The following is a 72,089-nucleotide window of genomic DNA, read 5'->3' as shown; positions in this document are numbered from 1 at the left end:
CATGCAAAAAAGCAGTTTTAACATCCATATGCTCTAAATGCAAATCTCAACTAGCCACCAATGCAAGTTCTGCTCGGATTGAAGTGTGTCTGACCACAAGAGAGAAAATTTCATCATAATCAACTCATTTCTGCTGTGAAAAACCCTTTGCTACCAAACGAGCCTTGAACTTCTCCACCTTCTTTTTCTGTTACTATTAGTTTCTTCTTATACACTCATTTGCAACCAATCGGCTTCTTACCCTCAGAAAGGCGAACTAACTCTCATGTGCGATTGTGATTCAAAGACTCCATCTCCTCAACCATGACAACCATCCATTTGTCATTTTCCTAACTAGTAACAACATCATGAAAAGTAACCGAATCATCACTGCTAACAGTAAGTGTAAAAGAGACCAAGTCTTCAAAATCCAATATATTCGGAGGCTTTATATTCGTCTGTCTCACCCTGTCTCTAGCGAGACTATAATCCTACAAATCATCCGTAGCAGAACCACCAGAAGTCGGTTGAGAAGTTTATGTTTTCTCAACTGGAAACTATTCGAAATCCACCATTTTCGTGTCTTTATTATGCTGCAACATGGGTTGTTCATAAAAAAACATCTCTACTTATCACAATTTTCTTCGCGAACTTGAATCCTTTGACACCTTTCTTGTAACCCAGAAAAATGCACTCCTTCGATTTTGCATCAAGTTTGGATCTCTCATCAACAGGTACATACATATAAGCAGGATAACCAAAAATCCGTAAGTGATCAAAAGTAACATCATGACCAGTTCATACCTCTTCTTCAACTTTCCTAACCAATTATGCCCTTGGAGGTCTATTGATAAGATAACACGCCATGTTAACAACCTTAGCCCAGAAGTGTTTGGGAAGCCTCGCATTCAACCGCAAACATCTGGCTCTTTCATTCAACGACCTGTTCATCCGTTCCGCAACACCGTTCTGTTGTGGTGTCTTACGTACTGTAAAATGCCTCTTAATCCCATTCTCCTTACAGAAGTGTAGAAACTGTGAATCTGTGTACTCTGTACCATTGTCAGACCGTAAATACTTGATTTTTCATCTTCTTTGATTTTCTACCTCAACTTTCCACAGCTTGAACTTCTCTAAAACGTCATACTTCTGTTTCAAAAAATATACCCAAACTTTCTATGAAAATCATCAATAAATGTAACATAATACCTAGATCCACCCAAAGCCGATGTCGTGGAAAGCCACCATACATCAGAATGCACATAATCAATAATCCCTTCAATTGTGTGCTTCGCAGTCTTGAAACGAACTTTAGTCTGTTTACCAAGAACACAATACTTGCAAAAATCAAGTTTACAACTTTTAACACCATGGAACAGATTTATTTTATGTAATTCAGACATACCATGTTCACTAAGATGAGCAAGACACATATGCCACAGTTTGGTAGTATCATCACAGGACTCAACAGAATGAACTCTACCTACAACGGTACTCCCTAACAATCTGTAAATATTCCCTGTAGTCATCTTTCTTTTCATCACACACAAAGCTCTTTTAATAATCCGAATAGTTTCTCTATCCTCATCAGCCTTAGGGATAAAACCATTCTTATGCAAAGTGCCCAAAGAAATCAAATTCTTCTTCAAATCTGGGATATGTCGAACACCACTCAACGTCCGAACAGAGCCATCATATATCTTAATTCTAACATCACCAATACTAACATATTGCAACATCGATCATCACCCAAATAAACAGAACTAGAATTAACCGACCTGTATGTCAAAAATCATTCTCTATTTGGCGTAATATGATAAGAATATCCAGAATTAAGAATCCAAACATCCATCAATTGAGTCGTTGAAATAGAGAGCATATCACCCTCACTGCAATCAGAATTGTCATCCTCGACCACATTCACAGACTTGGATGAGTCATCACGCTTCTCATCAGTTTATTTTTTCAACTTCGAACAATCTCGCTTCATATGTCCCGCCTCCTTGCACTTGTAACAGTGAATTGTCTTCTTTTCCCTAGATTTGGATCTGAAATTCCACTTCCCAGACCCTGCCTTCTCTGGCTTCCGTCTACGGTCTCGATTACCCTTGACATATAAGCTATCAACTTGAGAGCTTTCCCTTGCATTCTTCTTCCGCTGGTTGTGAGCCAACAAGGCTGCAGTAATCTCCTCAACTTTGATAGTATCTTTCCCATATATAAGAGTAGTCACCATGTGTTCGTAAGAGGGAGGGAATGAACACAACAGAATCATTGCTTTGTCTTCATCCTCAATTTTCACATCAAGCCGAGCCAAATCAGAAACGATTTGATTGAAGACATTCACGTGTTGTGCCAAATCATGATCGTCCTGCATCTTCAGCCCATACAGTCGCTGCTTTAAATACAGTTTAGTCGTTAAGGATTTGGACATAAATTGACTTTTCAACTTTTTCCAAATTTCATCTGGAGACGACAGATGCATGACGTAATACATGACCTCGTCCGCCAAGCATAATCGTATGGTTCCTGCCGCTCGCTGTTGTAATTCTTGCCAATCTTCCTCCTCCATCGACGCCGGCTTTGTAGGTCGCAAAGCCTTCAGGATCCCTTACTGCGCCAACAGATCCTTCACCCTTGTTTGCCATAATCCGAAGTTACCCTGACCATCGAATTTCGCAACTTTGAATTTTGCTCTTGACATCTAATACCAATTGTTGAAGAATCGGATAAAGAAAATGAAAGAACACAATAATTTTAACGAGGTTCAGCAATGTGCTTACTTCCTTGGTGCTTAGGCGGCGCTAGAAGTTTTATTCAATTCAATGTCTCATAGGTTTAAGTTATATCTCCTTTTATAATAAATAAACCCTGGTACATATTTACAATAATAACCCTGTACCATACCTCGGAGCCGTAGCCCCCGCACCCCCAACCCACATAATCGTAACCCCCACTACAAGACTTTCTCGATATATTTATGAGGCATATCTAACAGGAGCTGTATTGGTGAGTGTGCTATCAAATATGTTGGAATCTTTTTTTCAAAAGATGTCACCGTGATGGAGTAATTTCGTGTAAATGATAAGGTGGATGTTCGAGGGGATCTGTTTTCTCGTTTATAGATAATGCGGTGGGGTTTAATTTGGTATTTCCCCCCCTCCTATAATTATTTATTGATCAATTAGACTTTATCGTAAAAATTATTTGATAATATTGATTAAGACACAAATTTTTATAATTGATGGACGTGATATATTTTTGTTTCTTTTGAATATATATTTTTTTGTTTGTTTTAATCTTTCAATATTATAGTTCTTGTAAATTTATTTTTCTCATCAGTCGTGCTTTTCTTGTTGGCAGAAATATTGGTAAGATGATTTAAAATTATTAATATAAATTTATATTTCAAGATGAAACTATAGTGAACGTTGCATGCCAAAATATATAATTAATGTAATATATTGAAACACATCAAAAAATAAATTATCTTTATTAAATAAATATTAAAAAATTTAAAGAATACTTCAGGATTAATTCATTAATTTTATAGGACAAATTTTTTTAAATGATTACTTAACTATGTTAAAATAATATTTTAAAGTCTTAAACTTTCAAAAGTTATATAATAAATATTAAACTTTAATTTTTATATAAAATGACTACGATATCTTTAACCGTAAATAAATGAGTGAAATGTTATATTAAACTAATAAAATAATATCATCTGTATATTTGTTTTGTTTTGGCTTTTCATGAGTAGAATAAAGCCATGCATACACATGGACGGACATATTATTTTATGTTACGGGAAAAACTTGAATTTTTTAAAATTTTAAGGGATGAACTTAAATCTATAAAATTTCAAAAGGACGAAAATTGATTTTTAATAGAAAATACATAAAAAAATTAAAATATATTATAATTTTAAATTTTCAAGAACAGTCACCCACTCGCTCTATTCAATCCATCCCTGCCTATAAAGCTATCAGTCTTAAATATTTATAACGTGTAGCTTGCAATATTTTGCATGCAGATGGGCAAGTTCCTTTATTAATTACAATCAGATTCTTGTATATAAATTGAAGGCCTCTACAGCCATATTGTCACACACTTAACATGTAATTTTCCATTACCTTCAATTTTGCACTTAATTTTGTAGGGTATGATCATATGTATATCAGCAAGAATCTATGTTTTTCCAAGCACAAAAGTCAATTTTATTTCATTTCATCCCACAATATTTCCAAGAACCAATAAATTTCCTTTCAACTAGATACAGCTTAAGTCACAATCGTATGAATAGGAGAGGCTAAAATCATGGGGGGAAATCCAAATATACTATACTTCACACCTAACAAATATTCATGTTTTATTATGACTGATACAACATCGGATAGTTCTATCATACGACAGTCAAATTTAAAGTTAAGGAACGATAAAAAATAGGTGCAACTGAAAATATTATAAAAAAACATAACATTTTTTATTAGGCATAATATAAAATATTAACATTTTTCTAATTTTTTTAACATTAATATTATAAAAAAATATAATATTAATCGAAAATGTTAATGTTATAAAAAAGATATTATTTTTGATTGAATTGAAAGTGCTAGGAAAAAATTAATATTTTAAGTTAGATTAAATAAAAAAGAAAGTTGATTATTACATGAAGAAAAAGAAAACTCCAAAAAATTCATCGTATCCATCAGTGAATCACTGTAAATATATAAGTGTAAGACGTGAGGAGCATGCATGTTTCTTGCAGGTGATGATGGAAGAATGGCCCACCCTAACCATCTGGACCACTGTTACCAGCGGAAACCACGTAAGCCTGTATGTTATGGCTCTAATCTCAAGACAAGGCAGTCAAATCATACCTATAATTAATAGAGAAAATCGCCTCAGTGACCAAAAAAAAGTTATAATATACGATTTTAACCAACTTTTTTTGGATTTGCCAAAATGACCAACAAAATCGCAACGCGAAATAAAAATCGCAACGCGATCCCCAGAATCGCAAATCAGTTTCCAGAATCGCAAATCAGTTTCCAAAATCGCAACGCGATTCTTGAAAATCGCGATGCGATAGTACAAATTCGCATTGCGATTTTCCATAATCGCAACGCGAATATGAAAATCGCAACGCGAACACATAAATCGCAACGCGTATCCGTAAATCGCAACGTGTATCCGTAAATCGCAACGCGTATGGGTAAATCGCAATGCGTATCCGTATATCGCAACGCGTATCCGTAAATCGCAACGATAATACATAAAATCGCAACGCGTATCCGTAAATCGCAACGCGATATTTAAAGCGCCATTATAATCGCTACGCGTATTTTATTTTCAAATTACAAAAAGAATATTAAGACAAAATCCCGTAATCGCAACTCATAACCTAAAACCTAAAATCACAACTCAGTCCCATCTCCATCTCTCACTCTCTACGGCGAAGAAATCCGTCCCCATCTCCGAAGATTTCCGTCCCCATCTCCGGCGAAATCCCTCACAACCATTCACGGTCAGAAATCCCTCACAATATTCAGAAATGGAAAATCAACCTCCGAGGGTTAGTTTTTTTAATTATTTTATTTTGAAATGTTTGCATTATTGTAGGTTTTTCATATTGAAACTGATGATAAGTTTACTGGTCATTTCAATAATAGATTAACCATTTCACTTAGATTTCATTTCGCGTTACGATTCTGTCGTTGCGATTTTCATTTCGCGTTGCTATTCTCTCGTTGCGATTTTCAAGTTAGTATTTGTCTTTGTCTTTGTTCTGTCTTTTGGTTGAAGTAATGCAATCCATTCAAGTTTCAATTTGCAGAAGAGTCGCAACGAGATAAATGAAAATCGCAACGAGAGAATGACTGTCGCAACGAGAGAATCGCAACGCGAAATGAAAATCGCAACGAGAGAATCGCAACGCGAAACCAAAATCGCATTGCGATTTTCATTTCGCATTGCGATTCTCTCGTTGCGATTTTCATTTCGCGTTGCGATTCTCTCGTTGCGATTGTCATCTCGCGTTGCGATTCTCTCGTTGCGATTTTCATTTCAACCAAAAGACAAAACAGTGTTGCAAATTTTAGTTTCAAGAATAAACTACTACTTTTTATGTTTATTGTTTTTGGTATATCTTCACAGTGTAGTTTTTGGTATATCTAACTTGGTATGTTTATTGTTTTTGTAGAAATTTTTTCGGCTCAATTGACCTTGAGAAATAAAGTCAGCCTGGCCACTACAATTGCAAAGAAGCTTTCACCTGCTCAAAGACAATTGTTTGAGGAAACCTGCTTCGGGCCATGGCTGAGAGTACAGCATCCGGGTGGAGATGCTAATTTGACCCATTTGTGGCTTCAGACCATGACATCAAATCTACCCGACAGTATACAACGTGGTGAGGAAGAGATATGGTTTCATTTTCCACCAGCGTATACTTGCTTTGGGCGGAAGGAGTTCTGCTTAATCACTGGTCTACGATTCGGACACGATGATGTAGGCCGGTACACTCGTCATATCGCCCGCCCATCATGGTTATCCCGGGTTTTTCCGGATGAGTCAATGGAGAAGCCGAACCTACATGTTGACGACCTGAAGAAATTATTTAATAAGAAAGCTGGTTTCACTCGGATGGAAGACGTCGATGTTGTCCGAGTATGCCTTCTACTACTTGTGTATGCCGGCTTTTTAGGCAGAGAGGCCAGACAACCTATTCATCGGGAGCTAATAATATTGGTAGAGGACCTGAATGCATGGAATCTGTTTCCGTGGGGTTCGTATATATGGAAAGCTACCTGGACTAAGTTGTCGTCTGCCTTTGATGACCGCAAAAGTTTGCGGGGCGATGGGTCCAAATACACTTTGTCAGGCTTTGTTTGGGCCTTTAAGGTAAGAATTTCTATATAATGTTTCTAAAATTATAATTAATTATTAACAATTACTAATTTTGTTATTATATTGTTTGTAGATTTGGATATTCGAGGCTTTCCCCAGCATGCGTACATATGCAATAAAAACGTCAAATGATATTCCCAGGGCTATTTCCTGGAAGAGGAAAACTCTGTTGGATTGGGAAGACTTAATACCATATGCCACAATAAATAATGTAAGTTAACACAAATACTTTCATATAATATATAAACAAGTTATTAATAGTAGACGTTTAACTTTGTTTGAGTTTTATATTTTAGGAGGCCAACATTCCATTACAAAGACTGACACCCACGGAGGAAGAGCTTGCCACTGATTGGTGGCAAGCTAGTCAGAATTTTTTTGATGGCACGGATGATGAGCAGCATCCACTTCCTCCAATTCGAGAGCCATCACCTCACCTAGAGCCATCACCCGATCGAACCGACTATACACCTCTAGAACGAGAGCCATCACCTATCCCGTCACATCATCGAGCCTCTTCTCCACCATCACCTCATGATAGGCGACCGGCAAAGATGCCACGACTCCTATCTCCCTGTTCTCCACCTCCACCTCAACGGGATGAGTCAAGGGAGTTACGTGATGAGGTCAATGCCTTGCGTGAGGAGATCGGTACTCTACGCGATAACGATGGTGCATGGCGTGTGGAGGTGTCAACTTTACGTGGTGAGGTTGCCGCTCTACGTGAGATGATAGTATCGTTGCAGAATGAGGTTCATACTCTACGCAACGAGGTAAGTTTAAGATTTTCCATATTTAACTTAATGATAAATTTACTCGTAATTTCACTTAGATTAGCCATTTCACTTAGATTGCTTAGTAAATTTATTCGGTTGCTGCCAATTCTGCTAAACTGTGTATTCTTTAACACTGTGAAATAGTATTTGTCTTTGTTTTGTCTTTTGGTTGAAAGTAAATTTGTTCGGTTGCTGCCAATTCTGCTAAACTGTGTATTCTTTAACACTGTGAAATATATTTGTCTTTGTTTTGTCTTTTGGTTGAAAGTAAATTTGTTCGGTTGATGCCAATTCTGCTAAACTGTGTATTCTTTAACACTGTGAAATAGTATTTGTCTTTGTTTTGTCTTTTGGTTGAAAGTAAATTTGTTCGGTTGCTGCCAATTCTGCTAAACTGTGTATTCTTTAACACTGTGAAATAGTATTTGTCTTTGTTTTGTCTTTTGGTTGAAAGTAAATTTGTTCGGTTGCTGCCAATTCTGCTAAACTGTGTATTCTTTAACACTGTGAAATAGTATTTGTCTTTGTTTTGTCTTTGGTTGAAAGTAAATTTGTTCGGTTGCTGCCAATTCTGCTAAACTGTGTATTCTTTAACACTGTGAAATAGTATTTGTCTTTGTTTTGTCTTTTGGTTGAAAGTTTCAATTTGCAGAAGAAGAAATAGTTTACTTTCGCAACACGAAACTTAAAATCGCAACGCGAAACCAAAATCGCAACGCGAAATGAAAATCGCAACGACAGAATCGCAACGCGAAACCAAAATCGCAACGACAAGATCGCAACGCGAAACCAAAATCGCATTGCGATTTTCATTTCGCGTTGCGATTCTTTCGTTGCGATTTTCATTTCGCATTGCGATTCTGTCGTTGCGATTTTCATTTCGCGTTGCGATTTTGGTTTCGCGTTGCGATTTTAAGTTTCGTGTTGCGAAAGTAAACTATTCTTCTTCTGCAAATTGAAACTTGAATGGATTGCATTACTTCAACCAATAGACAAAACAAAGACAAATACTAACTTCAGGGTATTAGTTTGAAACATATTTTCTTTGTTATCTGATGCATTTTGTGAACTATGATAGAATAATGACTTGGGTGAATACAATGCAAGTTTGAAACATATTTGTCTTTGTTTTCACTGTTTAAATATCATGTCTGTTTATTTACTGATTTTTGTATTTAATTATTTAGCGGCCCGATAGAGTGGATGCTTTACGTCGGGTTATGCTTGCACGACGGAGTTCACGCATCAGACAGCGTGCACGTGCTATTAAGTCTCCGTACACCCCAATAGTGCGAAGACACCGCAAGAAGAAGCCCGACTCGCCTGTCATCCCTCAAGAGTCCACTCCTATCGTTGAAGAGGCCCCCCATATCATTCCTCGAGAGTCCCCTCCCACCGTTCAAGAGGCCACTGTCATCATTGAAGAGGTCCCTCCCACCATTCAAGAGCCCGATTCACATGGCGTCATATGTAGGCTTCTTGAGAAACCCTCTGACGTGCCGGACATGATGGATTCAAGTTGGCTCTCGTATGAGTTACCGGCCAGTACCATACCGGTATCTGAAGAGGAGAGGGAACAACTACCGGACACAATTTTGGATAACACCCTTTGGGCTAAGACCGCAGTTGATTTTTATCTACATGAGCGGAGCAAGGGGTGTTTCACTGACATATGCAAGCTCACCGATGATATCTTTTTGTTGCTTGAACGGCCTTGGTGGGGCGTATTATTAGGGGTCGAAGACAATGGCTATTTCGATGGGGGGGTAAGTCTTATATTTTTCTTATATTTCAATTTGATTAATTTTTTTTTAAATTTATGTAAGTCACTAATATATGTCTTTTTTTGTAAAACAGCATATCGATGCGTGGGTGACACGTCTTCTAATAATAAGAAAACTTAAGAAAAATAAAAATATACGATATACAATAATGCCGACGTCTTTTCACGCCGTTCACTTGAAGAATGCACGAGATGAATCATTTGATTTGGGCAATGGACAAGCTAAACTTTATCCTGCATGGTGGGAGGTCGATAAGGTTAGTATTTATTTTAGATTGAGTTTAAAGGTTTTATGAAATAAGTGCGCAAATGAATGAATTATTACTTATGATTGCAGGTGTTTATCCCTGTTTTGGAACGTAAACATTGGATTCTCGTCGAGCTTCAGCTCCCATCCCTTAAGACAATAGTGTATGACAGCATGATAAATTACATATCATTGGCTGATTTAAGAGATGTTATTAAGGGATGGAGCTCTCATTTGGCTAAATTCTTGGATGCGATCAATTATTGGACTCGTTCTGGAAACAAGAAGCCAAAGAAGCTCAATATTACAGTTATTAGAGACGAGACCGCGCCACAACAAACGAGCGGAGCCAGAGGAGATTGTGGTCCTCTCGTATGCTTGGCGTTGGAGCGTTTGACGACGGGAAGCATCAAGTATCTACCTCCCACCGATAGAGATAAAGCTGCAGTAGGCTTGTGGTTTCGGCATTATATGGCTAAATCGATATATACGAGACGCTGCCTACCTGCTTCCGCGTTATAAAAATGTCCATAAACAATTGGTAAGTTTATATACTTTTGGTTTGAAAATGTTTGGTTAAGTAACTAGAATTCAATAATTTGCTGTTTGTAGGTTTTAGATGTGTAGAAAGTGTTGTTTGAACAAATGTTTGGTTTCTGCAGGTTAATCTCAGAAGTGAACTGCGTGAAAATGATGTCGAGCTGCAAAAGTTGATTCAATAGTTTAATTGATTGTTTTTTGATTGTTTAATTGATTTGTAAAAGTTGATTCAATAGTAGATGATCGGAAATAAGAATTATTGCTTATTTTTTGATTGTTTAATTGATTTGTAAAAGATGATTTGTAAAAGTTGATTTGTGTAATTGATGCGAACATAATTCTTATTTGTGCTTGTTTAATTGATTGAAATGTAATGGTTGATTTTGTTGATTTCAATCTGCATTATGTTGAAGGCAAAAATGACTATCGCAATGCGAAATGAAAATCGCAATGCGAAATGAAAATCGCAACGAGAGAATCGCAATGCGAAATGAAAATCGCAATGCGGAAATGAAAATCGCAATGCGTTTATAATTTCGCATTGCGATTATCTCGTTGCGATTTTCATTTCGCATTGCGATTTTCATTTCGCATTGCGATTCTTTCGTTGCGATTTTCATTTCGCATTGCGATTCTTTCGTTGCGATTTTCATTTCGCATTGCGATTTTAATTTCGCATTGCGATTCTGTCGTTGCGATTTTCATTTCGCATTGCGATTTTCATTTCGCATTGCGATTCTCTCGTTGCGATTTTCATTTCCGCATTGCGATTTTCATGTTGGGATTTTCATTTCGCGTTGCGATTGTATTTTCCGTGTTGCGATAGTCAAATGCATGCCTAATAGTGATAACAACTGAATAACAAGAGTTGGTTAAGTCAAAATGGTTGGCCTGAGTCATTAATTCAACTGAAAATGTTAAAAGTTCACACATAAAATCCACATAATACAACGTTTGCATTTAAAAATCACCTAAGTTAACAGTCTCAAAAGGTGAAGCCAATCGTGATTGGGATTTTAAAGATGATTTCCTTTTGCTTGACACCATATGAGCTTTGGATTTTGATGAGGATCCATTTTGGTAGAGGAAAAGATGATTTTGATGGCACTGGTGATCCACATGTCAACCTTGTATGACCACTTTCCTTGCACCGACTACATGTCGATCTCTTCTTCTCTTCACCCTTAGACGGTATACGATCGTGACTTTTTGGTCGGCCAGGTAGCCTTCTGTCCATGGCTGGTGGCAAAACTGTTTGTAAGTCATCTGGTATGTCCCACTCAGAAGGATGTGGAATAGGGTAGACAATCTCGGCATAAGTCTGTCGATAAACTTCTGTAGTGTAGCAATCCATAGCGTATGCGCTTGAATCATCTTGGTTTAAATGAAGAGCAACTTTTATAACATGGCCACACGGATAACCAGATGTTTGCCATTTCATACAACTACACGTCTTTGCATTTAGATCGACTAGCCCATTTAAGTTATTATCCAGTACTTGAAACAAAGTGTTTGAACATGGTTCAACTCTCCATGACGTTGACTTCACAACACGTTTCGTTATCTTTTTTTCAGTCCATGGTGTAACACGATGTTCCAATGTTCCTGTAAATTTAAATAAACAATACTTAGTAAATATATAAATATGATAAGTTACGAATTCAAAGAAATAATACCTGCATGGTTTCTTTTCTTGTAGTACCACTGTTGAATAGAGGCTCGAAAAAACTCCATTAACATAGTAATGGGTAATTTCCGGGAATGACGACTTAGAGCGTTGATTGATTCTGCACTATTAGACGTCATGAAACCATATCTTGCTCCAAGTTGATGTACTCTTGACCATCTTTCAAACCCGACATCTTCTAGTGTTTGAGCACACTGAGGCAAAACACGTCTTAAACAATTTATATGCTTATTGAAATCCACTTCCCGATAAGCTTTTACAGCCTTCCAGTATGTCCATTTGTGCTTTTTTATACCAGCAGACCTTGATTTTAGATTTCTATACAAATGAACACCACAAAGTCCATGAAAAGCATCTGGGAAACACCTTCTAACAGCGTTGTCAATTGAGTTTGCCCTATCGGATATGATTGTCAGATTGCTAATAGGACCTATGCAATCCCTAAGATGCCCCATAAACCATGTCCATGAATCAGAGGTTTCAGATTTGCCAACCCCGTAAGCTATTGGCAATATCCCATTGTTAGCATCCATGGCTACTGCTAATAAGTTTACTCCAAGGTATCGACCTTTCAAATGTGCTCCGTCAACTATAATAACTGGGCGCATGCAAGTAATAAACGAACGAATCTACAAAATAATATACACAAGAAATATAATCATTTAAATGTGAAATGCATGTAACTAACAAAAATGAGTCAACAAAATTATATTGATTTACTAACCGTAGCACCAATGGCGATAAACAGCAACTCAAAGCGTCCATCTCTATCTGTTTTGATATGAGTTACCGACCCAGGATTTTTCAGCTTTAAATTGTGACAATAAGCCGGCAGTTGGGCAAACGATGCTTCTGGCGACCCCCTCAACAATTCCAAGGCATAACATTTGGCTCTCCAAGCTTGAGAATATGATATACTAATCTTGAACCGAGCATTCATGTCAGTCATAATTTCATGTCCCCGATATACCCTGCCATTCAAAAACATTAACTCAGCCAGAAAACCACCCAACACCTTTTTGTTTGCCTGTCTATGGTGAGGAAAAACTTGGGTTCTTGAACATGTATGTTTATCAATAAAAGTCCTAACTTGAAACATTTTGCAATCTTTTATTCTCTTTGCAATCATACGCCACGTACAGTTTTTGTCAATCATACACCTTGTTTCGAAACGATCTTTGCTTGATTTGTTAACTTTTAGTTGATAGCCATCTTCCACACATTTCGTATATAAAGCTATCTTCAAGTCTTCCTTTGTATCAAAACAATCATCTTTCTTGATACGAATAACTTTTGTGTAACAATCAACTGCTTTCTTTATCAACTCTTCTTCCGGTATCTGAAGTAATTCTGGCATATTCCAGTTATACGCCCGTGGCATTTTCTTTTCTTCGGGGACTTTTTCTTCTTCTTTTTCTTCTTCAGGATTATATGAATTACAGAATGGATGTTCAACATGTTCATTCACAGTCGTAACTTCCTCCTCATTATCATCAACATTACATTCTTCGGCAACGGCTGTTTCATCATCAAAATTCGGGTATTGACCAATATCAATATCATTACACGCATGGTCTGTTTCTTCTTCTGAAACATCATCAAAATCCGTGTATTGACCAATATCAAAGTCCGGATATTGACCAAGACCAAATTTCGAATACTGACTAGTACTCACAATTTTTTCTGTTGGCTCATCATCGTCTAACTGGTCAATACGAAAACCGGAATTTGGTGCTGAAAGTTGATTGGGATTTGGATTAGAGAAAGGTTGTGGGTTTTGAGAAAAACTTAGTTGATTACTACCCGCTACTGACCCAACAATACTACTTCTAGGTTCAACAACATACAATGTAACATCATCTTGTGAAACACTAATGTAAGCAATGAATCGTTCAACATCTTCATTGTCGGTTAACAAATAAACTTTACCATTTCTCTGATAAGATAGCCTAAATCCACTTAGGGGCTCTAAATTCAATTTATTTGAAACACGTAGCATTAGAGTTTCATAAGTTAACTTTGTAAAGACAATTTTAGTTGAAGATTCATGGGTAAAGGCATATATTGTAAAACACCATGAACATTATCCCATGACCCTCCAAAACACAAATCTATCCAAACATGATCAACATTAGATGATTTCATGGTTGTAAATTAATTTACTAAACAGACGAGCTGCGAAACTAAAACCTGTTGCCGGATTGGGAAGGATGTCGTTGGATATAGGAACGGATGTCGCCGGAGAGAGTGATAGATGGAGATGGAATGAGTTGCGATTTAGGGATTTAGTTTATGATTTCAGTGTTATATACCCAAAATTTCAGTGTTGTGATTTACAGATTCTCGTTGCGATTTACGGATTATCGTTGCGATTTACAGATTCTCGTTGCGATTTACGGATTATCGTTGCGATTTACGGATACGCGTTGCGATTTACGGATTATCGTTGCGATTTACGGATACGCGTTGCGATTTACGGATACGCATTGCGATTTACGGATACGCGTTGCGATTTACGGATACACGTTGCGGTTTACGGATACGCGTTGCGATTTACGGATACGCGTTACGATATACGGATACGCATTGCGATTTACCCATACGCGTTGCGATTTACGGATACACGTTGCGATTTACGGATACGCGTTGCGATTTATGTGTTCGCGTTGCGATTTTCATATTCGCGTTGCGATTATGGAAAATCGCAATGCGAATTTGTACTATCGCATCGCGATTTTCAAGAATCGCGTTGCGATTTTGGAAACTGATTTGCGATTCTGGAAACTGATTTGCGATTCTGGGGATCGCGTTGCGATTTTTATTTCGCGTTGCGATTTTGTTGGTCATTTTGGCAAATCCAAAAAAAGTTGGTTAAAATCGTATATTATAACTTTTTTTTGGTCACTGAGGCGATTTTCTCTAATTAATATCATTCACCAACGTACTGTTGTTTTCCCTTCACAAATTTTGAATAGCACTCACTTTGTAGGGTAAATTATAAATTTGACAACTAAATTTTAATATCTCCTATTTTATTTATTAAATATTAAATCTTTTTAATTTTCTCACTGAATTTAAAATATTGAATTTTTTGTCACTTAGCCGTTTTCTCACTAACGGCGTTAAAAATGAGCTTTTATATAGATGTAAAACGATATCGTTTTGATGAAAATAGTATTTTTCTAAAACTATGTCATTTTAACGCCGTTAACTATTTAACGACGGAGTGATAAAAAATCTAATGTTGGAAATTGAAAATTTTTAAAGTCGAGTGAAGAAAATAGGAGAATAGTAAAGTTTAGTGATGAAATTTATAATTTATCCTATTTTATATATTTTTGTGTAAACTATACCATTGTTCGTTAAATTTTATTCACTCTTATTTCATTCATTGTACTTTTAATTTTTTTCAATTTATTAACTGAACTTTTGAATTACTCATATTTTGATCACTCTAAATTTTTTTACTATTATTATATGATGTGTCTTTTTATTATTATTTAATATAAAAATGAATAAAATAAATAATAAAAAAATATCTCTGACCATAACTCCTTTATCTTCTTCATCCCAAAGTTCACTGACGACGTCCACCACCTCTTCCCATCACCGTCAATCGTTGGCAGCCTTCGAAATTGGCATCTGTTTGATCCCAAATTATACTAAGAGACTTGTTTTGATACATTGAGTCCAATCTAATGATTATTTTACCGAAAAATATTCCAAAACCCATGAATCTGGATGGAAACATTTCAGTTTCCTCAATTTCGATATCCTATTAATGGACTTCGAGCAGATTTCAACAAATAGATGTTGAATTTAGATTCATAGGATCGAGAGGAGGCGACCCATGAAATATGGGATCAAACGACCATCATCTACAATGGTTGACGGCGATCAACGCTTCGATTTTCTCACTTTCGATCAGCTTCAGAGCATGTTCCGACAAAATGGAGGTCATATTTGGACTGCGAGGGTTGAGAGAAAGAGGATAATGAAATCTAAGACCGAACGACCACCACTACGACTATCGATAGTAGCGTCCAATGCCGACGAATAGTGGACAACCACGATATGTTTTAATTTTATATTTTAAATTATTTTTATATTAAATAATAAAAAATACCATACCAAAAAAAATAATTAAGAATTATCAAAATATGATCAATTCGAAAGTTTAGTAAGTGAATTGAAAATACTAAAAGTATAATGAATGAAATGAGAGAGATAGTAAAGTTTAGTGAGAAATGATTTATTTTACCCTATATTTTTACATGTCAACAAATTAATATCCAATTGACCTTTTCAAATAAAGTTTTAGATTGTTCTCACGCTACAATATTAAAACAATACAATTTTTTTTAATTTGTGTAAGAATGAAACCATAATTAATTAAATTAATATGTGAAGTGGGGTGTTTATTCAACTTTTTGTTTAAATATTTAATGATGTTAGTATGAACTACTTAATTTATTAATTAAAATATAATAATATAATTTGATAAACTTAAATATTAATAATCTATTTGAAAAATTAAGTCTAGGATTGACAATGTGCAATGTAAATTACACTAAAAATTAACTTAAAAAAGTAAAGCCGTAAGAAAAAAAATCCTTTAAAAGTCTTTAAATTGGGGTTACCTTTCATTACATTATAAGAATAAAATAATGATCTTAATTACTCATAATCTTGTATTCTAATCAATCACCAACTTTTTTTAAAAAATTATTTTCATTACATGAAATTTAATTTATTTGCATGATTAGTCCCTATACCTTTTATTATTTTATTTTAGTCCCTTTGGATGTGGATTTTAGTTCTTGTTATTTATTAATTTTCAGTTTCAAACTCCAATATTATTAATGGTTTTAATGCATGATAACCCCGATAACTTCTATCAATGTAGATTTGACCTTTAATATAGATTTTTTCGACTTTCATGAATTTGGCCCTTGTTTTCTTATTTTATTTTGGACATCATACTATTATATGTGTAGTATAACACCATCTATGGTTGTTTAAAATGACAGAACACCATTAAGATTCGATAATAATCATCGCTAAGCTTATTTCACACTCATATATTTTTGAGAACATCTATAGTAGAATGGACAAGAAAAGTGCAATATATTGAGGTAGTACGATTCAATACGACGTTCGAACAAAAATAAACTTGAAAATAATCGAGTATGCTTTGATAAAAAATGAAACTGATCAATATTTAATAAAAGGATCACATTTTAAAATTTGACTCAAATCTACAAATCCCACCACTATGACAACATATAAGCGATCAGGTACCAATTTGAGTGTTGTGGGTGTCGCAACCGTCTTTCGGTTGGGCCCCGAAATTGGGCTTCGACTTAGGAAAATGGATTAGGAGTCGCCACCGATAATTTATTTTAAAGCAAATGAGTTGATCGGACACCTTATTTCTTACCTGATCTGCGTCTTACCAAAGATGTGTCGGATTCGGGAGTCGGTTATAGTCAAGGAAGGTTTAGCACCCTTGAACTGCCCTTTCGGTACTACGTAATTTCCAGTTGTCTTTGATTAAGAAAATTGTAAGTTAAATTAAAAGATAAAATGACGATCCAAATTATTCACCTCTAAGGTTTGGAAAACGAACCCTTAAATAATCAAGAAAAGTGTTAGAAAAATAAAAACGATGAAGATAAATTGAAAATAAAGAAAATGAAATAAAGAAGAGATAAACAAAAATAAATAAATAAATAAATACTAACAAATATGGACGAAAAGTAAACAACACAGTTGATATGGAGATTATGAAAATAAAAGGAATATATAAAAAATAAAGACAATGGAATAAGATAAATAAATAAATAAAATAGGAAAAATGAATCAATGAATAAAGAAAATAAAAATAAAATAAATAAACAAAACGAAGGGAAAAAAGGTAAAAAAGGAAATACATACATATTAGCTTGTAAACTAAAAAATATATAAAGAAAAATATTAAGAAATAACGTAATATATATATATATATATATATATATATATATATATATATATATATATATATATATATATATAATATAACATATAAATAAAATAAGTAAATAATAAAATAATAATGATACATGTATATACATAACAACGAAAGGAAATAAATAATAATAATATACAGGAGTAATATCAAATATATAATATAATGTAATATTAAATAAAATAAGAAGAAAATTGAAATTCAAATCTAGAAAACGGACTAGAATGTAAAAATAGAAAATCGAATGACAAATTTTGGAGCACTTTGAGGATGAATTGGGATTTCAGGGTGGACCAAGAGTGAGATTACCCCTTTTTCACACCCATTCCGAAAATCAAAGTATTTTCTCAAGAAAAGAAGCCTCGGGGGCTAGATCTATAAAAATAGATCCCGAAAAATGCCCTTGTTCATCGACAAAAAATCGTTTTCTTTGGTGTTTTTCTAATACAAAATGTAACGAGACACAAGCATGCAAGCGTAAACTCGAAAAAGGTATTATATTTACCTTGTATTTCTCTTTGAAAACTTACAGGAAAAAAAAACTCTGATTTCGCTATATGATTGCTCGTAATTTCTGCTTGTATTTCGTATCTTCATTCGTGTGTTACAAATGATATGGATTACATGTATTTATAATGGAAAAAGCAGACTATTTTTAGAATCCTATACAAAATAGACTTCTAACGCTCTTTGGTTGCTGTGAAAATTGGCTGCAGGAGGAGTCTTCGGGGATGAGACATGTGGCACTGGAAAATTAGTGTCTACAGCTGCCTCTCTTTGTCCTTTTTCGTGGAACAAAAAATAGGGCAAAGATAAAAGACACAAATTTTCGTTCATATCGAATATCCTCTATCGCAGAGTTGAAATTCGATATTTGATTGGTTTGCCAAATTGAACTGAAACATGGAATGACTCCCTCGTCGTGAGGTCGAGTTGAACTGGAAGCTTCTGAGCACGATATCCTTCGTCGTGAAGTTGAAATCGAACTCAAAGCTTTTGGCGAGTGGCCTTTGAATCATCTTCTGGATCAAGATACTTTGTCGTGAAGGTGAAACTTGTCCTGAAGACTTCGGTGTTACTGCCTTACAGATGACTCCTTCGTCGTGAAGTTGGGTCAATCTGTTTGTGAAGTTGGAATCAAATATGGCCCCCTCGTCGTGAAGTTGATCCTTGGATTTGGATATCATTCGTCGTGAAGCTGAAATCCAATGTAAGTTGCGTTGTTTCGAGGCCAATATCCTTCGATGTGAAGTTGAAATTGACTCTGAAACTAAAAAGTGTGTTGACAAACGCTCTTTCTTTGAGTTGGATATCCTTCGTCGTGAAGTTGAAATCCAATCTAGAGATGGATGTTGCTTGTGTGCACGATTCCCTTTGTTGTGAAGTTGAAACCGTTAGTGACCCCTTCGTCGTAAAGTTGAATATGGAATTGGATACCCTTCATCGTGAAGTTGAAATCCAAGTAGGTTGTATTGTTCCGAGTCCAATATCCTCCGCCGTGAAGTTGAAATTGGTTCTGGAACTGGGAAATTGTTTGTTGACAACCAGTCGTCCCTTCGTTGTGAAGTTGAACTTGTGTTGTCTCGAGTCCAATATCATTCGCTGTGAAGTTGAAATTGGTTCTAAAATTGGGAAATTGTTTGTTGACAACCAGCCGTCCCTTCATTGTGAAGTTGAACTTGTGTTGTCTCGAGTCCAATGCCCTTCGCTGTGAAGTTGAAATTGGCTCTGAAATTGGGAAATTATTTGTTGACAACCAGCCGTCCCTTCGTTGTGAAGTTGAACTTGTGTTGTCTTGAGTCCAATATCCTTCGTTGTGAAGTTGAAATTGGCTCTGAAATTGGGAAGTTATTTGTTGACAACCAGCCGTCCCTTCGTTGTGAAGTTGAACTTGTGTTGTCTCGGGTGGCGTGATATCCTCCGTTATGGAGTTGAAATCGTGGATGTGTGGGAACGATATCCTCTGTCGTGGAGTTGAAATCGTGGATGACCCCTTCGTCGTGAAGTTGAGCCTTGACTTGAATATCCTTCGTCGTGAAGTTGAAATCCAAGTATTGTGAAGTTTGGCTTCGAGCTAGATATCCTCCGTCGCGAAGTTGAAATCTACTCTCCAGTTGATTGTGTAGCTTTGAGCTCAATATCCTTCGCTGCGAAGTTGAAATTGACTCTAGCTAAAACCTGAAAAAGTTATGCATATATGTGATGAAATGGATGCAATGCTCTTAGGTATGCCTAAAATGCATATGCAACATATGTTATTTTTGGGCTCATGAGAGAAATCTTGATCTCCGGTTGCTTTTCTGGAATCTTAGTTCTGGAATCTTCATGTTCTGATCCCTGATCTTGAATTCTTTAAATATTCAAATCTGATGTGCACATTCTATTTTTTTGATTTGAGAAATGCTTTCGACCATACCAAGTATGTGCCTGAGCTGAGTGTAACGGTTCAGATGATGCTTCAAGAGAAATTGTCTCGAAAGAGACAGAATTAATTTCAAGGGAAACGATCTCAAAGATATTTGTTGTTTCATGAGAAACGGTCTCAAGGGAGACAAAATTTTGTTTTAACAAAAACTGTCTCAAGAGAGACAAAACTTAGTTCCAAAATAAATTGTCTCACGGGGAGATGAAATTAGTTCCAAGGAAAACATATTCAAAGATTTTGTTTCAAGGGAAACTGTCTCAAGAGAGACAAAATTCATTTCAAGGGAAATGTTTTCAATGTTCATGTTTCAAAGGTTTTTGTGTTTCAAGAGAAACAATTTCAAAGGTTTTTTTTCCAAGGGAAACTGTCTCAAGAGAGACAAAGTTTGTTTCAAGGGAAACTGTCTCAAGAGAGACAATGGTGAGCACGATTCCCTTCGTCGTGAAGTTGAAACCGTGGGTGGCCCCTTCGCCGTGAAGTTGAGCCAGGAATTGGATATCCTTCGTCGTGAAGTTGAAATCCAACTTGAAAATACAAACTGGATCGGTTCTGAATTAGCTCTCAAACTCGTCTGAAGTTGATTCTAAGATCTGTCGATCTTTCAATATATCAAATTAGTTGAGGTGTAGCTCTTTGCTACTGAGTTAAGAAACCACTATCGATTTTTACAAACTCTTTTGAATCAGGTATCTTTCGCATTGAAGTTGAAACTTGACTCTAAAGCTGAAAAAATTATGTATGCTAAAAAATGATAAATGTGATGCTCTCAAGTATGTCTAAGATGCATGCAACATGAATTAATCTCATTTATCTATTGGATAGAGCCTCATTTTTGCCTGCTTGTTCCTGCATGTGGAGAAAATGCCTTCAGAAGGTCTGATAATTCGCATTAGGATGTTGAATCCCCAAAGATGCCCCAATATCCAAAAATGCCCCAATATTTGATGTTGAATCTTCAAAGATGCCCCAAATGTTGCTCATTTCTTGCTTCAGCATTGATTCTAAGCACGAACTTTGTGTCTAAGAGTCACATGTCATTTACCAAGATCCACTCTAGAGAGACTGTCTTGTTTGAAAAAAAATGTTTTTCTTTCTCTTTTATTTTCAAAGTTATGAAAATATCAATTAAAAAAGTTTCGAAAAATGTTTAACCAAAAGTTTTGAAAATATTGTAACTTTCACGGTTTTACAATTGAGACGAATCATAAAGCTAGAGTTCATCGGATATCAAAGAATTAATTACAATGTTAATCCTTCAATAAATTATAGCTATTTGACAAGTGTCAAGATCAAAGCTATCTTTGGGAAATGGTTAAGTAAGGAACGAATAAAAAAAGTCTCAGATTATCGTGTTTGGTCAAAGGTTTGGCATTTTATGCTCAAAAGATTGATGGGGTAGCTTGCATGTTTCTCTGCTGGAAGTGTTCTCTGACTCCCAACCTTCGTTGTCAAACTCGGAATGTGCGATGCCTTATTAAGGAATTTGTGTGATCGCCTCAGTTGCACAATTTTTATATTCGAGCCGCCTTTTCAGGTTTTCAACTCGAACCCTCCTTTGGTTTCAAGACATTATTCAGGATTTACGTCTTGAACCCCCTTTGTCATTTTTCTCTACCATGCATTAATTACAATGTTTTTTTTGTAAATTAATCATGATGGGCGGGATGAAATCTGAAGATAGTCTCTTCTATTTAGAAATCCATGTATGATTATAAGGGACTTTTAAGGCACGTAATATAGGCCAGGGCTCATGGTTATGAAAGAAAAGGATAAATAGGCCTAAATAAGTGTTTCAGGGTATTGAACCAATGATTAATTCATCCTGATGCCCTCGATCTTGTCTTGCTCAAAATGTCTCTTTCTCCTGATGCTCTATGATCTTCGAGTGAAGTGATTCAGTGATTCAAGAATGATTATGCTTGATCAATCTCATAGTTTGAAGCTTGATGTGCCATTTGTCTTTAGGGAATCTTTGCATGTGCTTTTTGTCCCTTTTCCTTTAGATTTTTGCTTCTTTTCTTTTTTGTTCTTGTTTTTTCTTTTTTGCTTCTTTTCTTTTTTGTTCTTGATTGAATCTTCGCACTTGTTATTTAGCCCACCTTTTGGTATTTCCTTTGATTGATGCCTTCACTCATGTGAGCAAATTTCTTCCACCTTGCCCCCAAGTATAGAGGGTGATCCTTGGTTAGGGTCGAATCAGAAGAAAAATACTATAGGCTCAAAAGGTGACACAAGGGATATATTTTTTCTCTTGTTGTGAAGGGATAAAGAAAGAAAGCCGTTCATCATTTCATACATGGAAGTCCTCACAGAAGAGGTATCCCCAGGGGGATAGATTTTCAGGATTAATTATATTTACATGAAAACTGTGTAATTAATGTATGATAGAATTATTTCGGATGAATTCTTCTTCTTTTTTCCCCAGATGTCTTAATGTTCAAGCTCCCTGCGAGATGCCCCAAGTTATGTCTCAGAAGAATGCTAATGTTCAAATAAACAACTCGATGCTATGGGCTTTAATGGTGTAAAAATGTCAATTTTGAGTCTAAAAAGACAATGGTGTGATCTTATTGTCTCAAAGAAAGGTGTGGTGTATCAAAAAGATAAAGGTAATGTTAAGAATTTCAAAGGGAGGTAATGTCAAAATTTGGTCTTTTTGGTAATGACCATGAGTTATTTTGGGTAAAGAATCAAGGTATTTTGTTTTGGGGTTTGAGACAAGATAAGAAAGGTCTAACCTTGCCATATGTCAAAAATCTATAATTCTTGAAGAATTAAAAGAATCCTTAATTCATTTAATATTCGAAGAACTAAATATTAGAATTTGTTCAATTGCTCCACCTTAGAAAGTAGCATAAATTCAATCCTTTAAAAGATTAAGCAAACAATGAAAGATTAGAGACGTGTTTAAACAAAATAATCCTCTAAGTGCAAATGGTATATGCCATGCCCCCTTCTTCGGCCGTTTATGCCCCTGAATCCATCAGGTTTTGGATCTTGCGCTTCAGCGCCTTATAGTTCTCAGAGGAATGTTTGGGGCTTCTTATGTGGTAACAGCTAACAACTTCAACATCGTAGTCCTTAGGATATGGGGATTCTTTTCTTAGATCATCCTGGCCGGGTTTGTCCTACCATCAGCTGATCAAGCTCTTTAATGTTATAATCTTGCTTCCATGTGGTTAAATCCACTTCATCGAGTCCTTCATGACTTAATTTAATGTTTGTGAAAATGCTTAAAAATGTAGATGAAGATGCAAAAAGGCAAAAATGCAAAATGCAAGAATGCATGAAATGTTGAGGCATTGATCTAGAAAAGTGTCCATTATTATAAATAATCTTTACTTAGACAAAATTGTTTTATCTTGTAAGAGACATAAAAACGATCAAAGGTACATTATGACTAAATCCTCTAGACCCCGAACAGCTTCTAGTAGGTTGACAAGTCTTCTGTCTTCATCTGTCACTGGTTGTATGCCTTGTCGGACCATTCCAGCTTCCCTTTCTAGGCCGTGTAGATGACGAGCTGCCTTCTATACTTGATCCAGGAAGTCTCGGATGACTGCGTCTCTGACCTTCACCCTTTGTTGTGCTTGCTCCCAACGGAAATGCCACTGTAAACCTCCGTCGAAGAGCACTATCTGAAGCTCACTCACTTTCTTCTTGAACCCATCTACAATAGCTTCTAACTCAGCTATTGTTTTGCCATCTCTATCATGTTGTTTCTCCAGATCAGCCATCTGGATTCTCAAGCATTGGTTTTGATGCTGACTGTCTGCTAAGCGCCTCTGGGCAGTCTTCATCTGTTTCTTCCAACCTCTCTCATCAGGCCCTTCGAACTTTCTTTTCAGGCTATGAGCTTTGTCTTTCCAGTATTCAGAAGCCACTTTCAACTTGGAGTTATCATTGACTTTATCTTGATACCCATTTCTCAAGTCTTCAAGCTCAAAACAGACTTTTTTCTGTTCTTTTTCAAGTTTGTCTGCTCGATCTTTCTGAGAGTCGACATCTAGCTTCCACTGATAGCGCTCAGCTTCAAGCTCCTTTACCTTCTGCTTCAGCTCGTTATTCACAGCTTCAAACTCTGTCTTGGCTATCTCAAGTTCAGAAAAGATGGGCCTGAGATGTTCTTCCAGGGTTCGGGTGTCCTCACAGTCTGGCACCGGGATATTGTCATTTTTTCTCAATCTTTGCCACTCCACATAGTCCGGAGTAAGCATGTTTCTGGCAGCTACAACATCCATCTGGAATACTTTCTTCCATGAATCGACTGCTTCCTTGATCATCTTCTTATAGTTGTCACCGTGATACTCAAACTCTGATCTGGCTAGTCCGCATATTGCTGGGACAAACTGATGTGCCCCATACTGTCTAAGTGCTAACAACAGAGCATACCCAACTGCACTCCAAAGTCCAAGTAAGGTCATAGTGTCGGAGTCCCCACATCGAAAATGAACGCCACTGAGGAACAACCAGGGGGCTCTCCAGGTAATATCCTGATCTTGGAGATGAGTGAAGACATTCATCCACTTCTCTTTTGAAGCGCCTTCATGTCATTTCATGGTGATGAACTCTCTCAAAGGTGAATACGTAGTGCTAAATCGGCGGTAGGCAACCCCATTAGTCTTCCAGAAGTGGCTGTGAATCCAGACTTGAAGGAGCTGAACACACCCAATGAATCTACCTCCGCCAGCTATTCGGTAATGGTTGAGAGACCTAAAGGTCTCGGCTAAGATGGTCGATGCTGGGTTGACTCGTTTCGAAAGTTGCTCAAACAGTTCCACCACGGTTGCGTCAATGTACCCCAAAGTCTTCGAGAATATAATCAGGCCATACAGACCCAGTGCAAACAGGTCTATTGCCTTCCACTCATCGGGATGGTCCTTCATCAGTTACTTGATATGAAGCCAGGCAATTCCTTCCCCACTGCCTTTACATCGAGCTCGGTCTATTACCCATCTTTCGTCAACCCCAGCAACCTTGGCTAGTGCACTCTTGAAAGGCTGACTCCAGTCTGATATTTTTCACAGTGCAACAGTGTAGTGTACTCTTCAATAGTGGGAACCATGTCCTCCTGATTAAAAGTGAAGCAACTGTATCCCGGGTTCCAGAAATGAACTAAGGCTCTGATCAAGGGCTCATCAGTCTTGATTTGAAGCAACAATGCAATGTCACTGTACCGTTGGCTGAACTTCTGTTTCTGATCATTCTTTCAACTGCCCCAGATGTCCCGAAGCTCTTACACGTCGTTCTGCTTTAGGCTGATAGAGGCGTAGCTAACCAGCTCTGACACATAGCTTCCTTGAAGACTATCTCCATTTTCCTTCTGAGTCTTCTCGGACCATAGTCGTACCTCGGGGTTTTTAATCTCTTGTATTACAATACCTTTATCCATTAATTCAGATTATTTTGTGTAATAAACACCTTTTTAGGGATCAATGGCCTCTTGTTATGATGAAAATGCTTTAAAAACAAACACAAAGGCAAACAGTTAGTAAAATAAAAATAATAATAAAAATAATAAGTGGCAAAAAAAACATAAGAGAAAAAACACATGGTTAGGAAAGAAATGTCCTAGGTTTTGGAATATGGTTTTGGGGTAGGCTCTATTTCTTCAAATTCTCCCGGTTTAGGTTCTAAAAAATGGTACCCGAGTTCTCCTTGCTAGTGCCCCCTTGGTCTTACCAGACCCTTAGTCATAAACCCATCACAGGCTTGTGTGGACTAAGTTAAACTCGAGAGGACACATTCCCTTATGTCTATGCGAAGAATAAATTCACACGAAGACATAAGGTATATGAATCCCGAAGGCTACTTGCTTGGCATATGCGGTGAATAAATTCACACGAATGCGTCGCTTTCACCCCCACTTAAAACGGGTTCGGAGCTCGGGTTTAGAGCCTTGAATGAAAAAGTTTAGAAAGCTGAAATCACTAGAAAACGGTCAATTCAACTATTTACTCGAAAAAAATATAATCAAAGGTAATAAGGATCGAAATGTTACCTTAAAATTTAAACTTACCCTTTTCGTTAAAAAGACAACTGGAAATTACCTTAGCCTGACTCACTTACCTGTGTCCCCAGTGGAGTCGCCAAGCTGTCGCAACCGTCTTTCGGTTGGGCCCCGAAATTGGGCTTCGACTTAGGAAAATGGATTAGGAGTCGCCACCGATCATTTATTTTAAAGCAAATGGGTTGATCGGACACCTTATTTCTTACATGATCTGCGTCTTACCAAAGATATGTCGGATTCGGGAGTCAGTTACAGTCAATGAAGGGTTAGCACCCTTGAACTGCCCTTTTCGGTACTACGTAATTTTCAGTTGTCTTTGATTAAGAAAATTGTAAGTTAAATTAAAAGATAAAATGACGATCCAAATTATTCACCTCTAAGGTTTGGAAAACGAACCCTTAAATAATCAAGAAAAGTGTTAGAAAAACAAAAACGATGAAGAAAAATTAAAAATAAAGAAAATGAAATAAAGAAGAGATAAAGAAAAAATAAATAAATAAATACTAACAAATATGGACGAAAAGTAAAAAACACAATTGATATGGAGATTATGAAAATAAAAGGAATATATAAAAAAATAAAGACAATGGAATAAGATAAATAAATAAATAAAATAGGAAAAATGAATCAATGAATAAAGAAAATAAAAATAAAATAAATAAACAAACCGAAGGGAAAAAAGGTAAAAAAGGAAATACATACATATTACCTTGTAAACTAAAAAATATATAAAGAAAAATATTAAGAAATAACGTAATATATATATATATATAATATAATATAACATATAAATAAAATAAGTAAATAATAAAATAATAATGATACATGTATATACATAACAACAAAAGGAAATAAATAATAATAATATACAGGAGTAATATCAAATATATACTATAATGTAGTATTAAATAAAATAAGAAGAAAATTGAAATTCAAATCTAGAAAACGGACTAGAATGTAAAAATAGAAAATCAAATGACAAATTTTGGAGCACTTTGAGGATGAATTGGGATTTCAGGGTGGAAATTAAATCTTTTATAAACGAGGGGACCAAGAGTGAGATTACCTCTTTTTCACACCCATTCCGAAAATCAAAGTATTTTCTCAAGAAAAGAAGCCTCGGGGGCTAGATCTATAAAAATAGATCCCGAAAAATGCCCTTGTTCATCGGCAAAAAAGCGTTTTCTTTGGTGTTTTTCGAATACAAAATGTAACGAGACACAAGCATGCAAGCGTAAACTCGAAAAAGGTACTATATTTACCTTGTATTTCTCTTCGAAAACTTGCAGGAAAAAAAAACTCTGATTTCACTCTAAGATTGCTCGTAATTTCTGCTTGTATTTCGTATCTCCAGTCGTGTGTTAGAAATGATATGGATTACATGTATTTATAATGGAAAAAGCAGACTATTTTTAGAATCCTATACAAAATAGACTTCTAACGCTCTTTGGTTGCTGTGAAAATTGGCTGCAGGAGGAGTCTTCGGGGAGGAGACATGTGGCGCTGGAAAATTAGTGTCTATAGTGAGTGTGCTAATCCTTCCTCACACACAACCAACTCCCAAACCCTTAAAAATAAATTTCTGGTAATACGTAGACCCATTTTGTCTTTTTAAATGATTTTTCTTAAAATTGTTTTTTAAAGACGCCTTTAGGTATTCAACTTATTTAATCCAAAGGTCGATGGTGACTACAAATCAATTCGATTTTGAAACCCATCATTTCTCAAAAGTCGTATCGTACTAAAATTATCTTGTCAAAATTGGTGTCGACATCCATTTTTGCGATTACACCGATCGGGACAAATTCACTTCTAAGACAGTAGACTACCACAGTGCAATAACAATTTCATCTTGTTTGTTTTGTTTTATAGTACTTGTCAATGCTAACTTATTTGTTTTGCGGTACTTAGTTCTTGCAAGGTGGGGTGATTTTTTATTTAAATATTACATGTCATATTTTAATATTAATAAAAAAATATAATCATTATATATTAATAAAAAAGCCATATTATTCAGCTGTTACGAAATAAATGGTCGAATGACAAAAAAAAATTTGATATTTGAAGTTTAGTGAACAAATTAAAAAAATTAAAAATACAGCGAGTGAAATAGGAGAGAGAATAAAATTCAGTGAGTAAGCATGTAATTTACCCAAATTTTTATAATGCATTATATTTGAAAAAATGATTTTATATCAATTATAGGGTTCAATTATTACTAATTCTTGTTATTAAGAGTTCAATTTCTCCAAAATTGGTTATTATGATTTTAATATTTTCTAGTATTTATTATTATAAGCTTACTTTTATAATTTTTTTCTAATATTTATATAAGTATTTTTCCAATATTTTTTAACATTTTTATTAGAGGCCTAATTTTTTCAATATTTATTATCGGGACCCAATGTTTTCAATATTTGTTATTAAGGGTGTACTTTTAAAATTTAATCTCTTTGCTAATATTTTTTTGTTATTACGAGAACAATTTTTTTAGTACTTTTTATTAAAGTTCATTTTTTCAATATTTGTTATTTTGAGGATACTATTAAAATTTATTTATTTTTATTAGAGTCTCATGTTTTTCAATACTTGTTATTATGAAGTTACCCTTAAAATTCATTTATTTTTTAACACTTGTTATTAGGAATAATTACTTAAATAACAATTTGTAACTACAACAATTATCGTTATGCAATGGTAATGATATTATTTGAAACCGCGATATCCACAATTGTTATGTCCAGAATAGCATATGTTATTAAAAAGTCACAATCACGATAATTGCAGTGATTGCAATATCATTTGTTATGTTCACAATTGCGGTAAACGAAACATGATCGAATATATAAATGCAAGTTGTAATTTAAATCCTTGATTAAGGGTTTAATTTTTTTAGTTCGCCCGAGGGCCATTGAAATCTCAGAAACATGCCTGGCAGGGATGGAGATAAGAATTTTTGTTAAAAGTATAAAATTAGGTGATTAATAAAAAATATTAAAAAATTAAAATTTTTAGAAGTTCAACTGCACCTCCAACACCATCAGTGCATCTCTACTTGTGAGTTGAATGATAGTCTTTTGACTAATAAAATTTGAGTGAATTTGTTATTTAACAGCTAGGTATTTTAATTTTATAAAAGAAATAGAAGATTTGGGTTTTTTTGGGTGGAATTGATTGGATGAAAATGAGAAAATAAAGAAGATCAGGTAGAGAAATGAATATAAAAATGGAAAGAACCCTCAATTAATTAAATTTATTATTTTGAACTAATAAAAGACAAGGTAAAGTGTACAAATAATCTCTTATTATAATGCGATGTTTTATTGAGTCTCTTGACTATTAAAAGTTACAAAATTATCCTTCGACTATAAGGCATTGCTTTGTTGAGTCTCTTTACTATTAAAACTTACAAAATAGTCATTCAATTATTCATATGTTTAAAACTCGTCTTTTTTCCCCCCATAAAATTGATGACAATCTGAGTTAGACGTTAACATGCTAATTAAGATATGATATCCATTTAAGATTCTGAGACCATATTTTATCATATTCCAGTTAGCAGGTTAACGTCCAACTTAGACTAGTAGAAGATCCATGAGTATTTTTTAGGGTGGGCACACATATACTAATAACACAAAATTTTTAAATGGGGTGGGCATAAATAAAATTTCAGGGTGGATACCATCAATGCAATAGGTAACTAATCAAAGAAAACTCAAATTTCAGGATAGACATGTGCCCACCTTCACCAAGCTATGGCTTTGAAATTGACTTAAATTGATGTCGATTTTTTGGCGGAAAAGAATGAGTTTAGAACATATGAATAATCGAGTGATCATTTTGTAATTTTTAATAATCAAGTGTCAATTTTAGGGTAGGCATGTGCCCACCCTCACCAAGTCGTGGCTCCGACATTGGCTCAAACTGATGTCAATTTTTTAATGAAAAATGATGAGTTTAGAATATATAAATAATTGAGTGATCATTTTGTAACTTTTAATAGTCGGAGACTCAACAAAGTAATATCCTACAATTGAGGGACCATTTTGTAACTTTTAGTCGTTGGAAGACTCAATAAAACAACACCTTTTAGTTGATGGACCATTTGTGAACTCTACCCTAAAAGGTATTTAGATTGAAATAAAAACTATGGTAAAATATACAAATGATCCCCTAACTATAAGATAATACTTTGTTGAGTCCCTTGACTATTAAAAGTTACAAAATGGTCACTCGACTATTCATTATATTCCAAACTCATCATTTTTTGTTAAAAAGCTGACGACAACCTGAGCTGAACGTTAACATGTTGACTGTGATATGATAAAATATGATTCTATAATCACAAACGACTATCACATCTCAGTTATCATATTAACGTTTATCTCATACGACGATACATTTTTTAACAAAAAAGGACAATTTTGGAACATAATAGATAATCGATTGACAATTTTATAACTTTTAATAGTTGATAGATAAAATAAAACAACACTATATAGTCAGAAGACCATTTTATAACTTCTAATAATTAAGGAACTTAATAAAATATTATCCTATAATCGAGAATCATTTGTATACATTACCCTAAAAACTAAGATGTATGGAATCTTAATCTCCATACCAATTTTCTTCTTGCACGCCATGTGCCCTACCTCTACTACATCGTGATTACACATGTTAATTTGTCTATATTATATGATATAGTATTTATTATTTTTATTATATATAATTTTTTTATATAATATGTTTGTATTAGCCTGTATTCTTTTTTTTTCATTAGATTGTGTTAATTATTGATTAAAATATTCGTATTTGCGTTTTGTGTTTAAAATTATTGTTTAAAAATTTTAATAAAAGGGTGATATAATTAAGAAAAAGTAGATAAAAAAATATTCCATTTTTACTTTTTGAATAATATTAGAAAAAAGAAACCCAAATAAACTTTAAGGTCCAAATTAAAATCCAAATTATTTATCTTTCAATAATTTACCACATAAACTTATTTTTGGTTTTTCTTCAAAGTGAAAAGAATTTTTAAAAATAAAGAAAATATCGTCTCCATTATTTTTTGTCTACCGTAGACGTCTGCCGGAAGGTTCTGCCGGTGAAAACGGCATTTATCCTTTGTTCAAAATTGGAGCTCCGTCGGTTCCTCCAAATCTCTTTTACTAGTTCAGGTATCTTGAAATTAACTTTAGTTTCTTTTTTTTTCCTTATTTTCTTTATTATTTGTCTGTGTGTTATTAAGCTTTTGCCGATAATTTTTTTTCTGTACTCCGAAACCCTAGCTTTTGTTTGGCTGTCGTGAAGTCTAAATTATGTTATGTTCTAATATTTTACTTTATCCTATTTAGTTTATTTTGATTTTGAAAGATGGAATTAGATTTGATCAATTAGTTGCACGGTTGACTTTTGCTTCTCTGTGCTCTATTGGATTTGTTGCACTTGAAACGAATTAAGCTCGAATTTTTCGTATTATTATGGTTCTCACATTTCATAGCAAGGATACAGGTTCCCCCCCCCCCCCCTTCTTTTTGAGTCTGCATATTTTAAAGCTGTATATTTTTCTCGTTTTTGTTGAATTCTATTGCCAGCAGACATGTGCAGAGATGGAATTGTTGGTTTTAGGGTTTATTTATAGAAGGAGATTCAAATGTTGTCAAGATATATAATGGATGGTTAAGAAAGATTGTTTTGTTTAGTATGACATTCTATGAAGATTGGTTGTGTGATGAATTGAAATGGATTGTTTAGTTTCATTGTTGTTGAATGTAAATCAATTTTGTTCTGCATAGTTTTTCATTGAGAAAATAAATTTGAAAGAAGAATTTGATTAACCAGAAAAATCGAATAATCATTTGCTCGTGTTAAAATGTAAACACATTGACGATGATATTCACATTGGATGATACTGGGCGTGCTTAGTGTTCACTTAGTTTCATGTTTGATCTTCAACTTCCTGTTTGTAAATATGACAACAAGGTTCTGATCCAAATAGAGAAAATTTTAGGTATATGCTTTTGCTCCACTAGCATATAAATTTGTTTTGACCATTTACCAAAAAGAAAATGTTTTTAAAAGTTCTGATTGATGTGAAAATTTATAGCATAATAGGAGATGACAGGAAGCTGATCATGTGAAATTCATAAATTATACTGCTGTTGATTGGTTCTGTGCAGCCATAAAATTCATGATCATATCTTTCAATAAGAATCTCTCGTATTTGATGGGATATTCATGGTTAAATGCATTTTATTGAGGTGCTTTCAGCCTGCTTATTATGATTATATTATGATTTTTGTTCCTTTATTCTCTGTCTTTCTTTGTTTTCTATATATGATCTTAAACTTAATTCTTTGCGACTGCTTCTTGATTTTATATACATCTGAAGAGGGAGGAGGTGTTAGTTTTCATGTGATGCCGTCAGCATGCAAACAGAGTCATTGGTCTCCTTTCACTCTGAGGTGCAATATCAAGATAATGTTCCTATTCAAGTCGGAGCTCCTGATGTAGCCTCGTCCACCTCTAATAATACTGCACCAGAGCAACCTGGTATGTGAATGCACTTTGATGCTCTTTATAATGATTTTCATTGTTTCTGTCGATGCATCATCGCCATCTATGGAAAATAGTTATTGTGCCTTTATTTTTTGTATGAATTGATCTAATACCAGCTAAAAGGCCAACCCGGAAATGGGCTGCTTGGACACGTCAAGAGGAAGAGAGTTTCTTTACTGCATTACGACAAGTTGGGAAGGTATGTCAGGGTTACTTTTGTTTTGGCTTTTAACTTTTAGATGTATAATATTTCCTGAAACATACATCCCTTGCAGAATTTTGAGAAAATTACATGTCGCGTGCAAAGTAAAAACAAAGATCAGGTGATCTGCTACTAGATTTATTCTGATTGTTTATTGATATAAGTTGGACATTCCCTTGTCAATGTTTTGGTGCGTCTTTTTTCTTTTTGAAAATTGTAGGTTAGGCATTATTACTATCGTCTTGTGAGGCGCATGAACAAGCTTTTGGGTCCGCGATTATGTTTAGATGCCAAAAATTCTAAAGATACTAACGCAGCAATGCTTCGCTGGTAATGCTGGGAACTTTTGCTTCATTCTAAAACTCATTTAGACTTTGCCTTCATTTTAAAAACCAGATAAAATCAATTATATTATGTGGAGGATTCATTATTACATCAATGCTAACTACATTATGCTGGTAATGCATCATTTATTTCTATTGAGAGCATATTTGTTGAACTGGGATGAATATTAGGCGTATAATGATGTTGAACCATCGGTTAATATTCCATTTTGAGGGCATGTGATACAAACATTTCTCTATGGCCCATTTTAAGCATGAGTAGTAGAAACCTAATTAAGGAGTTATATTGGTATCATGTTATGACAAAGTTACAGTAAAAGAGGGTCAATTTTTATTTTTTAAAATTCAAAATGCACCTCTTCTTTTACAGGTGGTCTCTGCTGGAAAAGTATAGCTGCAGAGCCTCAAAACTTCACCTAAAACCACGAAGATTTAAAATTTTTGTTGAAGCTTTGGTTAGTTAGAAGAATCTTTTTATATCATGTTTTTTCCTTTCCTTTTGTTGAATGTGACATTTTATGCTTGTTCTGAACTAACTTTACTGTTGTCCCAATGAAGGAGCATCAACTCTTGAAATACCGGAAGAAGACTGTGAGAAAACGACCCTCTCAAGGGGAGAATAGTTCCCCTACATCTCCAACTGATGTCACAAATCAGAGTAGGGCTTCAGGACATGATGCTCGTACAGTCAGACTGTTTCTTGTAGACGGTCAAAACATTCATAAATTAGGACCTGGAAAAGGGTCATTTAAGCGTAATAACAATGTAGGTGTCAGCCGTAGCAACAGTAAAGGAGAGTCAAATACCATGAAACCTGCAAGACAACGGCGGAAACTAGGTAATTTTACCCCCAACCCATTATAAATAAAAAAATTGAAACTACATCTCCAGATTCTTGTAGCACAATGACACAATTGGCTTTCCAACATTTGCATTTAGTTTTGTGTTTCTATCATGATGTTATAGATGTTCAGTATTATAATGAGCATTGTTGTTGAGGTCAAGAGTCATGACCAGTGTTTTTTCTGATAGCAACCTTCATTATACACTTTTTGTTTTGTTTCTTGCTTTGTATTATTAATATTTTAAAGTCTTAAGGCATTGCCCATTCCCTGTTCAATGTTCTTTTTTCCCTTCAACTTTAGGTAAACTTGTATTGTTCTACAATGCTTGGCAGGTACCTCATCATCTGCATATAAAAAATGGGAAAAGGCTGCAATTGCTGCGGTTTCTTTGGTTGCTGATGCTGCCGAGCATTTGGAGAGAACGACTAATGATAAAGAAGGTGAGCATGAACAGAATGATACAGCAGGTAATGTTGAACTTAATCAACTTATCAAGTATTTCCTTGAAAGGAATTAAAAATTACCATGAATGTTGGGAACTCCTTAAGTTAATTTTTCTCCAACACCAGGTCCAGGGCATAAGGCTATTGATCCAGTTGAAAATAATGAACCAACTTTGTCTGCTTTCCCTCAAAATCCTTTCACAGAGAACAATATACATGCTGCTGGGAAACTTAAGCTCCAACTCTTTCCAATTGATGACAGTACTAGAAGAGCCATGGAAATGGTGAGCACCAAAAGGAAATTTATTAATGATTTTGATAAAGCATCTAGCCTTATCAGTAAGGCATTTTTAAGGAAATAATTGGTCTTTATCTCTTGTTAGGATAAACACAATCCACATTTAGAACTCACCCTAAGTGCACGGAAGAAGTTATCATCAGTATTAGAGCATCTAAATAGAAAATGGGGAAACTCAAGTATAGCATCAGGAGAGCTTATGCTTTTCCCTTATGGTATTCATAGAGAAAACCATAGGGGTCATCAGAGATGGACTCGAGCAAGCATCGTCAGTGCAGCAGATGTATTTGCAATGATTGGAAGCCCCCAAGTATTTCGGCTAAGGTACTTTCCTGTCTATTTTTTGTCACATCTCATTGCTATGTACTTGTTGCTTTTCTGATGTATACCTTCCTTTTGAAGGTATGGTTGGTTTTCTGATACTGAAGATGCATCTATGTCATGGCAAGCACCTCTTTCCTCGTCCTGCATTCCAAGTGTGCATAATATGAATCTAGAAACTAGGAATGGCCGAATTGTTGAAGAATTACAAGGTGCCTCGTCTACTGGTGATCAATGTAAGAGATATGATGATTGTTGCAAGATTCAGCCGGTGTTAGTGAAAGAAAATCAAGCTCTTGAACCTTCTTTAGCTGATTTTCATGATGAGATTAATACATGCATTAACACTAGTTCTAGAGCTAATTTCGGGGATTCCCATGTCCCTGCAAGAAATGTATCATTAGATAGAAGTGAGGCTTGCAATGTTGCTATCATGAGACAGTCGGAGGATATGGTAAGTGTCCATCCTTTCTTGAAGAATTTGAATCTATTTGAGATTGACAATTATTGCTTATGATTTTAAACTTTCCAACTTGTAGCCCAAATCTATGCGTCTTTTATTCAGTATCCTGTTCTTCACAAAATAGTCTGCTCAAAATTACTGATAACTTGTCCGCTAGTGCAATAGATCATCTCTTCTGAATGTTACTATTATCACCAAAGGGTCCATGGGAATCTCGTTACATTTGGCTTGTACGACATTTGCACATTTTCCTTGGGCTTCTCTTTTCAACCAACATGCTAGATGTCAAGCAACTAACTGTTGTTTCCTCTGTCCACTTGATCGTTCTGGATTTCTTTTAAAGAAAAGTCATGCCTACCTTAAACATCCACCATCTAGTAGTCATGAAGAGTCTCCGTATTGCATTCCCATATGTTTGACGTTGTAAATTCCTTTTTGTTTGCTTAGAATGATCAGAGATTGAACGGTAGCACTGCTGCAGTATCTGCTGGAGAATGGGCTGACAGTCTCACAAACATAAGTGTCGGAGATCTTCTTGCAGATAACTGTGCTGACCAACCTGTTCCAGAAAGCTTGCAATGTCTTCAGCAGATTCCTTTCAGCTGTGACTCTTTTGATGCAGCTATTGCCGCTCATATATCTAAGCATCAAAACAACATGGAGACTCCATCATTGGCATCCCGTGCATCTTCTATCTGGGATGCCGAAGAAACATGCGATGCCTTCTTATTTCAGAAGAATCCTAATCCTTGCACGGACAATGCTAGATTGTCTGATGCTGCCTCCCCATCAGCCTGCAAACAGATTGCAAGATCCGGCACACTTACTAGGGTATATTTTGCTTCCAATCACACAATTTGGTTGTTTAGGTTTGAGGAATAGTCAACTAAGCCTGGTATTTATGTATATTCAGCTTTTCATGCAATCACCTGATCCAGAGGAGACGATTGAAGATATTGCTTGTGAAGACCTCGTTTACGAGCTTCCATCTGATGCCCACATCATGGATACTGCAGAAAAGGATTTCAATGGGCTGACCGACATTTATTGGGTATGTTGGCTTTTCTAAGCCTTTGATTGCATTAGCAAAGCCGGTTTGTTTTGTTTCGAGGTTTAATACATAGGACTTCGTTGATAAGTTGTATATTCTTTAGACAACTGATTATCTTTCTTGTTCTCCACATTGCAGCCCAACTCTTTAGGACCACTAGAACTCGATGCACCATCGCGTAAGTATCATAATGAAGATTTGATTCTAAGTGACAGCCTTGGAAGTTTGAACCGTCTAATAGCCAGCAGTCTGGATGCATTTCAAAATTGCTCGTTTTTCGGGTTGGACAAGAAAGAATCAGCATCAACAGTTGAAGCTCGGGACACTACATCCTCGGCTTTCAAAATTGGCAGTGAGGGTTGAAAATCTCCATCGAGTTCTATACCGGGATGACAGTAATCGAGAGTTGGATTTTGTCGTTGGAAAACCTTTTGAATACTGTGATTAATAACAAGTTTGCATGACAGGAGAAGCCTGAGTTTATTAGAGGATTTCCTCCTGACCCTAACGAACGACCCTCATCGACTTGTACAAAAAACCAAAGCACTTCACTTTGTTTATGATCGGAGAATCGACCATGGAACTCAAAAAAGAGACAGGGTGAGCCGTTCTATTTGCAACCACTTGCACTATCATCAATATATCCATATAACTAACATGACACAAATATTGTTGTTTCTTCGTTGGTCTCATCAATGACCTATCGACGTCTATTCTTAGCGAACGAATGCTGTTTTTTTTATGATGCTGTTTTTTTTTTTATTATTATTTTATTTTATAAATCTAATTAGATTACATGTTCTGCCAATGTCCTAGATCCACTTTTCCCATGAAAAACAATATATATGAGAGTTATGATTCAATTACACTGATTTTTTTTTAGTTTTATACAAATTTAAGACCGTTGGATGAGTGGAAACACAAGATTTAGATTATTTTTTTGGTGTTTTTCCTTCTCATTTCTTATTATTAATCTTAATAGCCTATTCACTCATTTAACCGTCTTAAATGTGTATAAAATTAAAAAGTTTTACCTTGTAAAAATTATCTAATATAATATAATTTTTTTTAGTTTTACATAATATAAAAGTTTTACACTGTATATGTGAGTTTTAACCCATATATCTTTTCTTTTGTTAACCAGGGTTTTTTTGGCATATTCAAGCCCTAGGTGTGCTTTTTTAACATTACCTTAAAACGAAATAAAGCTGTCAGTTGATTTTAATTGATCATCTCATTAGAACTAAACATTCAATTGAGTTAAAGGTAAAAAAATTTGAGTAATCTAGTTTAGATTTGCTTTTTTAACATTACCTTAAAACGAAATAGAGCCGTCAGTTGATTTTGATTGATCATCTCATTAAGACTAAACATTCAATTGAGTTGAATTGAGCTAAAACTATTTGAGTTATCTAGTTCATCAAGGGTACTTTATTCTCAATTTCATTCCAAATATTACGATTAAGAGTTTCGAAGGGAGTTTAGGGGTGGAAGAATATATTTCATGCTCACTTGTATCACGGAGATATATAATAAGAAATAATCGTACATTTCATACACATTCATATTATTTACTTTTCTTACAAGAAAAATCATGCAACAATAGGTGAAACACAAAGAAAAGTATTAGATAACAAATTTCCACGATTGAAACAAAAGAAAACTAGCAGATTGGAAGAGGGGCACCGTTCCATTCCTTGAGACATTCCAGCATTGGATCAATGATCTTCCCTTGGCACATGGCAGTGAACACCTTTTCAAACTCCTCCCCCGGTGACTCGACATTCTCTCCGGTTAGCAGCCCAGTTCCGAGCTCCTCCCTCACGAATTTGTACAACGGATACGATCTGCAATCCTTGATCCAATTAGGAATTGTTGCATTTCCATTCTCAAGTGTCATCCTTGCACTCTCAACCTCCTTTGGCAAAGCAGCCTTTAATTCGTCTTCGAAAGCTGCAATCTTTTGGAAGATTGAAGTACTTGTATTCTTCTCATTCTCAACATTTTTCAATGCATGCTCAACAAGAACTTGCCTCAGCTTTTGCATCAATGGATAGGTAGCACTGCAAGGGTCATCGACATAGGCAAAAACATATTCGCATTCCACAACTTTGGATAATTCCTGTTCGCAGAATCTTGACGGGTGAAGTCCACCATTGGCACCGATAGAGAGCGTTTTCTTAGCTATCTGGCTCACGGTGTTCTTCACCGTGTTCCTCAAATTCTCTTCTAAATGCCTCAAATCAATAGCTTGGCAAAGTGCCACCAAGAATGTAGATGACATTAGCTTCAAGATATCGACAGCTTCTGCGGTTTTTCTTGAAGAGATTAATCCCAAGGAGTTCACATCTTGATTGTGTTGCTCTGCACTTTGAACATGGTTGGTGATCGGATTAGCTAAGTATTGGAGCTCAGAACAATAGGAAGCCATTGCAATTTCAGCACCCTTGAAACCATAATCCAGACTTGGGTTCCTTCCACCGGAGAGGTTTGATGGGAGTCCATTGTTGTAGAAATCATTAACAAGTTCAGAGAATTGGGCGAACATAAGTTTTCCGATAGCTGCAATAGCCAGACGAGCATTGTCCATTGAGACACCAACTGGGGTACCCTGGAAGTTGCCACCATGTAATGCCTTGTTCCTTGAGACATCGATCAAAGGGTTATCATTGACGGAGTTAATCTCCCTTTCGATAGATTTGGTTGCAAATCTGATCACTTCAATCTGTGGACCGAGCCACTGTGGCGAGGTCCTCAGAGCATATCGGTCTTGTTTCGGTTTCTGCAAAGGATCCATTTCATGCAACTTCTTAGCTGCTTTAACATAAGAGCTTCCCTCAAGTATGTGTTCCATTATAGCAGCGGCCTCTATTTGTCCCGGATGGTGCTTCAATTTATGTGTGAGGTGGTCGGTGAACTCTGGTTTACCATTCATGACTTCCGCAAAAATTGCAGATAAAACTTCTGAAAGAACAGCCAATATGTTTGCCTCAAACAGAACCATGGAAGCCAAGCCTGAACCAACTGCAGTGCCATTGACTAGAGCAAGGCCTTCTTTAGGCTGCAACACAAAGAACCCAGAATCGATGTTTGCTAGACGAAAGGCCTCCTGGGCATCGAGGGGTTCCCCATGGGGTCCAACAGCTTTGGAATTAGGCCTGCCAGTGAGCAATCCAGCAATGTAGGAAAGAGGGACAAGATCACCAGATGCAGTAATGGTGCCACGAAGCGGCAAACACGGGGTGATGTTGTGGTTGAGAAGCTTCGTGATTGCCTCCAGAATTTCGAACCTGATCCCAGAGTATCCCTGGAGTAGGGTGTTGATCCTCACAAGCATGGCTGCTCGAGTTGCTGAGTGGGGAAGCGTGTGGCATGACTCGGTTCCATTGCCGAAGATCCCAGCATTTAAGAACCTGAATAAATAAAGTTCATTTATTCTTTTTCTGATGGAATACAATATTTACATGCATGAATTAAATGTTACCTAATGAGCTCTTTTTGAAGGGCGGCTCCTTGCTTAGTTCTTCGATGAGAAGTAGCACCAAAACCAGTAGTAACACCATAGCTGTCAGTGCCTTTGTTCATACCATCAAGCACCCAATCAGCGCTGGCCTTAACACCAGCCCTCGCATCCTCTGAAAGCTCAACCTTGACGATCAAGTCACGTGTAGCAATGGCTGCAACTTGAGAAATCGTCAAGGTCTCACCACCCAGCTTCACCAACGGCCTCCTATACTCGGAGACCATACGTTTCACTTCATCCAAATGGCTCCCCTTGAGTGACTCGGCTGCAACACCCCAATTCAAAGGGTCCAAGGAGCTGCTTTGCTGATCCTTCCGAGTGATGGTCTCCATGTTAAAAGTTGCAGAACTTGGTAATCAAAATGTGAGGTTTAGGGCAGTTGAGAGAGAAAGGAGATGAAATAGAATCAGTTCCGCTTCCTCCCTGAAGAGAGAATGGAAAAGAAGGCTGGTTTAAATAGGGATGGGCTGGTATGCTAACAACCAATAATTCATTGGCATACGAATTCATTTACATAAAATTAGGCAACCTAATTATTACTTGAAATTAGCCAACTTAATTTGTTATTGGATTTTTATGAAGGCGTTTTTTCTAAATTAAAAGTGCTTTTACTTAAAATTGACTAATTTAAAATGCATAGATAAAAAATTGTTTTACAATTATAGAAAATTATGGATTCAAATTTATTTAACGTAATTTGATATTTACAACTATTTTATTTAGTATTTACAAATAAATTTTAATAATAAATATTAAAAACTAATTTAAAAATATAATATTATTTCTATATTATTAAAGTTTGGTTCAAATTCATAGTTTCACAATTTAATTAAGAAATTGGGAAAGTAATAAACCTGTTTTGATTAAAAGTTGAGAAGTTTATTAAAATGAAATTTTTTATTTAAGTAGCTTTTTATAAAATAAATTTTTACTTTATTTAGTTTCTTATGTAATCAAGTATTTATCTATATAAATATATATCAAGGGTTAGGGTTAGAGCTTAGGTTGTCCATAAGGACTCCTCTTGTATTTTTTTCTCTCTTGACATTAGTATTTTTTTCTCTTCTGCCCGTGTTTTTTTTTTTTGAAAGGATTTTCCGTGTTAAAACTTGGTGTATAATTTATTTGGTGATAATTATATATGTCGTTATCTTATAATAACAAATTAGTATCAGAGTTATAGTTCGGGCCGTACAGTTTTGAAGGAATTTGTTGCTACAGATTTTGTTAGTGATTTTAGAGAAATGAAAGAAGAATTTATTGCAAAAAATTTTCAGCTGTAGAAGAGTAATTCTCGATTGATCTTGTGATACTTCAATGAATATTGTGTAAGAATTGAAGTTGTTGAAGACTTGAAAATGATGTTTCAACAAATATGCAGTTTATGTAAAGATTGAAGTTGTTGAAGTTTCGATGAAATTTGGGTCAATGAGGAGATTTGTTATATTTTGACCCAAATTATAATTGGTAACTAAGTTAAATTTTATTGTAATTCTAGTGGTTAAAGTTTTATTTCGTAATTGATTTTATTTAATAAATTAAATATTTTTTAGACAAGAGTTCTTATGGAATAAAATTTTTTGATGACCAATTATTTGGCTTTATAAATAAAGATTATGTATTTAACATTTAGGATTATGTGTCTCGTAATGTTTTTTTTATCAAAACGAAAACGATTTTATTTTTAAAAGTGTAAAAATTTATTTATTTTAAAAATCAAATAAAATTTAAATTAGGATCACCATCGATCTTTGGGTTAGGTAGGTCGAGTACTTAAAACGTATTAAAAAATAATTTAAATAAATATAAATTTATTTTTTAAAACAAATTGATCTATGTTTATAAGAAATTTATTTTTTAGGGATCGGAAGTTAGTTACGCATAAGGAAGGGTAAGCACCCCCACAACACCCAAAACTGGTACCTAATCGGTTATACATCATTCGGTAGTGTAAGTAAATAATGCTAGAAATCAAGAGTTATCTAAGGATTTATTTTATCACTTATTAATTAATCCGTTTCTAACTTAAAAGAATATTCTATATTTTGAGAAAAAATCACGAGATTTGTATGTTCTCCAACGGAAATGCTATCCCATCTATCTATTCCCTATAAGGGAATATTCCTTTATTACTTATTTAGGATCATATATTAAGCATGAATAGAAATTAGAACTTAAAGAAACATATCAAAGATAAATAAACACAAGGTCATTATTAAAAGATAATTATTGTTTATTTTTTATTATGATGTACTCAATTATTTTCAAGTTCATTTTTGTTCGAACGTCGTATTGAATCGTACAACCTTGATATGTTACAGTTTTCACGCCCATTCTACGAAGTATGTTCTTGAAAATTGATTCGAGTACTAAATAAATCTAAGAATAAGTGTCATCAAATTTTAAGGGGTATTCTATAAATTTTAAAAAAATTATACTTAGCATGTGAGCCACATTAATGTCTTAATAAATACAAACAAAAAGTGTGTACTAAATAAATAAAATTCATAGAATAAATTAGAACTAACCAAGAATTACAAGGATCAATAGGAAATTATTTCATTTATTTTAAATTTAATTAGTGACCAGAACTCATAACCAACAAAATTTGAGGGACCTGAAGATTGAGTATTATAATCTCTTTTTTCTACAATTCAGGGACCAAAATGAAATGAACCCAGAATGTAACACCCACAGCCCGTATACATCTCGTAATACAAACTAAAGATGTCACATGAATTCAACATACATTTGTTGAACATAAATGCTTAAAAATTTTGTTTCACTTAATTATTTCCTTTTTCAACTTAAAAACACTTTTTACTTAATCATATAAATTTGTAAAATATTATTTAATCATTGAAAACAAATCCGTTTTCAGTCAGTAATTAGGCAGTTTAATGTTGTTTCATATCTATGTATAACTGCCTAATACTGCTTGATTTAAAACCATTTATACTATTCATTCATAAATACGATTAATACTAAAAGTAGGCAAAACTAAAGAAAATAATCATAGTTACTATCACAGACCCATTTAAAATAAATATGATAAAGCAACCCAATAGATATAGTGTACATGCCACTAATAAGTCAAAGTTATGATGTCTTATTGATACCGTCTGTAGGTTTGATTTCCATAGGATGCGGGTAAGCTCCCCACTTTATGTCCTCTACTTTATTCGAACCTACGTATAAAAATCATAACGCGCTAAGTAAAACTCAGTGAGACAAAAGTATAGCTAAAACATAAATTCCATATAATATAGGCAATAAACTGTAATTTAAATAAAAATATTTAAAACTTCAAACCGCGCTAGTCAAGCTGTTTCCCTTCTGAAAACCTGAAAATCATCATCTCATGATTTTATCAAAAATCATGTAAGTTATCATCAAATATCATAAATAACTTTTATTCTTTTCATTCGAACATATTTCATAACTTTCTTTTCAATTCTATATTTATTTCTTTCATATATTGTCATAACTTTCACATTTACTGTTATATCCCAGTGTATATGTAAGAGAATACAAGGTATGTGAGTGTAAGGTGCGCACTAGGCACAACACAGTGTCGAATCATAACTGAAACTGAGATATGATACACTTCAGTGCAGTCATAACCTATGCACCAACGGTGTTGATCATAGGGTACACCAATGTACCATAGCTGAACTGAAACTGATATATGATGCACTTCAGTGCAATCATAACCTAAAAAGTACTCAACTTAATGGCATGCCAAATGTACCTACGACTCTCAATCCAAAATATAATGTGCTTATATTTATTATCATAATAACATTTATTAATCTATGTCTGATAACTGTAAAACATCTGATAACTGTAAAACATCTGATAACTGAAAAACGTCTGATTACTGTAAAATGTATGATAACATTAAACATTTAGAATTAATCATCATAAATATCATACTTGGGAAGTTCATACCCAAAATCATTCATAAAACTTATTGAAAAATATTATGAAAATATTCCATTATAAGAACTTGAAAATCGTAATGGAAAAATAAAATGAAGTTGACTTATCGCAAGTCATCCTCGATCATAATAACCAAATAAATAAATAATTTGCACCCACTTTAACACTTTAGTTATAAATCAAAATATAAGCCTCACTAAGCTTTAGGTTTAATCCTTTACTTTAAATTGCTTCCACTACACAATTTATGGAAATTTCATTTTCTAGGAGTTTGCACTACCTTCAAATAAATATTATCTTGTATTAATATACATACATTAAAATTATTATGTTTTCACCATTGAAAAATAGACTCGAATAAAAATCTAACCATATAAGGCACTCCGTCTAGTTCCACTTGTACAATTTATAGCGAATTTCCAAAGTTGACTGACAGAAGTTGTTTTGGCAGAATCTGCTATCCTGTTTTCTGACCTATCAACGATCAAAATTTCATATCTTTTTTTATACCCCTCAAAATTAGTTTTCGTTTGTTCCAAACAAAACTAGACTGATATAAGAATCCAATGTTCTAAGATTCATCCTCCAATCATTTTCGTAAAATTTCTGGTGATTTTATAAACTTACAGTTCAGAACATAAATTTTAGGCAGATTTCACCAATTGACGTCCTTAATTTATTCACTACTTCTATTAACTTACTAAATAAACATATAGGCTTGAATCACACTTTACATAACACTAGGAATCACTTATTAACGTAACTCTGACACTGACTCATCACAAGCCAATGTTTATTCGATAACATAAATACAAGTTAAATGCACTCATCTTTACCTCATTTTCGAAACTTCTCCACGATAATCTTCTAATTCCACATCTTTTCCTTCTCTTTTGAGTTACTTGGATCACTAAATTTACCGTATTCTGACAACATCATGTAACATCATAAAATATTCAAGCTATATGTTAGTATCGAACTAACATAATTTAAACTTAAATATAAAATCTGATAAAAATAAAATCGATACTTAAATCGATGTAAAACTAAATCGTACTTCCATCATAATTTCAAACTTCTCAAAATATTCCTTAAATTCCATGAATATTTAGTTTCACTATCAACTCTTCAACTTTTACTAATTTCATAATCCAACCACTAATTATGAATTTTTTTTAGAATTCATATCAACTTTCCTATTTAATCCATAATGACCCTTCATCATTATGATCATTTCACATTAATGTCATAAAATTTCCAGTACCTAAATAACATATTCAAATCAAAACTTAAACATTCAAAAGCTTTCAATTTCATCCTAAACTTTCTTTGACTTTCCAAATTCATCCACACAACTTGATAAACTTGAAAAAGTTTCAATATTTTTCCATAATGGTCGAATATCACTATGGTCATAAGGCTAGCTTTTCATTCAATTTCAAGCATGAATTCAACTTCCTTACTTCAAATTTATACTATTATAATCAAAGCAACATCAAATTGAACCAAAATCCAATCAATCACCAAAACCCTAATTAGGCCAAATGCTTTAAATCATTCTACACTTGATTTTAAACATCATATACGCTTGAAAATTAATCTCCAACATCAAAGACATAATTGTTGAGTTAATCGATCGGATTAAATAGCCAAGAGGGGGTGAATTGGTAATTAAAATTTTGATGGAAGCTTTGACAGAAAATTGAAAATATTTGCACAGTGATTTAAAGTGGTTCGACTTTCTCAACCAAAGTCTACGTCCACTACCTTAGTTATCCACACAAAGGATTTTCCATAAATTAATTAATTTGTCTTTCTTATGAGGACAAAGAGTAACCTTACAACTCCCTCAAGAATTATACCCCAAATTCTTGAGAACACTCTCTCTCAAAGAGAAACTTACAAATTTTGCAAACTTACAGAAAAACCTCACAAGGTAGAATGTTTGAACAATTCTAGAACAAAGAAAGAACACTCAAAGATAAATACAATTGAGCACAAAGTGTGTTTTTGAAAGTAAAATGAATATTGAAAGGATTTTGACTTGAATTGCTCAAACTTGAGGTTTAATGCTTTCTCTCTTGTTTCTATCTCAATTCTTGTGTAATTATTTTTCACCAATGGCTTCAGAACTTGTTTAAATACACCTCAAATGAATTATGAACGTTAGAAATCTTGGTGGAGTTAATATAGCCGTTGTGCTGTGAAATCCACTTGAAAAAGCTGCTGGGAGCGTATGGGTATCGATATTCCTTAATAGGGGATCAGTATTACCTGTATAAAATTCAAATATTTCGACTGTTATGGTATCGGTACCCATTTTGTATTCTGTTATTTCTTGGAGTCAAAAACAAAGAGGTAGTATCGATACCATTGGCTATGGTATCAGTACTACTATATATAATGGTATCGGTATCGCGTAGGGTATCGATACCCAAATTAACTTCGATGTTTGGGGGTATCGATACTGTAAAGGCAATATCGGTACTACCCTTATGAAATCTCAATTTTGACTCGATTTTGGTTCGAAATACTTTGTAAAAATTGTTTCAAATATATTTTAAGTATAAAATTCAATTTTACATTTAGTAAGGAGTAAAAATGATATTTGGAAACTTTGGAGTAATATTTGAAATATTCGAATAATTGAATCGAATATAATATTTTAAATCAAATATAATATTTTAAAAATATAATATTTTAAATCGAATATAAAATCTTAAAATTACTTAACACTTTATTTGGTATATCGAAATATCAAAATGTTTTCAACAATCACCCCCTTTTTGATATAACAAAACATTTTTGAAATTTTAAGATTTTCTTTTGAAAAATCATTTTTGAAAGATTAACTCCCCACTCCCCCTTACTATATTCTCACCCTTTTTGTTAAATCAAAAATACTCTATGATTTATTTTAAAACAAGTTTGCCTAATTTATGTATATATGTATATAGCTGCTAAGATCATAGTCAAGAGAAATATTAGTCATTAGTCCACATAATCAATATTCATAAACAATATGCAATAGAGATTGGTTATAATTGTTCTAAAATGTAAATGATACATAAACTAATGAAATAATCATTCAATTAAGTTCAAAAGTCTAATTATTCAAAATTAAACATCCAAAACACAAACAATCAAACAACCAAATATCCAAATCTGTTAAACAAACAAATCCATCAAAATGTTTAAACAATGTAAGGTTCATAGTTCAAACAAAGAAAACTAGCAAGAAAAGTCAGTCATACATCGGAGGATAGGGAGGAGAGAAATGTGCTCGCATAGAAGTCACATCTCGTGTAAGCGCATCGACCCTAGCATTGAGTTCGTCAAAGCGAGCTAGAGTTTCCCTTTGTTGCTCTAAATGTTGAGCCGTGAGTTGAGACTCTAAGGAAGAAAACCTCAAGTCAAATATCTCAATGAAAGATCGAAAGTATGAAGGCATCAGACTCTCTTGCCTGGATGGCTCGTCATCAGTCTTATTTATGGGATCATCGACATCCCGTAAGAGATCTTTAAGCTCTTGAGCTGGAGCCGGAGAAGCTCGTGAAGATCTAGCACCGGGTGTTTTCTTTGTTGAGTGAACCCATTCTGTTTTGTCTCCTGACCATCCCGATTTTCGTAGAGATATGAAGTTTATTTTTGTGGTTAGTGGGATGACTACATCAAGGTCTACTTTAAGACATTATTTGATGAATATGTTACTAAGTAGGCAACCATAAACTAAAGTTTCGACTCGTTTTGAAGGAATGTTGTTTATGGTGTCTACTAGTTCCCCAAAGATAATTTGAGGGAGATTTATTTTCTTATTATGTTGGATATAATGTATCCACCATAAGTTAAGAGCTCTAAGTGTGGAGTATTTTCCTCCGGATGGTCTGAACCACCAAGAGATAATAAGATGTAGAAAACTTTCTTGGTATTCTAAAACACTCGCACTAGACTTGACTTCATAAGGAGACGATACTAAATCTCTCTCATTATCTACCCCTCGGTTATCTAGTCCAAATGTACTAGCTATATACTCTGAGTCTATATTAATGTATCGCCCCAAGAGATAGGAGCGAATACTTTCAGTCACGGTTTGGGACTCATTTTGCACACATACATAATTGGAGTAGAAAATATGGACAAGTTGCTGATAAACATTTGGTTTTACTTTAAAAAGGTTATCAATTGCCAGGATTTGAGGGTATGAAGGTATTTGAAGGTTATCAAATTGAAGTAGAAAATGGTTAACGTACCTAGAGTAGAGACCTCTATGGTTAGGTTTGTTAAAACAAGAGTTGAGAATAGTCATTTCGGGTTCATTTGGATTTGAATTTGGAGGTGGAATTTGAGATTAAATTGGAGGTGGGTTTTTTGGTTGGTTTGATCAACTAGACCTAGGGCTTTTATGAGTTTGAGACATGGTTCAAGAAAATCAGAATGGGATGGTACACCTGCAATTAAACAACATATGTATGCAACACAATAAATCCCAAAACTTAATATAAGTCCTCAATATTCAATGTTCTCTAATACTAGTGTCTAATAGGGCAATTTTGAAAACAATTTTGAAAACTAAGTTTGAAAAATTATAATATGTATAGTTTTCATGAAAACAATATAATTAAATAAAAAACACTAATTAAAAAAACATTTTTTTAATTTGAAAATTCTGAAAATTTTAAAAATGTGTTTTTGATAAAATTACTTGTAGTTTATAGTGTAAAACTATAATTTATGAAATGTCTGATCACTAATTTGAACTAAAACTAACTAGAATTATTCCTATGTTCAAAAATCAATAAAACAATGGTTTAGAAAAATTACCTTGAAAAAATCGAGATTGAGTAGGTTGTAGTGTTGTTTGCACGATTTTAATAACCTTGGTAGGATTTGGAGTTCAAAAATTGTTGAATTCTGACTTGAAATCGTTGATTTGAGCAAAATGAAGATTTTGGGTAGAGATGGAGAGGAACAATGTGTGTTTTATCTTTTGAGGGTTTTGGCAAAAAGATGTTATTTTAGGGATTTTAAAGCCTAAACCCGAAAGGAGGTATCGGTACCCCTTGAGGGGTATCGATACTTCAAGGCATGTTTGCGTAGTATCGATACAAGGGTATCGATACCCGTTGAAGTAGTATCGGTACTGTTAAAAACAGTATTGATACCTAGCAAGAGGAGTATAGGTACTGGGTGACCAGTATCGATGCCAAATGCACAAAATGGTCAAAAATATGCATTTAAACACTTTGCATGCTAAATTAATCAACTCTAGTGGTATTGGCAACTCATATTACGAAAATTAATAATGTTCAATCAATAAAATCAAACTTAAGCCTAATTTGAACATATTATTATTTTTCACCAAAGATCATAAACTCCCCCTAACTATTAGCATAGAAGGCATTCAAAAATGTTATTTTTACATGCATTTTTCCTTAATAATTAAAAGTGCTAAAATTATTTTAAACACAAAATCAAAGTAGGTTTGTTAGACCTAATTCTCTCCTAAGTGTTCAAAATCTATCTTTATCCAAGGGTTTTGTAAAAATATCGGCTAATTGATGCAAAGTATCTACAAATTCTAGAACTACATCTCCATTTGTGACATGATCTCCAAAGAAATGATGTCTAATTTTAACGTGTTTAGTTCTAGAGTGTTGGATGGGATTTTTAGTGAGACAAATAGCACTAGTATTGTCACACTTGATAGGAATGGTACCTACTTCAATTCCATAGTCTAAAATTTGTTGTTTCATCCATAAAACTTATGTACAACAACTACATGCTGAAATGTATTCCGCTTCAGTGGTAGATAATGCAACACTATTTTATTTCTTTGAAAACCAAGAAATTAGCATATTTCCTAGGAATTGACAAGTACCAGAGGTGCTTTTTCTATCTATTTTGCATCCTCCATAATCCGCATCCGAGAAGGAATGCAAGCTAAAGCTAGAGTCTCTAAGATACCAAAGTCCTATACTAGGAGTGTCCTTAAGGTATCTAAAGATTCTCTTAATGGCATGTAGATGTGATTCCTTAGGGAATGATTGAAATATAGCACATAAGCAAACACTAAACATAATGTTCGGTCAACTTACGGTTAGATAAAGTAAAGAACCAATCATTGACCTATAAAGTTTATCATCAACACATTTACCTCCTTCATCTTTTTCAAGCTTTGTAGATGAACTCATAGGAGTGGCTTGGGGTTTTACATTCTCCAATCCAAACTTTTTTAGCATATCTTGAACGTACTTTGATTGATTGATGAAGATGTCATCTTTCCTTTGCTTGATTTGGAGCCCCAAGAAAAATGAAAGCTCCCCCATCATGCTCATCTCAAATTCACCTTGCATTAGCTTTAAAAATTCTTGGCAAAGAGCATCATTAGTAGAACCAAATATTATATCATCTACATAAATTTGAACTACCAATAAATATTTACCTTTTCTTTTTATAAACAATGTAGTGTCAACCTTCCCTTTTGAAAAACCTTTTTCAATTAAAAAATTTGTCAGTCTTTCAAACCAAGCTATAGGAGATTGTTTTAAACCATATAGTGCTTTTGTCAATTTAAAAACATGATTTGGAAATTTTGAATCTTCAAAACCAGGAGGTTGTTCCACTTACACTTCTTCTTTTGTAAAACCATTTAAAAATTCACTTTTAACATCCATTTGGTATAGTTTAAATTTATTGAAACATGCAAATGCTAACAACATTCTAATTGCTTCCATCTTAGCTACGAGAGCATATGTTTCATTAAATTCTATTCCTTCTTCTTGAGTGTACCCTTGAGCAAAAAGTCTAGCCTTGTTCCTCACTATGTTACAAATTTCATCTAACTTATTCCTAAACACCCATTTAGTACCTATAGTAGATTTATTACTAGGCCTTTCAACTAATGTCCATACTTTACTTCTCTCAAATTGATTTAACTCTTCTTGCATAGTCATGATCCAATTTTCATTGGTTAATGCTTCTTTAACATTTTTAGGCTCTATTCATGAGATAAATGCAACATAATTACAAATATTCCTAAGAGAAGATCGAGTAGTTACCCCTTTGGATTGATCACCTAAAATCTCACCATGACATAGTTATACTCTCTTGGGTATGTGACTTCCCTTTCTTCAATGGTTAGATTCTTGAAGGCATCTTGAGTTTCCTTATCCTTCACTTCTTCCTTTGATGATGATTCTCCCACGTCATTTGTATTTATAATACCTACGTCATCATCAATACAAGAATCCTTCCTTAGGAGGAGATTATCATAAAAACAACATGAATAGACTCTTCTACCACTAAAGTTCTTTTATTAAATACACGATAAGCTTTAGAATTTAAGGAATAACCCAAAAAAATTCCTTCATCACTTTTAGCATCAAATTTGCGAAGATTGTCTTTACCGTTGTTTAAAACAAAACATTTACATCCAAAATGATGAAAATAACTAATGTTAGGCTTTTTATTTTTGAAAATTTCATATGGAGTTTTCTTTAAAATAGGCCTAATCATTACTCGGTTGATAACATAACAAACGGTATTTGTGGCTTCCACCCAAAAATATTTTGGCAAATTATTTTCACAAAGCATGGTTCTAGCCATTTCCTCTAAAGTTTGATTTTTCCTCTCAACAACTCCAGTTTGTTGAGGGGTTCTAGGTGCTTAAAATTATGGCTAATTCCATTTGCATTACAAAAATCAGTAAATCCAAGATTTTCAAATTCATTACTATGATCACTCCTAACACTTGAAATGGAGTAACCTTTTTCATTTTGGATTACTTTTGAAAAAGTGATAAAATTTTCTAATGCTTCATCTTTAGTAATTAAAAATAGAACCCAAGTAAATCTAGAATAGTCATCTACCAACACAAAGGCGTATTGTTTTCCACCCAAGCTAGTTGTTCTAATTGGCCTAAAAAGATCTATATGGATCAATTGTAACACTCTACTAGTTGATACATCATTAATGGATTTAAAGGAAACTTTCTTATGTTTTCCTTTAATACATACATCACAGATTTTATCAAGATTAAATTTCAGTTTTGGCAACCCTCTTACTAAATTACCTTGATTTAGTCTTTGCAAAACACTCATGCTTGTATGTCATAGTCTCATATGCTATAACCAACTATCATGTTCATCATTCGCAACTAGGCATAAATTACTCATATTAATATAATCTAAATGCACCATATAAATGTTTCTTATTCTATGAACAATAAGCATAATCCGATTAGATGCAATGTCAACAACTTTACAACCATTTGTTTCAAATAAGACATTGTATCCTTTATCACACAATTTACTAATACTTAATAGATTATGCTTTAACCCATTCACATATAATACATTTTCTATTTGTATAGAAGATGTATTACCTATAGTACATATACCTTCGATGTAACCTTTTGAGTTGTCACCAAAGGTTACTATTATATTTTGTCGTTAAGCTCTGTAAGCCGGATCTTGTCTCCGGTACCATGAATTTGAACTTGTATTTCGTGCCTTAAAGCAATGCTCCTTTTCCTACAAACATAGATTAATTTTTTATTTTTGGTACCCAAATTCTTTTGGGTCCATATTCATTAGTCCCTAAAAGCCTTATCCCCTTGGGTATCCATTTGTTTAGGATATCCTTATCTTTAGTAGTATTGAGTCCTTTAGGAACCCATATACTTCTAATGATTTTACCATTTGATGTTCTTTGGGGACCTCTATGATTGTAAGATTTAAAGTTCTTTTTAATTTAGTTGGATTTTGAATTTTCTCCTTTTTCAAAATGTTTTGGTCCAACTCTATCGAAATAAGCTTTAAGATCATCAATTTTCTTTTGATGATCATCATTGACCCTTGAAAGTAAGTTTTGCAAATCCAAATTTTTCTTTCCAAAATCTTCTATTTTATTTTGCAATTATTTAATTTCACTTTCAAGATCATTGTTGGTTTTGGATATGAGATCTTTTTCATTTTTCAATTTTGAAATATCTTTCTTGTATTTTGAAAATAATTTCTCATAATCCGAAGCCAACCCATTATATTCCTCTAATAACTCATCAAATGAATAATCTTCTAAATTAGATGAGTTAGAGGTTACCTGAGAATCCTCCCCAGTGGCCATTAAGCACAAGTTTACTACTTTTTGTTCCTCTTTATCTGATGATTCGTCATCGCTCCAAGAAGCCACATATGCTTTATGCTTCTTCTTTGAAAGACTATTCTTCTTCAATTGTAGGCAATCGTATTTAACATGCCCAGACTTTTTACATTCATAGCAAATGATTGGGTCCTTCTCATTTGACTCATTTTTGAAGCCCTCATTTGGTTGAAATTTTATTCCTCTATTTGGCTTCATTAATTTTCTGAGTCTTCTGGAAAACAAAACCATTTCTTCATCCTCGTTATTATCAAAGTCACTCTCATCTTTGGTGGATTTGAGAGCAACACCAACATTCTTCTTTTTCTCCATCTCCTTCTTTGTATCGTTCTTCTTTTCGAGATCTACCTCATCTTGAATCATCATTTCATAAGTAAGGAGAGAACCAATCGAGAGTTAAATACTTTAGGTCTTTAGCTTCGATAATAGTAGTCTTCTTCGATTGTCAAGCTTTTAAAAGAGAATAAATTGTCTTCCTCATAAGTTTCTCATTGGGATTATTTCTCCAAATGCCTTGAGGCCATTGACAATCACCAAGAATATATCCATCAGAGCTTTGATATCTTCATCTGGTTTCATCCTGAAATGTTCATAACTATGAGTAAGAAGACTAATTTTGGTTTCTTTTACCTCGTCGGTTCCTTCAAGTGTGGCTTGAAGTTTGTCCCAAATATCCTCGACGGTTGAACAAGATGATATTCTCTCGTATTCATCTGGTCTAAATGCACAGAAAAGAATATGGATAGATTTGAGTTGAGCTGAAATAATCTCGTATCTTCTTCACTCTGCATTTCCAGATATGTGGATGGTTCAGAGTATCCTCTCATCATGATTTTCCATGCTCCCATGTCTCTAGCTTGAATGAAGAACTTCATCATATTCTTCCAATAGGCATAGTTAGCTACATTGAAGAAATGAGGCTTATTGACGGGCTGAGAATCAAGAACGAAGTAGAAGTTTGATGTAGAGGCCATTGATGACTTGAATATTGATTGAACTATTCACGGATCTTCTACATATGTGGTAAAACCTTCAGATGAGATAAGCTCTGATACCAATTATTGAGTTAATCGATCGGATGAAATAGCCAAGAGGTGGTGAATTGATAATTAAAATTTTGGTGGAAGCTTTGACAGAAAATTGAAAATATTTGCACAACGATTTAGAGTGGTTCAACTTTCTCAATCAAAGTCTACGTCCACTACCTTAGGTATCCACACTAAAGATTTTCCACAAATTCACTAATTTGTCTTTCTTTTGAGGACAAAGAGTAACCTTACAACTCCCTCAAGAATTATACCCCAAAATCTTGAGAACACTCTCTCTCAAAGAGAAACTTACAAATTTTGCAAACTTACAGAAAAACCTCACAAGGTAGAATGTTTGCACAATTCTAGAACAAAGAAAAAACATTCAAAGAAAAATACAATTGAGCACAAAGTGTGTGCTTGAAAGTAAAATGAATATTGAAAGGATTTTGGCTTGAACTGCTCAAACTTGAGGTTTGATGCTTTCTCTCTTGTTTCTATCTAAATTATTGTGTAATTCTTTTTCACCAATGGATTCAGAACTTGTTTAAATACACCTCAAATGAATTCTGAACGTTAGAAATCTTGGTGGAGTCAATAGAGTCGTTATGGTGTGAAATCCACTTGAAAAAGCTGCTAGGAGCGTATGGGTATCTATACTTCTTCATAGGGGTATCGGTACTACCTGTATAAAATTTAAATATTTTGACCGTTGTGGTATCGATACCGGTCATGGTATCGATACCAGTCATGGTATCGGTACCCATTTTACATTCTGTTAATTCTCAGAGTCAAAAACAAAGAGGTAATATCGGTACCATTAACTATGGTATCAGTAATACTATATATAAGGGTATCAGTACCATGTAGGGTATCAATACCTAAATTGGCTTCGATGTTTGGGGGTATCAATACTGTAAGGCCATTATCGGTACTACCCTTATAAAATCTCAATTTTGACTTGATTTTGGTTTGAAATACTTTGTAAAAATTGTTTCAAATATATTTCAAGTATAAAACTCAAATTTTCATTTAGTAAGGAGTAAAAATGATATTTGAAAACTTTGGAGTAATATTTGAAATATTCGAATAATTGAATCGAATATAATATTTTAAAGCGAATATAAAATCTTAAAATTACTTAACACTTTATTGGTTATATCGAAATTTCAAAATGTTTTCAACAACAATAATCTTTCATTAATTATTCAAAATTCAAAAACCTTACATAAACCCTATTTCTCAATCTCAACACACAAGCATCTTCACCATGAAATATTTATAGCAAATGATAGAGAATTTCATGTATGTTAATTCTTTATATAATAGCTTAATCCAAAAATCAAATGTATGACTTCAAAAATCAAAATAAAATTATTTCCTTGGTAAGCTTGATAGTTTCGGACAAATGAAGAAGAATAGCTAAAAATATGTTGATTATCTTGATTATTCTAGCATTTAATAGCCAATACACTTGGCATTTATGCAATATAATTGAATTTAAAATTCAATTAATGAGAAATCTAAAAAATACCCTTAATAATTCTTAAAAATTACCAGTTGCCATTACCATATTCTCCAATAAATTATTCATGTGCTCAAAGTTGAATCAACTTGGCTTTGACTTTTCACTTTGGCCATGCAATTTTTAAAAATTGCACTTTAGTCACTAAAATTCCATTGTTCAACAGAATCTTAAAAATTACATTGTTTTGAGCCAAATTTATTTGATATAAAATATGCAAATAATGTTTTCAACCATTTTCTAACATCCTTCAAACTTTCGTAAAATTTCGATTCGATCCGATTATCCGATTTCAATACCGAACTTTATCGCTTATAGCTTTTTGCACAAATCCCATACCAAGAATATGATTCCTAGGAAAATCTTTGTTTTAGGCCAAACTATTCATTTAAGGGTTAAAATATATAATTTTTTAAAATTACATTTTTGGTCCCTAAATTTTTACAAACTTTACACTTTAGCCCTTAAACTTTCAAAACTTACATTTTAGTCGCTAGTCAAAATTTGGGGTATTACAATTCCTCACCCCTTAAAGAAAATTCATCCTCGAATTTTCTTTACGTATCTATATACCTGAAGTAAAGAGATAAAGAAATTGTCTTTTCCTCGTTCCTAAGTCGTTTCCTTAACTTTATGATTTCACTAAAGAACTTTCACTAGTGTAATTGTTTTATTTCTCAGTCCTTTGTCTCTATATACTAAAATATTTACTAGTTTCTGTAACCCCCTAGACCCGGCCTATGCGTTTCGACTAAGTCTAGTGGATCACATTATGATTATTAAAGACATTTTCCAAAATCATTATTCTATCAATATAAAATCACATTATAAATAACATGAAATTATAAACAAATTATACTATCAAAATCCAACTCGTAAATATAGTACCAATAAATAATAATTTAATTTAAAACATGTCTTCAAATTCAAAATCACAATAAACCGAGCAGTAATAGCAAAAGAGTCATCATTATAAAATCCGATATTTAAAATAAGGTCCATGTCACCAAAATAAAGTCAACTTGCAAGATAAAAACATTACAATCTGATTTACTTCAAGAGATATGTTGATCCTCCAAGTGCTCGAACCGAGGTATCTAACCAACAGTATCTGAAAGGGGGAAAACATTTTCAAAAGGTGAGCTAGGCTCAGTGTGTCCCAACATTTCCATAAAATGTCAATAGGTACAAATCATAGTCCAGTAATCTCACAAATTCGTAAAAGAGTTTAACTTTTGAAAATCATAGTTTAAACCCTTTTCTGGTACACCATCAGTAGTTCCCAAAATTATTTTCCATATAGCTTACTTTATGCACATAGCAAAAAGAAAGCCGACTTAAGGATAGGCTCTGAAGCTTGTATCCTTAAGCCCAAGTCAATAAGTCCATATAGCTTACCCAAAGCACACAGCAAAGGAACGCCGACCTAATGAAACATCTTGGGGCCCTCAAGAGTCACATTAGGCCCATTTAGCTTGATCAGAGCTATTCCATCGTAATTCAATTCCAAAATTCAATTGCACCGTGACATAAATTCCATAAATCCAAAAACATGGTAATCATATACCATTTCAAAACAAAAATTAGATAGCAGCCATATTCCGTAAATTGTCACATTAAATTGGTGCATCCATAAAACAATAACCAATGAATTCGGTGTACCACATATTAAAACCAATAAAACAGTTCAGTAATAAGTAGGGAACACACCTCGACAATAGGTTCAAATAGCAAATCTACTGATTGCTGGTTTCACCACGCTCTGCTACAGTTTTCGAACGCGTGAATAATGGCACACGTGGTTTAACTGATCTAGAAGAGCTGGGTCGAGTTGTCGAACGATCCGGAGAGTCTCTTGTACCTTCAAACAATAATAATCTATCAGTCCCAAATCCTATTTAATTGTTCAAAACTAGACTTCTTAAGTATATAAGCATTTTTCGGGTTTGACTATCAATTTGGGCTATTTCGAGTCTGAATTTGGCCAAACGAATTGCGGAATCGGAATCAGGACGTCGAAAAACATAAAGTATGACTTTTCAAAAATTCAGATTCTTGGTCAAAGTCAACGTCAACTACTTTGACCATCGATTTGGAGTCCTTCGGGTTCGAATTTGACAAAACGGACAGCGGAAATGGATTTGGAACCTCGAAAACTATCAGGATAGGTATACTCGGAAAAGATTAACGGTCGTTTAATGCTCGGTCAAAGCCATTTTAAGTTTTGGTCAAAGAAAGTCAACGGTCAACGGTCAACGGTCCGGTCGGGTCGGGTCAACGGTCGGATCGATCGGGTCAACGGTCGGGTCGGGTCGGTTGGTCGGGTCAGACTGGTTAAACCGGTTCAGACCGGTCAAACCGGTTCGAACCGGTCGAAACTGGTCAAACCGGTCAGAACCGGTTGAAAACCGGTTAAACCGGTTTCCAGCAGCCACTCGCCCTGCGGCGGCGCGTGTGGCGCGTGAGGCGTCCTCCGGGGCCCTAAAAATCCCGAAAAATTTTCTAAAAATTATTTTGAGCGATTTCGAGATACTTACAACGATCGGTTCAAATTTTTGAACGGCGGAGAGCTCGATTTGAAATCGGCCGAATCTTTGACTGCACCACCTCCTCATGCGCCGCCATCTACGGCGGACAAGGTTGACACCGGTGAACTCGAAACGACACAAGGAACACGATGGTGCAGGAGGTGTCGTAAACTGAGCAACGATCGGCGGTGAATTTGAGATTTTCTCGGCGATAGAGCTAAAAAAAAGTCGATGCTTTGACTTGAAATTCCCGACGTTTAGCAGCGTTTCGCTTCAATTAATTTAAGGGGATTGTTCCTAACTCGATAACGAACACGATGGTGGTTTCAATTTGACGATCGGATGTCGAACGGCGTCAGAATCGGACTTGAAAGTCGAGGTGCGGGAGGAGTGAAAATTTAAGAAAAGCTTTTGTGTTTTCTGATTGAAATCAGAAAACACGTTAGTTATAACCAAACCTGTCGACACTTTTAGGGGAAATTCAGGGCTTGGTCCCTGAATTTCCTTTACTTTGAAAATGGCATACAAGTTTTCATAAATTATACTTTAGTCACTTAATTTCAACCATTTTCACAATTTACCTCCAATTTCAATTAATATTATTTTGTAAATAGTCGGGTTGTTACAGTTTCTCTTCATATAACAAATCTTACTGAATCTCGATTTTCTCTATGTAATCACATGTAAAGTATTCAATCTATACTTTTGAAGCAGCGATACATAAAACACATTATAAATTTTATCCATTTCCAGAGGCAATGCCAACTGGTAAATTACCGGACTAACTCTCTTTACAATATCATATAACTGATAAATCTTAGACTTTACTAAAACTTTGAAAAATACTTTATCATCTCTTTTTTATATTTGATATCATTTCACCGTTTTTTCAATCCTTTCTGAATATCTTTTATCTTTATTGGGAAGATATTTAATCAAATATGACAATATAGGTCTCAACATCAACTCTACAATAAGTACACCGTCATATTTTCACTTGAAAATCAACTATTTAAAGTTTTCAAAGCAAAGAAGATCTTTTGACTAAGTGTGTCAACTACTGTATTAATTTTTTCCAAGATGATAATCAATAATCATATCAATCTTTTAGAAGTTCGATCCATCTTCTTTTCCTTGAATCCAATTCTTTCTCAATAAAAAAATACTTTAAACTTTTATGATCTGTTTAAATATATCATCATTCACCATATAGATAGTGGTGCCATATTTTCAAAGTAAATACTATAGTTGTTAACTATATATTCTGAGTTGGATAATTCCATTCATGCATCTTTAGTTGTCTCGATATATAAACTATTACTTTACCTTCTTTCATTAAGACACATCACAAACCATTAAGGGACACATAATTGCAAATCACATAATCTTTACCTGATTCTGTATGCCTAGAACTGGTGTTTTTGTCAAAATTTTATTAATTGTATCAAAGTTTTCTTGTCATTTTTAGTCCAAACAATTGGTACATCTTTTCTAAGCAACTTTGTAAATAGAAAAAATAATCATCGAGAAATTCTTCACGAATCCCCGATAACCGCTAGTTAATCCCAATAAACTACGAACTTCGAATAATTCTTTGAGGTTTTCCATTCTATTATAGCTTGTACTTTCTTGGAATCTACTGAGATTCCCTCTGTTGAAATCACGGGGCCAAGGAAAGAAATTTCTGACGACTAGAATTCCCATTTTGACAACTTAATATGCAGCTTTTGATGCCGTAATGTTTGAAGTACAATGTGAAGATGTGGGTTGTGCTCTATTTTTTTAATCTTAGAATAAATCAAAATACCATCTATGAACACGACCACGAAGTATCTATTTACTACTAAAACATTCTATTTATTAAATCTATAAATATTGATGGATCATTAATTAGTACAAATGACATCACTGTAAACTCATAATATCTATATCGGGTTCTGAAATCATCTTCAAAATATCTTACTCTTTAATCTTTAATGGTGGCCGACCAAACTGAATTACCATTAATCGAATTAACCGAACTTTTTTTTGCAAATATTAACTGAACCGAATAAATTTTGGATAATTCCGTTAATTTTTGAATTAACTAAAATTTTTAAAAAAATTCTAATTTATATAAAAATTCTAATTTATATAAAAATTGAATATTTTTTAATTCAAAAAATAGTTTACAATTAATTTAAATAATATATAATTATAAAATAAAAATTTTATATGGATATTTTAATTAATTAATATTGATTTAGGTTTAAAAGTTATTGGATCTTAAATTATTAATTGGGTTTTGAATGGTTTGGGCTGAGCCCATATGTTATATATAATATATTTAAAATTTAAAATTTAATTTCAGTTAATTAACCGATTTCGAACTGAATTAATCGTTAACTGAATTCTAAAAAAATTATTAACTGTTCCCAGACCAAACTAATTCGATGGCTGACCGAATTAACCGAACTAATTTGGTTCGGTCAATTAAAACCGAAAAATGGACACCCTTAATTATAATTACTCTTTAATCTTTAACTAGTGATACTCTGATTGAAGATCAATCTTCGAAAATTATGATGTACCTTTAGGTTTATCGAATAGATCATCGATCTTTGAAAGAGGGTACTTATTTTATATTGTCACTTTATTTAGCTGATGATAATCTATATATAGCCACATCTATTCATTTTTCTTTTACCAAAGAGTACCAGTATACCATATGGAGATACTTTTAATCTGATAAAACTACAATTAAATAGCTCCTGTAGTTGTACCTTTTACTCTCTGAATTATGTCGGAGCTATCCGAGATAGGACCATCAAAATTGGCACTATGCCCGAAAAATATCAATTTTAAAGACCACTTCTCGATCAGGAGGTAATCAAAATAATTCATTAGGGGTTACGTCTAGAATTTCCCAAACTATCAGATTATCCTCTAATCTAACTTTAACTGTTCAGTTGTCAATTATATTTACCATAATGATATCAAATTCATCAAATGGTAATTCCATTTAATTTTCTGGGAATATCATTCCTTGAATTTTATCAGGAAATTCCTACTTATCCGTTTTACTCTAACGCTAAGATCCAACAGTTTTGTTACTATAAATAAATTTTAAGAAAATGCTTGTTTAAGACAATCCTTTATTAATGCAACTTATTCAAGAATTTTATTCTCAACGATAAATTACTAATCTATCACTTGAAGTCATTCTTAATATAATTTCTCATTTATATAATCTTACTCCAATTACCATAATCGTAAAACCCTTTCAAGTCTTTCGGATCAACAACTACTCTTTTTCAATCTCGTTCTAAATCCTTCTGAAGAATAACATGATTGTCATCTTATTGACTAAAAACTTAAATTTCAATAATTTACTTACCTGTAGACATTCCAAAATCATCGATAATTTCAATAATTTCTACGTCTTTTTAATTCTCGATTTCTTTTATATACTTTCTAAGCTTTATGATAATTTCCTCTAACCCAGCTACCTTATTCAATACTGAGGTATATCTTCCACAAAATAGAGGAAAATTCTGACAACCCTAACCTTACTAGGGCAAAACACTAAAGTCTCCTTGAATTCAATTGAATCGGTTTTAATCTTGATTATATTTATAATATTATCTACATTCTTACCCTGGTTCTCAACTTCCATCATCTAACACATACATTTTCATATTACATTAGTAATGAGTAACATCACTAATAAAATCATAAAATCATATCAGATCAGTAATTTTGACATCATACTGTCATGTTCATATTTCTAATATAACCTAGGCTCGGCTTAGGCCGAGAATCGACTAAACATGTTGCTCTGGTACTAATAAATGTAACACTCATAGCCAACTAAAGATGTCACATAAACTCAACAAACACTTACTGATAACTCCGTAAAAAGGCCATATTTAGGGCATTTTCACTTAAGTTATTAACTGTCTTAGAGCTCATATAAGATCATATAGATGCATTTAGGGGCATATAGTTGCATGTGGTGAAAATATACTTTACCGTGGCATTTTATTTTGTAAATGATGTTGCGTTACGGGGAAGGTGTTTTGTTAGTTGATGTGCAGGATTTGGGAGCAAGGATAAGCAAAGAGAATTGCCATGACATGCTGGGACTGCTGAGCAGAATGCAAATGCCAACTTGGACGACATTTTGGAAGTGGAAAAGATAAAAGATGATATTTTCAAGAGTCAGTTGTCCTTGTCTTCACGTGCCCTCGACCAACAATCACCTAGGAGGGGACATCTGCCACCTGGGTCGGCTGATTCTGTTGGGACCACACCCAGCTACAAGCTGTCTAGGAGGGGACCACGCCCAACTGCCATGTAGGGGACCACTGCCACATTTTCTCACCCCCTCACATGAAGGGAACCTGATCGGGGTATCCTAGGAATTTTAACACAAATTCCTAGGTTTATTCCCTCTATAAATAGGAGATGAAGTTACCAAAAGAAAAAAGGTCTCTTATTTTTCCTTCAATCATTTTTGACGTGGTATTCCTCCATTAACAATCTAGAGGGAGTGGCGAGCTAGGCGTCTGAGAGGAGATAGCGAGCTTGGACAATTCGTGGTGGCTGAGGGGAGCTCAGGTAGTGCACGACGAAGGCTTTTCCTCTATCCCTTTATTGTTTGCTCTTTTTTTTATCTTATTTGGTTGTATGGAACGGATTAATTTTATGCCTTGTTGCTTGGAATATTCGAACCCCACCATGAACTAGTCTTATTTGGGGGGAGTTTCTTATGGATATTTAAGTTTTATTTTAATGGATTGTTGTTTTTGTATGTTGTTATTTGTTTTTTTATGATGTTTAGTGCCTTAAGGTTATAGGAGCTATGAGAGTAGTCATTCCTTAGGAGATTGCTTAGTGTTCGAGAGAATGACTAAGTAACATATCCTTAGTGTTCGAGAGAAACTAGGGAGGATCCAAATAAGCAAGGGGTTCTAGATAGTAACTAGGCCTAATCTAACCTAGACACAAGGCTAGGATTTCTATCGACTAAAAGAAGTAGTGCTCAGTCGAGAGGTTAGATGCTAGTGTTGTCACTAAGTGGTATTGCCGTGACATTTCCATCCACTTTGCCACGACATTTCCATTTGCTACCATTGTAACAACCCAACCTGTACCCAACCCGGATACGAGTCCGACGTGTCACATTGACTTTTCAAACCTTGACTCTTAAGAAAAATCCCGGGAAATTTAAAACTTTATTTAAAACAAAATACATACTTTATCAGAGTGCTCGTACTTAATGACTTATTACATGCCAACACTTTATACATAACCAAATGCATACTTTGTCAAATACTTCTGATCTGATCTTTTAGTAGTGATACTGTCTTTGCCACTTCTATTCTTTCACTTCTCGTTTCTTGGTACCTACGTGTAAATCACTTACACGCTAAGTCATAGACTTAGTGAGGCATATAAAACATATAATATAACCATATATCATTTCATATAAATAAAAGGCATACATATGCAAACACTATCAATAATCCTCTCCACTTACCATATACTCATCATATAACACATATATCACTATACCCAGAAACACACATAACATCATATAATTCAGGTATGTGCATTCATATCATTGAATCATGACATATCAATATGCATGAATCTATTGTATGATAACAATATACAATCAGGTCATGCACACATGCAACTTACCTTCTTGTATCACTTTCACTTTCATTTGTCTTTCAATTTCATTGCCCATGTATATTATTGAGAATAGAGGTATGTGAGTACATTGAGGTTGTGCACTAATGCTGTCACCACAGCTCGTATAAATTCCCTCATGGGGCACCAAACATTCGTTCAGTATTCGTCCCGAAGGACCTGTCCAGAGGTTACAAAGAACCCCGATAACTATCCAGAGGTCATAAAGATCCTCGGCAACTATCCATATGTTCCTTTCAACATAGGTAAACCCTTGACTCTTGGCATGCCAACTATACCTATAGCTCTCGTATCATATACTATGGGTATTTATTTATACATTTCGTATCACTTGTTCTTTCTCTTCTGTCACATACCACATGTATGTGTAACCATATATCTCATATCATATCACATGTATTATATATACATGTATTCACGTAAATCATTTCATGTAATTCATATCACATATATCACATGTGCATATAAGCTTATAGCTTCTTTCACATATACATGTAGTCACATAGCTTTCTTTCATGTAACCATGCATGTCATGTCAAATAACATATATCATATGTTGCATTTTCACTTAAGCATATAAATCATATAACATAGCCTCCATCTATTTCTATGTATTAATGCATACATGGTAATCACATAACAATTTAGAAGTTACTTCTTACCATAGTAACTCCATCACTGGCTCATCGCAAGCCAATGTTAATTCAATAAAATAAGTACAAAATAAATTGCACTCACCTTAGCTTTGCTTTGATTCGATTCTAATTCCTCAATTGTCCCGAAACGGATCACGTTCTATCTCTACATAACAATACACAGATTCATATCAATATTCCAATTGATATATTCTAAACTGTCACTTCTTAGGCTAAGAGAAAAGCCAATTTCCTCTTTCAATGAAGGTATGCATCGATGCACTACTTGTGCATCGGTGCATAAAATGCATTCGATGTTTCCTTATTAATGAGATGCATCGATGCATACCTTATGCATCGATGCACTAATTGCATTTGATGTTCTATTATTAATGGGATACATCGATGCGCTCCTTATGCATCGATGCATTGATTGCATTCGATGTTATTATTTTAAAAGGATGCATCGATGCATTAGCTATGCATCGATGCATCAAAGGCATTCAATGTTCTTCTTTTAAAGGAATGCATCGATGCACTTATGAATGTGCATCGATGCACCTTGTCCAGAAATTGTATTTCAAGCCCGAAATTCATCAATTCTTCATTCAATTATTCTATTTTAATCCCCTATCATGTCTTTAAACTCAACTATCATTATTGAAACCAACTTATGTCCATATAAATCATATTTATCTTCCATATTTCATCAAGATTCTTAAAATTAAGAATCTTACTAAACTTTCAAATTTGTTATAAATCTTTTCTAACTTCATAAATCTCTTATTCTTATTGATGACAAGTCAAATTCCATCTTAAAAATCTCTTATTAACTCTTTTCCATAATTTCCTTTAAAAACTCATTTTCTTTAATCTTTCATAACTTCTTTATCTTTCAATCTTAAGATAACTTAAGCTTTCCTTAAGCTTAGTTATTATCTAATGATCAAAACCCAACCATAAATTTAGCAAATAACCAACTAACAAAGAAACTCACCTTTGCAAGCTTGGCTCTTCACGTTTGAGAGAAGATGAAGATGAAGAAGATAAGTCTAAAACTTATCTCTTCAATCATACATCTCATGTATTATAATACCCATTTATTAATATTTAATATTATCTTTGTTCAATGACTTGCCCTTCATCTACTTTAATAATTACTAACAACTTTTAGGAATTATTTCCAAATAAATCATTGAATTATTCCATTCTTCTACTTAATTCATCAAATTCTTAAACTTTACAATTTAGTCACTAACCCCTAGTTTGGGATGTTACAATTCTCCCCTCCTTAAGAAAATTCGTCCTCGAATTTTCACTTTATAACAATATGAAGCAATTCTTATATACAGTCCTATTTTATTACTCAATACATATCTCTTTCACTTATGCTATAAACAATCTAACACAACTTATAACACTTATCTTACTTGATTCTTTAAACTCTATCATTCTCATTTCTTTCTCTATTTATTCCTCATTATCAAGATTTCCTTATAGCATAACTAAACCATATATTTTCTCATGTTCTCATACGCTATTTAATCCACTCAAGTAACCACAAATCTTATTTACCTGAACACTATACCTTAATGGGTTTATATCAATAAAACTACTACAATTAACTTATAACTAAAATTAGTACTTCTCTCATCAATTTACTGTTCAAATGTAATTATGCTAGCCTAAATCAACCAATATCATAACGCATTTACTATACAACCGAAAGATACCTGCTAATAATTCTGGGTCCTCACACTCTTCATTAGCATTAAGATTATATATTCTAGCAGTGGAGCGCATCTCCTGTTGAGTAGAAGATTCTGTTTGATTTCTTTCTCTACCTCTACCCCTACCTCTTTGAGACATCAAAACAGATCATTCTGATTGTGTAAGCTCTCTGTCCTTCAATGGACAATCTCTCGTGAAATGTCCTATTTCCCCACATCGGAAACAAGCTCCAGATTTAATTCTACACATCCCACCATGATATCTTCCACAATTCTGACAATGTCTCAATTGTGCTCTTCCATCACCAGACTCTACAAATTGAGTCTGTCTATCTCTCATCTGACTTGATCCTCTAGCGGAGGATGTCATCGACTCTGACCATGCTTGAGATCGAAAACCAGAATCTCTACTTCTTTTGGGTGATACTAAACTCGATGAAGGCCCCGTTCTTTTAAAAGATTGAACTCTTTGATCCCTATAACGTTCATTCTGAGCTCTTTCAAGAGCTTTTGCACGATTCACTACCTCTTGAAATGAGGATAGATTTAACACAATCAACATCTCCTTTAATCTCGGGTGTAAGCCCTCCATAAACCATTCGCATGCATCTTTTTCTGTTGGAACTAACTCAGCCACAAAACGACTCAACTTATTGAATTCACACTCATATTCATATATAGTGTAATCCAATTGCTTCAGATTCAAGAATTCTTGTTTCATTTGCTTGATGAACTGGTCTCCTATATACTTGTGTTTGAAATCTTCTAAAAACAAGGACCAGGTCACTTGGTCACTTATTATTCTCAGAGTAACGTTCGTCCACCATATTCTCGCTTGTCCACGAAGCAAGGAGACTACTCCGTCTAACTTTTCCATATCAGAACAATGAAGTCCATCTAGCATAATCTTTACGTCATTGAGCCAAAAGTCCGCTTCTACAGGACTCTCCTCAACTTTACCTTTGAATTCAGGAGCTCCTAATCCTTTTAAATCTTTTGCTATCTTCATTCTCGGAGTGGAAGGAGCAGGAGATTAGAAACGCATCAACACCGCGTCTAACGTTCTAAAGAAAACGTCTTGGTCTTGCACATGCACTCCAGAAAGTGTCTGTCCTTCACCTTGCCTGGCCAGGGCAGGTGAATTACTACCTTCAGCTAATCTATCATTTCCCGCTACATCTCGGGAGTTGTCTTGTCCAGACATCTAATAAAATACAATCATATCATTCTATTAGCAAAACAGTATACTTACTTTCTATCAGATCAGAAGTTTTCACTATTTCGTTGGCACGTATACTTTTTAAAACACTTTTGACTTCGTTTTTAGCCTAGAATCGGCTAAACCGTAGCTCTGATACCATTAAATGTAACACCCCAACCCGTAACCGACCCGGATACGAGTCTGACGTGTCACATTGACTTTTCAAACCTTGACTCTTAAGAAAAATCCCGGGAAATTTAAAACTTTATTTAAAACAAAATACAGACTTTATCAGAGTGTTCGTACTTAATGACTTATTACATGCCAACACTTTATACATAACCAAATACATACTTTGTCAAATACTTCTGATCTGATCTTTTAGTAGTGATATTGTCTTTGCCACTTCTATTCTTTCACTTCTCGTTTCTTGGTACCTACGTGTAAATCACTTACACGCTAAGTCATAGACTTAGTGAGGCATATAAAACATATAATATAACCATATATCATTTCATATAAATAAAAGGCATACATATGCAAACACTATCAATAATCCTTTCCACTTACCATATACTCATCATATAACACATATATCACTATACCCAGAAACACACATAACATCATATATTTCATGTATGTGCATTCATATCATTGAATCATGACATATCAATATGCATGAATCTATTGTATGATAACAATATACAATCAGGTCATGCACACATGCAACTTACCTTCTTGTATCACTTTCACTTTCATTTGTCTTTCAATTTCATTGCCCATGTATATTATTGAGAATAGAGGTATGTGAGTACATTGAGGTTGTGCACTAATGCTGTCACCACAGCTCGTATAAATTCCCTCATGGGGCACCGAACATTCGTTCAGTATTCGTCCCGAAGGACCTGTCCAGAGGTTACAAAGAACCCCGGTAACTATCCAGAGGTCATAAAGATCCTCGGCAACTATCCATATGTTCCTTTCAACATAGGTAAACCCTTGACTCTTGGCATGCCAACTATACCTATAGCTCTCGTATCATATACTATGGGTATTTATTTATACATTTCGTATCACTTGTTCTTTCTCTTCTGTCACATACCACATGTATGTGTAACCATATATCTCATATCATATCACATGTATTATATATACATGTATTCACGTAAATCATTTCATGTAATTCATATCACATATATCACATGTGCATATAAGCTTATAGCTTCTTTCACATATACATGTAGTCACATAGCTTTCTTTCATGTAACCATGCATGTCATGTCAAATAACATATATCATATGTTGCATTTTCACTTAAGCATATAAATCATATAACATAGCCTCCATCTATTTCTATGTATTAATGCATACATGGTAATCACATAACAATTTAGAAGTTACTTCTTACCATAGTAACTCCATCACTGGCTCATCGCAAGCCAATGTTAATTCAATAAAATAAGTACAAAATAAATTGCACTCACCTTAGCTTTGCTTTGATTCGATTCTAATTCCTCAATTGTCCCGAAACGGATCACGTTCTATCTCTACATAACAATACACAGATTCATATCAATATTCCAATTGATATATTCTAAACTGTCACTTCTTAGGCTAAGAGAAAAGCCAATTTCCTCTTTCAATGAAGGTATGCATCGATGCACTACTTGTGCATCGGTGCATAAAATGCATTCGATGTTTCCTTATTAATGAGATGCATCGATGCATACCTTATGCATCGATGCACTAATTGCATTTGATGTTCTATTATTAATGGGATGCATCGATGCGCTCCTTATGCATCGATGCATTGATTGCATTCGATGTTATTATTTTAAAAGGATGCATCGATGCATTATCTATGCATCGATGCATCAAAGGCATTCGATGTTCTTCTTTTAAAGGAATGCATCGATGCACTTATGAATGTGCATCGATGCACCTTGTCCAGAAATTGTATTTTAATCCCGAAATTCATCAATTCTTCATTCAATTCTTCTATTTTAATCCCCTATCATGTCTTTAAACTCAACTATCATTATTGAAACCAACTTATGTCCATATAAATCATATTTATCTTCCATATTTCATCAAGATTCTTAAAATTAAGAATCTTACTAAACTTTCAAATTTGTTATAAATCTTTTCTAACTTCATAAATCTCTTATTCTTATTGATGACAAGTCAAATTCCATCTTAAAAATCTCTTATTAACTCTTTTCCATAATTTCCTTTAAAAACTCATTTTCTTTAATCTTTCATAACTTCTTTATCTTTCAATCTTAAGATAACTTAAGCTTTCCTTAAGCTTAGTTATTATCTAATGATCAAAACCCAACCATAAATTTAGCAAATAACCAACTAACAAAGAAACTCACCTTTGCAAGCTTGGCTCTTCACGTTTGAGAGAAGATGAAGATGAAGAAGATAAGTCTAAAACTTATCTCTTCAATCATACATCTCATGTATTATAATACCTATTTATTAATATTTAATATTATCTTTGTTCAATGACCATTTTGCCCTTCATCTAATTTAATAATTACTAACAACTTTTAGGAATTATTTCCAAATAAATCATTGAATTATTCCATTATTCTACTTAATTCATCAAATTCTTAAACTTTACAATTTAGTCACTAACCCCTAGTTTGGGATGTTACAACCATATTCCATTACACCATCATTCCATTCCCACCAACATCCATTTCATTTTTCCATATCATTCTCATTTGTATATACCATTACTAACTATACTTAGGTTAAATAGTAAATTGCTATGATTGAACTTATAAATTTCCTCCAATCCATGTGGATACGATACTCACTCGTCACTGTATTACTTGTTCGATTGTGTATATTTGCACATATTTTCGCGATCATATTTAGAAGTCACAATTCGCGGACACTTGCTGAACCTAAATGCTTAAAAATTTTGTTTCACTTAATTATTTCTTTTTTCAACATAAAAAAACTTTTTACTTGATTGTATAAATTTGTAAAATACTGTTTAATCATTAAAAACGAATATGATTTCAATCATTAATTAGGCAGTTCAGTGTTGTTTCATATCTACGTATAATTGTCTAATACTGCTTGATTTAAAACCATTTATACAATTCATTCATAAATACGATTAATACTAAAAGTAGGTAAAACTAAATAAAAAAATCCTAGTTACTATTACAGACCCTTTTAAAATAAATATGATAAAGCAACCCAACATATATAATGTACATGTCACTAATAAGTCAAAGTTAGGATGTCTTACTGATACTGTTGGTAGGTTTGATTTCCATAGGATGCGGGAAAGCTCCTCACTTCATGCCCTCTACATTATTCGAACCTACACATGAAAATCATCACACGCTAAGTAAAACTTAGTGAGGCAAAAGCATATCGAAAAAATAAATTCCATAAAATATAGGCAATAAACTGTAATTTAAATAAAAACATTTAAAACTTCAAACCGGGTTAGTCAGGTTGTTTCCCTTCTGAAAACCTGATAAATAAATAATTTGCACCCACTTTAACACTTTAGTTATAAATGAAAATATAAGCCTCACTAAGCTTTAAGTTTAATCCTTTACTTTAAATTGCTTTCACTACATAATTTATCAAAATTTCATATTCTGGCAGTTTGCATTACCTTCAAAGAAATATTATTTTGTGTTAATCTACATACTGAAAAATTATTTACCATTCTTCATCTCTCACACCATCTGAAATTGTCTAGCATGGAATTCAGCCTCGAGGGACATCATGAAGTTTTCTTCACCCAATTCTCGTATTCTCTTGGCATCTTTGACTTTTTCTACTTCAAATTCTCTTATCCGAATCTCAAGATTTGATAGGACCACCTTGAAATGTTCTTTCATAGAGGTCAATCCTTCTCTATCAGATAAGGGGGTCTTTTCGTTCACTCTTGTAACTTTCCAAGCTACATACTTCAGGGTCAACAAGACATCAGATCCCCACCTTCATTCGATATGTTGTTTCCCATGACACTGTAGCCTCATAGACTCTTTTCTTATAATTAACTAACTTGTAGTCGAACTCAGCGCTAGTAAGTCCAATATCATTGGGACAAATTGTCGCGCTCCGTATTGTCGTAAGACCAACAGCGAAGTATATCCTACTACTCCCCATAGCCCAAGGAGCGTGACCTAATCATCTTTTCCACATTTATACAAGATTTGAGTATGCAACAACCACGGGGTTCGCCACGCG

At 34.1% G+C, this 72,089-nt stretch overlaps 2 protein-coding genes across 4 annotated transcripts; one reads left to right on the top strand and one right to left on the bottom strand.

Annotated features, from left to right (window-relative positions):
• Window positions 1–31,394: 31,394 nt before the first annotated feature.
• Window positions 31,395–37,699, top strand: LOC120129594 (TSL-kinase interacting protein 1-like). Of its 2 annotated transcripts, none has more exons than XM_039147060.1 (14): window positions 31,395–31,543; window positions 32,758–32,918; window positions 33,041–33,123; window positions 33,200–33,247; window positions 33,347–33,456; window positions 33,841–33,925; window positions 34,029–34,308; window positions 34,648–34,755; window positions 34,885–35,042; window positions 35,142–35,380; window positions 35,459–35,831; window positions 36,288–36,671; window positions 36,754–36,891; window positions 37,030–37,699. In XM_039147060.1, exons 2-14 carry the CDS (start codon window positions 32,795–32,797, stop codon window positions 37,252–37,254), a joined length of 2,355 nt encoding a protein of 784 aa, XP_039002991.1. In that variant the 5' UTR covers window positions 31,395–31,543; window positions 32,758–32,794; the 3' UTR covers window positions 37,255–37,699. The 2 variants fall into 2 exon arrangements, with proteins under 2 accessions (XP_039002991.1, XP_039002990.1); XM_039147059.1 differs by having other exon boundaries at window positions 34,648–34,782.
• Window positions 37,700–38,371: 672 nt separating this feature from the next.
• On the bottom strand, window positions 38,372–61,093 carry LOC120129821 (phenylalanine ammonia-lyase-like). 2 transcript variants are annotated; one of them, XM_039147226.1, is made up of 4 exons: window positions 56,720–56,726; window positions 52,405–52,414; window positions 40,376–40,705; window positions 38,372–40,304 (listed from the first exon to the last, which is right to left on the bottom strand). In XM_039147226.1, the coding sequence occupies exons 3-4, from the start codon at window positions 40,636–40,638 to the stop codon at window positions 38,555–38,557; spliced, it is 2,013 nt and encodes a 670-aa protein (XP_039003157.1). In that variant the 5' UTR covers window positions 40,639–40,705; window positions 52,405–52,414; window positions 56,720–56,726; the 3' UTR covers window positions 38,372–38,554. The 2 variants fall into 2 exon arrangements, with proteins under 2 accessions (XP_039003157.1, XP_039003158.1); XM_039147227.1 differs by lacking the exons at window positions 52,405–52,414; window positions 56,720–56,726 and adding an exon at window positions 61,083–61,093.
• Between the last annotated feature and the right edge of the window lie 10,996 nt (window positions 61,094–72,089).

This window comes from Hibiscus syriacus, unplaced genomic scaffold (assembly GCF_006381635.1).
Source record: "Hibiscus syriacus cultivar Baekdansim isolate YM2019G1 unplaced genomic scaffold, ASM638163v2 tig00110503_pilon, whole genome shotgun sequence".
NCBI classification, from domain to species: domain Eukaryota; kingdom Viridiplantae; phylum Streptophyta; class Magnoliopsida; order Malvales; family Malvaceae; genus Hibiscus; species Hibiscus syriacus.
This window is presented reverse-complemented; position numbering and strand designations above follow the sequence as displayed.

What these genes read in the sequence shown, in the direction of transcription:
- LOC120129594 (XM_039147059.1), top strand. Translation starts at nt 32,795, where the DNA reads ATGCAAACAGAGTCATTGGTCTCCTTTCACTCTGAGGTGCAATATCAA. An exon ending in TACTGCACCAGAGCAACCTG is followed by an intron (nt 32,919 to 33,040) that starts GTATGTGAATGC and finishes ATCTAATACCAG; the next exon opens with CTAAAAGGCCAACCCGGAAA. An exon ending in GATCCGGCACACTTACTAGG is followed by an intron (nt 36,672 to 36,753) that starts GTATATTTTGCT and finishes ATGTATATTCAG; the next exon opens with CTTTTCATGCAATCACCTGA.
- LOC120129821 (XM_039147227.1), bottom strand. Translation starts at nt 40,638, where the DNA reads ATGGTCTCCGAGTATAGGAGGCCGTTGGTGAAGCTGGGTGGTGAGACC. An exon ending in CTTCAAAAAGAGCTCATTAG is followed by an intron (nt 40,305 to 40,375) that starts GTAACATTTAAT and finishes TTATTTATTCAG; the next exon opens with GTTCTTAAATGCTGGGATCT.